This window comes from Polypterus senegalus, chromosome 11, assembly GCF_016835505.1.
Source record: "Polypterus senegalus isolate Bchr_013 chromosome 11, ASM1683550v1, whole genome shotgun sequence".
In the NCBI taxonomy this organism is placed as follows: Eukaryota; Metazoa; Chordata; class Cladistia; order Polypteriformes; family Polypteridae; genus Polypterus; species Polypterus senegalus.
The window spans coordinates 29,439,397-29,511,485 of NC_053164.1; the positions used below are offsets into that span (position 1 = coordinate 29,439,397).

General features: G+C 39.5%; 1 protein-coding gene across 1 annotated transcript; it reads left to right on the forward strand.

The window, feature by feature from the left end:
- The first annotated feature begins 3,248 nt into the window (after nucleotides 1–3,248).
- spint2 (serine peptidase inhibitor, Kunitz type, 2) lies at nucleotides 3,249–42,319 on the forward strand. Its single transcript, XM_039768266.1, has 8 exons — nucleotides 3,249–3,934; nucleotides 16,857–17,027; nucleotides 27,532–27,603; nucleotides 30,054–30,215; nucleotides 30,312–30,362; nucleotides 30,460–30,630; nucleotides 38,202–38,255; nucleotides 41,010–42,319. Exons 1-8 carry the CDS (start codon nucleotides 3,583–3,585, stop codon nucleotides 41,162–41,164), a joined length of 1,188 nt encoding a protein of 395 aa, XP_039624200.1. The 5' UTR covers nucleotides 3,249–3,582; the 3' UTR covers nucleotides 41,165–42,319.
- The last annotated feature ends 29,770 nt before the right edge of the window (nucleotides 42,320–72,089 follow it).

Genomic DNA, 72,089 nt, shown 5'->3' on the forward strand with positions numbered 1-72,089 from the left:
TCTGCCTTAGAAACCGCTGGGCGACCATCTGGCTGGGTGCTGATGGATGCTGGTCTGGAGTTACAAAATGCAGTAGTGGATGCTGTAAGAGATGTGGGTAATGAACTAAGGAATATAAGGGCTGTACTGTGTGATATTGACCACAAATTAAATGAATTGGTTAAAAAATATATGCTGGATCTGACTACCTGTTTTTACGTTTTGCTATATATATTCAACTGAAATTGTAACACTATCCAATTTGGCTGATCATTTGGTGGGTCAAGGTCAGGTTTTATCATAGTGCATCTCTTCAGGTACGGGCAAGCCATGATTGTGTGCCACATTATGCAGCATGTTACATGCTTACACAATGCGGCACACTTTCTGTGGACTATAGAGCAGCACATTAATAGAGTGGAAATGCTTTCTATTTACATAATCAAATTAATTCTCTGAAGGCACCTTTGTAGTGTAGCGTCAACACCAAGCATCACAATGGACAGATTCTCTGCTCTTTACATGGCTCTTTGAGGTGACTTGCTATCCTTAAAAGGACTGCTTGCCTTTTTCCACACAAGATTTACCATTTTTAAAGGCTCTCCTGCTTTAGATGATGTCATGCCAGCTCATTCTTTTAGTGATTCATCCCTGGCTGATGTAACTTCTCCAGAGCCGTTGCAACCGCAATGTGCGTGCAGTTGACCACTCTAATTACATTTGGAAAACTGGACACTGCTGCGAATTGAGCTTTGATGTTTCCCAGTTCAACCGCACTGTAAGGAAATCCTATATATATGTATGACAAATGGATAATACCATCCCATACAGCTGGCATGGTGAGACTCAGTGACGATTGTGAAATACCTGACATTGGAAACCGCCTGTGGCTAAAAACCCGAGAGTGGACAGAACTTGCAAAGGAACAGGTACATCACAATTCCTCAAAGCCTGCCTTTGTAAAGCTGGCGCCAGTCCAGCATACACCTGCAACAGGATAGCTCTTGGAAATCAAAATCAACTTAGAAGTCAGTCATCATCATCTATAAATATGCGCCCTCTTCTAATCCTTCCATTTGCAATGTCTTTAACAATGCTAAAGCAGCTATGGTAGTTTATCCCTTCCATGCATCATTGTATAGTAACAGAACTGAATTTGTAAAAAATATGCAATTAATTTAGGAGTATTTGATATATCCTGGGTCATGAATGCAAATCTGAAACAGAAAGTGAAACCACACAGAAACACTAGCACTGCTTTGACACTGCAAAACTGAACAGAAAAGTGGATATGCATGGTGTGTGGCTGCCATGAAAATGTGCGTGGCTTTGCACAAAAATGTTTAGTGAACTTGGAAATGGGCATATACAACATTTTTGTACATTTGCAAGGTTTATACATGAGGCCCAAGGTGAGTTGTCACATTTATGGAGTTGACATACAGAATTGGAAGGTTGCCGGTTCAAATCCTGTAAATGCCAAAAGGGACTCTGCTCTGTTGGGCCCTTGAGCAAGGCCCTTAACCTGCAATTGTTGAGCGCTTTGAGTAGTGAGAAAAGTGCAATATAAATGCAAAGAATTATTATTATTATTATTATTATTATCTATGGCAGCTGAAGCCCTTTGGCCTATGATTCAATCTCTAACTTGCCCTTCAGAACAGATGAATGGTAATTTCCTCAAGATAAACAAGAAACAAAATGGAAATCCTAGTTATTGGCAGAAATAAAAAGTGAGGTTCTTAAAAATAAACTTGATTATTTGGCAGTACAAGTCAAGGTGTAATTATGAACTCTAACCTAAAGCTCAAATTGTGTATTAACAATATTACTAGGACTATGGTTTTACATTTAAGGAACACTGAAGAAGTTAGACCTCTTATAACATAAATTAGTGAGCACCCTGCCCGGGATTGGTTCCTGCCTTGTGCCTTGTGTTGGCTGGGATTGTCTCCAGTAGACCCCCGTGACCCTAGGTTCGGATTCAGCAGGTTGGAAAATGGATGGATGGATTTTATTGGCTTCATTGAAAATGGCGCAGCCATTCACTAATGTGTTTAACAGATTAGCTCTTCAGAAAATAACAACTACTGAGTGATGAGGAAGATCCTTAATTTTTTAACTTTTTTTTATTGATTTTATTGTAATCATTCCATACAAATAGATCTTTTTTTTTTTACAAAAAAATAGGATTGAAAACAAATCAACCCCCACCCCTTAGAAAGAGAGCACGGCCAACAGACTAAAACTTAAAGCCAGTAAAAATAAATAAATTGATGAGTTTAATAAGCAGATAAAGATAAATGGAGAACAAAAAGAAATGGAAAGGGAATCTGCTTCCTCAGTGCTTTAAGAGCTTATTCTAAAATATTATCGATTAGATCCTGCCAGGTTTTGAAAAAGTTCTGCACAGATCCTCTATGTAAGAATTAGATTTTTTCCAATTTCAAATAATATAAAACATGAGTTACCCACTGACTTAAAAGAGGAGAGTTAGGATTCTTCCAGTTTAGCAAGATAAGTCTGTGTGCCAATAGTGTAAGGAAGATCCTTAAATTTGAATCCAGTAAAACACATTTAAGAAAATGCTGAAATATGCCTGGATTCTACCCTTTTTTCAGCCTCAGCTAAGACATAATTAATCAGGAATATTGAACAAGAACAGAATGGCACTCAACAATAAAGTATCCAGGCCCTCATTGATTCAAAACCACTTTTTCTTCAAGTGTGCCGTTCTGATAATTATAAACATACAGCTTATAGAATGTATAAACCCGTCTCTGAGACTTGCGTATAGACTTAATTTGCTGGAATATGATGGCTGAATTCTTCATGTTGCAGAGTGTATATTAAGAGGATTCAGTTATTTTCTGAACATAGGTACTAAAAGGAAGAAAGACGGCAAAACATATTCCATCCAATACATACACACAACAAACAAACACATATACGCACACATATTTGATATGTCCATAGAAAAAATAATGAGGAAGTGAACGCTTCAGACACGTGGATTGCACTTAAATTCAAACCGAAATCTTTACATCCTTGAAACTCACTCCTCAGAAAGACAGACTTTCACTTTATAATAAACATAACACGATTATCTTCAGTAAATAGAAGGTGTCACATCCTATCCCCTTTCTAATGATTATCTTTGTTCTCTCCATTTCGCGCCCCACCTGGTAAGTCCAGTTTCGAGCAATGACAATGCCGTGCACAAGGCCCGCCCCCATAAACATTCTCACCTGTGGCGGGCGCGTGACGCAGGTGTGGCCACGAGGAAGTAAGAAATACGGGTGAGAACGACCCTCTCGCTTTAAAGTGCGGATCATTTTTCTTTCGTCGTAGTTGTTGCAGCATTTACAGTGATACAGACGCTCGAATTAAATGTACCGTAGGAAGGAAAAACGTGACATTCCAACATTCCTTATTTGAAAAAGGAACCTTGTTGTCTTACATTTGTCTCCACGCAACGTCAGAGGAGGAAGTGCAGAGCCGGCAGTTCAAGTCTGACCAGTTCGTGCAGGTTTTGACCTAGAAAGCCGTGGGAGAGCCGATAGAGCACCTTTAATCACAAGACTTTCAGTATAGTCGATCGTTATGGCGCAGGTGCACCTTTTGTCGCTGCTTCTGCTTTTCTCCGTGTGCGGGCTTCGGGCCAGCCTTTTAAAAGGTTTTCCAGAATGTAACAGTTGGTTCGACGAGTTTCTTGAAAACACGGTTGACCCCGAGTCGCTTACTAACGGCGCCAGCTACCTGGCCTATGCTGCGCAGGTAAGCTCGGCTGAAGAGTGCCAAAACATCTGCTGTACCACCAAAGGATGTGATCTGGCCGTCGTAGAGAACAACCAAGGCCTTAAGTGTCATTTGGTCAACTGTCCTGAGAACGGCGTCGACAGTTCCTGCGTACTGGCAGGTCGTCCAAATTTCAACAGCTATCGCCGACATACAGGTAAGTAGCACTTCTGTAGTGCAAGGGGGGCTGAATAAAGGGGAAAATAAGTTAGCGTATAGGTTCAGTGATGTCGACTTGTTTTTCACATTCCTGATTCTTTAAACCACCTTCTATACAGTACCTTCTTTCGACATACGTGAAAAACCTCGAAATCTAGAAGTGAAGACCCCCGAGGTCGTTATGGAATTGTTTTGCTACCCGGTTCACTTACTGGCGGTGCATCGTATTATGTTTTTATTACATTTTTATCAGTGCTTGTAAGAGTTCAACTCCGTGTCAATGTGTTTAGGAAGTGCGCAGGTCTTTAATTTTACATTTTTAATTTTTGGTTGTGTGAGCCTTAAGAAGAAATGACTCGCCAGTGTTTGGACGTCGCAGTTTGTTAAACTTTCGCTGTGTAGTTACTGTTCATATTTTGAATAAGGGTGTTGTGTGTGTTTTTTGCTTTTAAATTTCGCCAGTGTGGTTCATACCACACGTGTAGATGTAATTGGTATTTTCCTGGCTCTTTTTGAAAACATTCTCAACTTTTAATTTTTTTTCTTTAAGAAAATTACATTGAATACAGTCAAGTCCATCTTGTACAACAAATGACTTCCAAGTCAATCTGGGGTCAAGCTAACGAAAGCAGAATCAAAAAAGACAAACCCTAACAAAACACAATTTAATGAATCCTCCTTTTGGGAGGCCATCTTGGCAGGATGGGTTGGAAGAGGTAAATTAGTTTTACACTATTTAAAAAAAAAAACAAAAAAACACACTTTTTTTTTAGTTTATAAGACAATAAGAAATTTGACAGATAGGAGACCATTCAGTTCATCAAGTCTAACAGCTGAGATGTCCCAGTATCTCATCCAAATACTACTTAAAGGTGGTTAAGGTTTCTACTCCAGCTACATGGCTGGACTGTATTAAAGGCTTTTTGAAAGTATATTGTGTTGTATGCTGCTTGTTAATTATTGCAGTTACTTGTTCAAAAAAAAAAAATGATTAGTTTGGCAAGATCTTACCTTTTTAAAACCCATGATTAGGTATAGCTTCCATAATTGTGCAGGGTACTGAAGTACAGTACAACATCCTGGTCTGTAATACCAGGATCCATTTTGTCACCTTTCTTGAAGACTGGGGCCACATTTACAACATTCCAGTACCTTTCCTTTTTCAAGTGATTGCTCAAATACACCTAATAAGGGTTTATTGATGTTGTTCATTTCTTTCAGTACAATTGATAAAATCCCATGTCTGGGGGGATTATTAGTCTTCAGCGTATCAAAGGCTTGAAGCACATCTGACTCTATTTTAACATCTATAAACTCGGAGCTTGTTTGCACTTATGCATAGGAAGTTCTGTTTCTTTCATAGAAAATACGTGTGTGAAGTATTAAGTTCATTTATCTCCTTTTATTGGCTAACTAAAAAGATTACAATATGCAGGCTTTCGAGGCAACTCTGGCCCCTTCAGGCAAGATGTAGAGGGGCCTGAGTTGCCTCGAAAGCTTGCATATTGTAATCTTTTTAGTTAGCCAATAAAAGGTGTCATTTTGCTTGGCTTTTCTCTACATTCATAATGGCTAACACGGTACAACAACCTAGTACTTTATCTCCTTTTCAAATTTAAGTTATTCATATTTTCTTAATCTGTTGTATCCTGCTAGGTCATCTACTAGACATTAATAATTTCTGATTTGTCCACAAAATATGAAGTTTTCAAAGCCCAGAGAACCAATGTCTTATGTAAATGAACCCTTTTTATAATGAAATGGCTCTTTGAGGAATGACACAACCCAGTAAAGTATATTTAAGGGTGTAGACAGCATGCTAATTCTCTTTTCACGTCTGCTGTTGCAACTACAAGGTAAATGTAAGGAAGCCGTTCAGGAAAAACATTTTTTTAACCATATGGAAGGTCAGTATTTTTGACTGCAATTTTTAGATGGGAAATACTGAGATTCCAGTCTTACTGGTTGTGTGAATGTGTTTTGTTATTTGGGGGGGTGGAGTTGCTTTGAGCGCCCCTCCCTAGTTTTCCATTGTCCCCTGATTGATAAATGACCAATAAGGCTTGGGTATGCTCTGTACCTCCATATGCCATATCATTCATTAAATTTCAACTGATGGATTTTTTTCAAAGAAGTGAAAGAAAAGCGAACTGCAAACATTTTATAGTGTTGCCAAAATATGAGAATATTCACATTGCTGCTTGCAGTTAATTTTTAAGCAGAAAGACTGCAAGTCCCTATATAAATATGTAGTTGCTGTAAAGCCTTTGGAAAGATGTGTGACCAAGAAGTTAGAGTAATGTACTTTAAACCATATGGTTAAGTGCTTGTCTCGGACAGTGCGAAGTTGCTTAAACTGTATGGGCTGCAACTCTTAAACTTGTCCTAAACTAACATGACATTCATTATAGAATGCAACTTCCATCCATTTCCCAAACCTGCTTTATTGTGAGGAAGCTGGAGGTAGTTCCAGGAAGCATAACGTGAAAGGTAGTATACAAGTTATTTTATGCTTGGCTTATGTCTATGCCATGGTCTGTTACAAGATCTGGATGAAGCCAAGTAGTCCAGCTCTGATTCTGGAGAGCAGCAGGTTTTCATTCTAACCTTTTGTTAATTAGTAAGCGGTTTTTGCTGCTAATTTCGTTCTGTTGCCTTAATTTTAAATGACATGCTATTTAAGATTCTGACCCCTTGATCTTTTTTTTGTCGTCTTTTTCCCCCTTTTAATTAGCAAGTATTTTTCTGATAAGGTCATTAAATGTTTCCCATTAGACTTAATCCTGAGGAGGACTTTTAAAAGTTCATATTTGGAATCATAAATAAGTACAGGTTTTTTTACTCACCAATCATAACATTCATGGACACAATCTGATAACTTAGTCTGTTGATCCCAGTTGATGTACCATAAATCGGTTACAACATTGAGGCTGCTGTCTGTAGCAAGAAATGCTTTTTCAACATCTGCCCCACTGTTTTTACATTCAATGGATATACAGCTTCTTTGGCTGATAATTTGAATATTTTATACTGTTGAGAAAAATTAAAAGCCTCCTGGACTAGATGTAACCTGAATATTTTTACCTTTCAGAGTCTTATTTTTAAATGCTTTTTGGTAAACTAGAATATCTGTTAGCTTGGATGAAGATGTTGATGTTAAATTGATTACATGGTGTCTAGAATAGAAACAAATACAGTATTTGGCTTCCGTATATTTAGTTCCTGCCATTTGGTTATTCCAAGGTGATTTCAACTGGGAAGCTGCTTTGACGGTGTCAATTTGAAAATGCTTTTAAAATGTGGGACCCCTTAATGTGGTGTTTTATTCCGAATTACATATTTCTACTCCTTAAATGAGGATATAATGTCAATTAGTCCACCGATTACATTAAAATCTGTCAATGTGTTGGACCATGGCTGCACATCTTTGTTTTTCAGGTTGCTTGAGTCCAACATTTTATGAAAGGCAGAATACTATCCTGGATTGAATGCTTGTTTATCACACACTGCTGTCCCTCCCATATAGTGTTTTTAGTTACATGTCCTCTGAAGTGTACACACTAGGATTCGGTCCTAATGTGTTTAAATGGTGACCAGTGACTGTTGATTTCCTGGGTTGAAGTTCCCTCTGGCTTCCTGCACCGCTACTCTATGAGCAAGTTTGGAATTTCACTTCAGTAGATATCCATTAGAGTTGGCAGTTATTCTATATTTCTAACATTGGATTGTCCGCTATTGAGGGAGCGGTCAAATATACGCATAGCTTATGATCAAGTGGCAAGAACTGAATAAAAATTAGGCACACATTTAGTTTAGTACCAATGCTTCTGCATATATAGGCAGAATGACTGAGCAGAGATGTAATTTCTGCTGCCATCACAGTGCCAATTTCTGAATGGGGTTTGCATGCCCTGCTTGTACATTGGTGGGCTGACCGATATTAGTGAATGTGCTTAGCTGCATAATTAATGAATACTGTAGAAGTCTAACACTTCTCAATTAACAAAACGTTTAGTCTTTCATTTGCTATGAAGTAAAAAAAAAAAATAAAAATAAATAAATCTATCCCAAGGGCATGAACATTGGCCGCTATCCCACCAGATCATGGTGTTTAAAACTATCAAATAACTGATTTAAAAATAGACACCTTAATAGACTTCTTACTGAATTGCATGCAGCATGCTCTTTTCTGCTTTACTGTGTGGTTATGCATTGCAGAGGAACAACATACCATCCACCACATTTGTTTCTTGTGTTATACCCAGAGTTGCTGTGGTAAGCACTGGCTCCCTGTGACACTAAACTGAAGATATTAAATTTACTTCCGAGATTTATATTTACAAATAGAATGTCTTAACAGTTTTCACCTGATTACACTCTATGCACTTTCTTAATCTGTTTCTTACTAGCTGTCCCTAGACCACTGGATCACATGCTCACTGCTGTTGCCACAACTTCATACAGGGAAGTTTTTTTTTTTTTTGTGCCAGAAATAAGCGTCATAAATATAAATACAATATCAAGTCACTTATTTACTTAGACACCAATGTGTAATCCTAATATTCTTCATAGAAATTCCAGAACTGTCCTCCAGACATTCTGTGCGGTAGAACAGGATGAACCCAATATCTGCACTTACATCTCCTCTTCAGTGTTATGATTGCTAAGATTGTAAGCACTAAAACACAGAAGACATTCTGTAGGCACACCACCACCAGAACAACTCAACCTACAAAATGGGGAAAGGAAATGATGTCAAACATTTTCCCTGCAAACGCATCTTCAACTCTGGGGGGAAAACGGCTTGAAAAATGGCAAATGCTGGAAATTTACAATGCTCAAGTGTGAATTTGGTTAATTGATGACCCATCTTAGTGAATGCGTTTGTGTACGCCTACCCCGTTTTGGAATGGCATCCCACCCACTGCTGCAAGGTACTGTGGATGAATTAACTATGTAGTAAATTTGAGAAGACTATTTCTAAAGTTTAAAAAGAGCAATCTGAAAAATAAAGCTATGTTGTCCTTTTCTAGATAGATACTTTATTAATCCCAAGGGGAAATTCATGATAATACCAACAATGGTCTCTTTTAAACTTGCCTGAAACAGCACTGGTGTGCTTGGAGTTGCTTTTTCAAGCCTATCTTTATATAAAGATGTGATTATTTTTGTTTTCTTTTTGAACTCTATACCATTTACATACTTTGTTTACGTTGTCATAAAATAGCATTGACCTCCCCTATAATTAAGCTAAATCATCCTTTTTACCTTTCGCCGCTAAGGCTGGCCAGTGTGTCGCTTAGTTTAAATAAGCAGCCTGAAACTGGTAGAAGAGTCTGAGTGGACTAGCCAGGTACGTAATTTTGTCCTGTTTCTTAATTTGTTGGACTGCTGGAACTTTAAGTGCATGAGTGGCTGTGTTTTCACTAGAATCTCCTCTGAATCACAAATTTTTGCCCTCTAGTTCAAATTGTAGACAATAAGGGGTGTGTGTGTTCTTCCCATTAGATGTGACTGCTTGGTTAATTATTGCTTAGAGCAAATGCCATTCAAACAACATGACATTCATAACATATTAAAAAGCAGAAGTAGCTGTTGAGGTTGCAGAGTTGGGTAAACACTGCAGACTGAGCTGTTTGTACATATTTAAATGAAGCCATGTGATTTTTTCTTTTGCAGTAAATATAGTATAGTCTAAATAGATGTGATTGGCTAACATATTGTGTTTAAAAACCGGACTCCCTTGGAGTTCTACCAGCCCCGAGCAAGTTGTTTAATTTACTTCAGATTTAGGATTCCATATTTATTTCCAAAACCATGGTATGAATTTTAATTCTCTGAATGTTAAGTATAGAAAAATGTTTGTATGTATCCTGTGACTTGAGCACTACTACACTGGTACTGAGGTCTCAAGAACTCTGTTTAGACGGAGATGGCCGTCATAATCTGTCCATGTAGAAAATGATTGGGGGACTTAACCCCCTTCACCCTTATATTAATAAAGTGGGTGATTTATTACCACATTGTTTAGAGAAAGTTATTACATTTAGGGTCTTGTGTATGTAACTTTTAATTACTAGTAGTTTCTAATTTGGTTTTGTGTATGATGAATGTGCTTAAATGGACCTATGATGCTTTCAAGGGCTGGTTCTTTTTCCCTGGTGTTCAGAGAATAAACTCTTCTCTGTAATGGATTGCATGAATTTGGTATATGTTAAAGAATTTACTAGTAATGTTACATTCTCAAATATCCTTTATGGACCTGGTTCTTGTTTTCAAATCCGGCTCAATGTGAGCCCCTACTGGAATACACAGGCTTGGATGAAGTTGACTTTCTGCTGCTACTTTATTTGCCATAATGTCAGCTGTTTTGACTTTAAAGGTCATTCTTATTTGTTTCAATTTTTTATTGCTTGATGAATGAATTTTGCATGGATCTGTTAGAGGGAGTACTTGTAATGAGTCCAGGATATGTAGCTTAATATTTAGCAGTATTGAAGGCTGTTTAATGGTTTGGTGTTTGACTTCATCTGCTCAAGTTACCAATTCACTCCTCACCAGTAACTGTTTATGGCTGAGTACTGTAGGTAAGTTTAAAATTGGAGTAGGTAGTCCAATTATACAACATACATGTAAATAAAATCTCTTGGAAGTACTTTGAGGTGGTCTTTGCTACATAAGGATCCTCAGTAAAGTTGTCTGCAAGTTTAAATATGCAGTGTTGAAAGTTGCATCTCCTCCTGATTTTAGGATATGGTCGGATTTTTGGTAATTGTGGCTGTGAGATGAAGGGTGTGGAGTGGATAGGTTTTTATGGCTTTTAATTATTCACTTTTCAGTCTCATTATCCTTTAAAGGACCATTTTTACAACTGAATGTCTCATGCCTCTCAGGCATGGCCTTACATTATCATGACAAACAAATGATCTCATCTGTTAGTTTCGGTCTGCGGGGGCAGGGGAAGTGTTTGCAGAGTATTGCTTGTTGGACTACAAATGGGAGGTGTGATGGGGGACACAAAGTTTGGGGCAGGCTGCCATTAAATGATCATTTTAAAGTTAGACTAGTCAAAGCAGTAAGTGGCATATGGGATTAGTGTGATTACTGTGTGAGCCATTCTGCTTCATTTAGTGTATTTGTAATTTATGGTGTGGAATATTACATGTTTCAATGATTACCATCCAGTTGGTGCGTGCGTGCGTGCGTGTGTATGTATGTATGTACGTACAGTGGTGTGAAAAACTATTTGCCCCCTTCCTGATTTCTTATTCTTTTGCATGTTTGTCACACAATGTTTCTGGTCATCAAACACATTTAACCATTAGTCAGATATAATACAAGTAAACACAAAATGCAGTTTTTAAATGATGGTTTTTATTATTTAGGGAGAAAAAATCCAAACCTACATGGCCCTGTGTGAAAAAGTAATTGCCCCTTGTTAAAAATAACCTAACTGTGGTGTATCACACCTGAGTTCAATTTCCGTAGCCACCCCCAGGCCTGATTACTGCCACACCTGTTTCAATCAAGAAATCACTTAAATAGGAGCTGCCTGACACAGAGAAGTAGACCAAAAGCACCTCAAAAGCTAGACATCATGCCAAGATCCAAAGAAATTCAGGAACAAATGAGAACAGAAGTAATTGAGATCTATCAGTCTGGTAAAGGTTATAAAGCCATTTCTAAAGCTTTGGGACTCCAGCGAACCACAGTGAGAGCCATTATCCACAAATGATAAAAACATGGAACAGTGGTGAACCTTCCTAGGAGTGGCCGGCCGACCAAAATTACCCCAAGGAGCGCAGAGACGACTCATCCGAGAGGTCACAAAAGACCCCAGGACAACGGCTAAAGAACTGCAGGCCTCACTTTCCTCAATTAAGGTCAGTGTTCACGACTCCACCATAAGAAAGAGACCGGGCAAAAACGGCCTGCATGGCAGATTTCCAAGACGCAAACCACTGTTAAGCAAAAAGAACATTAGGGCTCGTCTCAATTTTGCTAAGAAACATCTCAATGATTGCCAAGACTTTTGGGAAAATACCTTGTGGACTGATGAGACAAAAGTTGAACTTTTTGGAAGGCAAATGTCCCGTTACATCTGGCGTAAAAGGAACACAGCATTTCAGAAAAAGAACATCATACCAACAGTAAAATATGGTGGTGGTAGTGTGATGGTCTGTGCTTGCTGTGATAGATGGAACCATGAATTCTACTGTCTACCAAAAAATCCTGAAGGAGAATGTCCGGCCATCTGTTCGTCAACTCAAGCTGAAGCGATCTTGGGTGCTGCAACAGGACAATGACCCAAAACACACCAGCAAATCCACCTCTGAATGGCTGAAGAAAAAGAAAATGAAGACTTTGGAGTGGCCTAGTCAAAGTCCTGACCTGAATTCAATTGAGATGCTATGGCATGACCTTACAAAGGTGGTTCATGCTAGAAAACCCTCAAATAAAGCTGAATTACAACAATTCTGCAAAGATGAGTGGGCCAAAATTCCTCCAGAGCGCTGTAAAAGACTCATTGCAAGTTATCGCAAATGCTTGATTGCAGTTATTGCTGCTAAGGGTGGCCCAACCAGTTATTAGGTTCAGGGGGCAATTACTTTTTCACACAGGGCCATGTAGGTTTGGATTTTTTTCTCCCTAAATAAAAACCATCATTTAAAAACTGTATTTTGTGTTTACTTGTTATATTTGACTAATGGTTAAATGTGTTTGATGATCAGAAACATTTTGTGTGACAAACATGCAAAAGAATAAGAAATCAGGAAGGGGGCAAATAGTTTTTCACACCACTGTATGTGTGTGTATAATATATAAAATGTGTGTGTGTGTGTGTGTGTATATAAGAGCTTGTGCTGTCATATAGCAGCACCATTTTTCCTGCCCATCTGGATCGTGTATTGTCTGTTTACTAGCCAAACAAGTGGCTGATGCTGCATCACAGTCCCTCCACACTGATCTTTATCACCTAGATAGAATGTGTTGGGATGCTATTAATTGATTACTACTCGGCTTTTAATAGTTATCCCTTCCATACTGGTTACAAAGCTTAGAACTATGGCTGCGCAATGCCATCTTTAACTGGATATTGGACTTTTTAAGAGGCACAGTTCAGCAATTTGCAGCAAAGCATCACCATTGACACAACAATTGTGGTACACATGACCTTCTCTTTGAGCTCAAAAATTGTACAAATGTTTCACTTCTCAGCAAATTATAGGATTACAGTCAAAGTCATTGGTGCCATGAAAGACAATGAGACGCACAGTCTGGCTAGCTAGCATCACAGCAACAACCACACTTTGAACATAAACTAAAGAAATGATTCTAGACTTCAGGAGTGGGAAGGTGAACCAGTCACAAGTCTGCATTGATAGAGCAGATGATGCTAATTACCCCTCGCTGTACGTTACTATTGACTGTAAAATTCAGTTACTTGTTGGTCCTGTTGCAGGCTAGGTTAACTAGTTGACTTGCCTCTGAGTAATCCTTAGCTGGGAATTTACCTTGAGACTCTGTGCTCTCTAGACTCTTCCACATTAAATCCTAAACTACTTTGGACTTTTTCTATAGAAAGAAACACCGTTTTAATCCTTTTTGAGGATATTTTTTGTAAAATATCCCCTATCACATTGGTGTTGACCATTATGGTAGACTTTATTCAACTGCTAATTTTAGAAGGCCACTAGGCACATTTTTTTTCAGCTAAAGTTACAATAAAAAAATCTTCAAAAAGAATGTCTGAAAAACCAAGTGTATCATATATCAATAACTCCTTCATAATGTCCTTTGATAGTTTCAGTGAAATTGCTTTGATTTTTAAATAATTGAAGCTCAATAAGGTTCAATATCTCAAAATGAATTGGAGACAGTGATTGGATTTTTTTAAGCAAATAGCTTAAACAGTCTTTCACAGTGCCTGCATAGTTATTTGCTGACTAGGAATGAGTGGATTTAATAATTGTTGCCTGTGTATTTTCCAGTAATGTTTCATTTAATTTATTTTCTCTTCTAGGTTTTAAACACTAGAGGCACATCTTATTTTTTCCTTTTTTGTGTTTCTAAGTTTGACCTTGTATCCCTTCTATTAGAGACTTGTTTTCTCAAATCTCCAAGGAAATATTACTAGTATATGAAAATGAATTGAAAGCATTCATAGCATCTGCTTGCTGATGTCTTGGACTGGTCAGGAGGATATTATAGCCTTATCAGTGTGCTACTGGTGGTTTGGGTCGTAGAAATGGTGATTTAAAGGTTTATTGGGTCGTCATTGCTACATATACACGGCAAATAATTTCAAAACTTATTTTCAATGTACTAATCATAATTCAATATTTCACCACTCCTCCAGGGATTGTGATTAGCAAGTATAACAACCTTACCTTAAATTTTGTCTTCCTTACTTGACAAATGTGCTATGAGAGAGTGTTCATAATCTACCAGCAACAAATTATAAACCAGATATGGTAAGGCATTCTGTTCCTTAATGATTCCACAAAGTATAACCCTGAAGCTAAATACTATTAACATCACCAATAATTTGACAAAACAAGAGTGAGAGTTCATTATTTTCTTACATGAATCTTTAGTCCAACCCTGTCGCTCGCATGTGTTTGTTTCAAGTGTGTTTTGTACATGATGATTTATGCCCTGGAGAAATACAGTCATTTGTCTCACGGGTAAGGATAGGGCAGGTGGCTTTTCTAGACTGACTGGTTGTACTTGCTCATTGCATGTTACCAGATATCTTTGTCTATTTAAAAGATTGAGGGATGAGAATCACACAATGCAAAAAAAATTATTTTGTTAGGTTTCCTGCTTTGTGGGCTTTGTTACAGTGGTTACTTGGCTCTTGCCTCAGGGGATGTGTCTGGTAGTGTTGCAGGTCTCCATGAGTGATCAAATGGTTAGCTTACATTTCCTAGCAGTACCACAGTCTATATATCAATTAGAAAATTTCAAGTGTGACATTTCACTAGAGTAGAATTTTTCATGTTTTTTGCTTCTGAAGTAAACATCTTTTGTGTGTTCAGTGAGTGTTCCATCCCTTTCTGAACCTGCTTAAAAATCAAATAAGAGAGCTTTTTATTGTCAATTCACTGTATGTGCAGAACATACAGGAGAATCGAAATACTGTTTCTTTTAACTTTGTAGTACAATAAAATATATAAAGTATGGCAGTACATAAGGGGACACACTGCTTACATTTTACCATTTTTAGAATCGCCTGTGTTCCGGATTCCAAATCAGTGGTTGGAAGCCAGAGTCCTTGGAGTAGTGGTCTCAACTGTCTTGTCCCAGCATATATTAGGGGAAATAAAAAAAAAAATCTGGTGACAAAAGCTCCAAAGGACACACAGCTTTTTCTTCACTACTTTCCTAGGAAATGAAGCTTGCAAAGGTAAAATAGGAAACAAACTCTGAATAACTTGAAAAATGTCTGGAATGGACTGAGCATAATTACTGGACTCGAGCCATACATGTATCAGGTGCTAGAAGGAGATGTGAGCAACACTTGTGTCCTGAACCAGTTTTTTAATGGATTTTCCATCCCATGGCCACTTTCCTCCAATGGCCATTAAACCCCAAATCCTTATACATCAACTCAATGACTAGTTCACCACTGACTATCATTCCATTTTTGTGGAAAATATCCTGAATGGTTCCTTTTACAAAGCTCTTCACCTAATAACTACAGTCCAGTGACACTTGTCTCACATCATGAAGTCCGTTGAGAGTGTGGTCCTGGACTCAAGTCCTCTTGTGGAGGATATTCTTATCCTCAAGGCTTATTCTCCCATGGGCAAAGCTGGCAGCACCGTGAAGAGATTTTTTCTTTTCTAGTGTCCAATACAATCCTACCATCCCTCTTAAGGGGTTAGCTCAGGGATATACAGGTGGATGAGCGAATGTTGCCCTGGATAATGGATTGTCAGAAAAATCTCAGTTTGTGAGACTGTCTCTGACCCTGTTGTGAGCAATACTGGCGCACCACCAGAAACGCCTTATCTCCTTTACTCTGTAAACCTCAGACTATAAACTTAACCGGTCTTTTCACTTGCAGAAATTATTGGTTGATTCTGTATTTATCCCCCTTATGAATACACCCCATGAGACAAAGTATAGGAGTCAGGTGGAGAACATGATTTCTTGGTGCAGAAACAATTAAATGCATCTTAACATCGTCAAATCCAAGGAGATGGTGGTTTTTTTTTTTTTTTTTTCCCCCTCATCGCACCAAAGAGCCTCTATGCTTATTCACTATTCTGGGAGTGAATGTCGAGGTGGTCCACTCCTACAAATACAGTACATAGAGTACTCCTCTGTGACATGGTGGACTTCTCTTGGCACACAAACTATAAGAAGGGCAGAGCAGACTCTCTACCCCCCTTAAATAGCACCCTTTTAATATGTTGTACTTGTACAAGTCCATAATGAACAGACAACCCTTTCTCTCCCCCACCCTTTCCTTTCTATGATATGTTGGGCTCGTAACATCACTACACAATCAGCAAAGTAATTAAATGGACAGGCTCAGTTATGGTACACACTCTGGACCCCCTGGAGGTAGTAGCAATAGAGAGAGAAAATTAAATTGAGTGCAATTATGAACAATGCTGTACATCCTTTCCCTGACACACTTAACACTGAGGACTTTCAGCCAATGATTTATTCTGCCGAGGTATGTCAAGTGATGCTGGGGCTGCTTTATAGCAATAGTCCTATGCCTGCATAATGCCTCACTGACTGTTTCTTCCAGTTCTGCTCTATATGTTCAGTGTTCTCTCTTCACAAGTCAATCTACCCTTGGGTTGTGAATGGTGCATTTAATTCAGGCTTGTCTGTATAAAGCATAATGAATATATTTTTTTGCAGTCTGCTAATTTTTATTTATTTATTTTTAATTTCAGTCAATTGCTCGGCACCACCTGCAGTAGGCCCCTGTCGGGCTTCATTTCCTCGTTTTTTCTTTAATTCCACCAGCCAGTCCTGCCAGCTTTTTATATATGGTGGTTGTCTAGGAAATGATAACAACTATTTGAGTATGGAGGACTGTCAGAGCTTCTGTGGCCAAGGCACAGGTGAGTTGAATTATGCTGGGTGTTGGTGCTGATGGGTGTGCTTGGGGCTGAGCTGTGGGGCTGGTGGAGGGTAGAGAACATCTGGCATGGAGTTACTCAAGAAGTAGAAATGCAGGGGATGGAAGTGGTCTGTTTAAGGATGTCTTTCCAGCTGAATTGGAGAGGGTTTTGATTTTTTCCAAAGATTAAAGGTGTGTTGGAATACCTCCTTTACATTTCACAGTGAACTAAAGTGGTTTAAAAGCTGTAGATTACACAGCATTGCCTTATCATGATGGATCTCCATGGTTTACATTTGAGAGCTTTTAGGACCATCTGCTTGGACAATTGATGTCAAAATCTTAATGTATCTATTTTATGACATAATTAGGAAATTGTGATACTTCAGTCAGTTCTGTGACTGGAGATATCCATTTAAGCAAATGCCTTTGTACCAGTATGTAAAATACAGGATTTGTTTGAAAATATGAAGGTAAAGTCTTGGCATTCAGCAATGTGGGTAGCTGAAGTGTGTGTGTGTGTGTGTATATATATAAAAATGTATATATTTTTTTATTTTTATGTTCATGTACTAATTTGGCCTGAGATGAAATTAGTCCTTTTTACATCAAGGTACAGGTCCAGATATTATCTCAGCTATATTATCTCTTGATATGTTATATAAAATGTGGAATGTAGTCATAATGTAATTAGTTTCCCGTTAAAGTAGAGTTGAGTTTTGCACCTTGGTTTTAGACAATATTTATGAATGACTCTAGTGACATCCAAATATTTACTAGAAAAAAACATGAAAACAAAATCCATTTTGATATGATTCTTGTGGCGAATATGGTATTGGTATTTTCTAACAATTAATGTTTGTTGTACAGCCGCTGTGCTTGGTTACAAGGTGGGGTTCATTGTATGTCTAGTGCCTCTCCTCAGAGTCCTAGTTCCACCTCATTGTTGCAAGAGTAAGTGTCTGTGCTACAAAATCTGATCAAACACGATTGATATACTCTGTGAAAAAGTGCACAGGCGTTGTGCAATCGCTGGTATTGGTGGCTTAAAGTTGTAGTTGTCAGTCCTACCCCTATATTCTGCAATCTTACAGCATCTCCCTGCTCTGATTTATTTTGACTTTTCAGTATATGGATTGCAATTGAATGTTAACTTCATGATTTAGGCTGAATGGTTGGTTCAAAACCAATGGGTATGCTTCATTTGTGTGTTGTCCTTAAATGTTCCTCTTTGTTGGTGACATACATCCTAACTTCTTCCTATTCTGCTCTATATGTTCATTTTTCTCTCTTTTGAAGCAGATAATCAGAAAAGTAACTGTCTATAAAACTTTAGAAATTTGTAGAGGAGTTTTCCTCCTAACCCCCTCTTGAATGATTGAATGCTCTAATGGATGTGGTTGCAAAAAAAGAAAATTGAAATGGAAAAACATTCGGAAAGTGTGTGTATATCATGGAGAGACAGATGAGGATATTACTTTCTGTGGCAAAGGTTGACAGTTGGTTCAGGAAAGACATGCCTAGTAAAGGTGTTTTCACACTTAGTCCTTTGCTTTGCACGAAATCAGCAGCTGATTAACTAATTTCAATGTTCAGTTAGGTTGGTTGTGTTTTCCCACAGCAAACTTTCAAACAAATCGGAAGTTACCAATGTATGCCCTCTGGGTGTGTTGTGGACTTCATTCATTGGGCAGAAACACCGCGTTTCCTGTGTGTGTGTACAAGGGGTTTTGAACCCAAGGTCATAAAGCCCCCATTCAATGATGATTATCATTCTGCTTAGCTTGTTTGCATTAATAACATCTCTGCTGTGTGATAGCTTGCTTTCTTTCTTTGTTTGTTCTGTTCAGTGCATCTGCTAATTGTGGTTTTACCTTTTGGATGAGCTGGGCGGTTTGAAGCTGGTTTGTAAAGTCTGTTAGAGCCTATGCTGTTAATAGTGCCTTATGTAATAAAATTGGCACACTCTTTACAGCCTTAAAGGTTTGGATTCTCAAAATGCTTATCCCTCAATCAAAACTACAACTATACTTTGCTTCTTTATTTCACCCCAATAAAGACTTAAGTGTTTGAGTCCAAGCGAGCTTCCTTCCCCATCCCAACATTATTGAAGATTTTGCCCATCCATTAAATTGTTTGGATGGATTGTTTTCTCATTTGCTTGCACATTTTGGGTTGAAAAAGCATTCTAGCTTTTTTGATTTTAGTGTTGGGTTTTTTTTTTTAATATAAATATTAAAAAACCTTCCAATGGGAAATGGAATGACAAGGCATGTTTTGTTTTACAGAAGTGGGCCATTTATTGATATTCTCTGCAATGGGCTTTGGTAGAGTTTTGGTAAATTCTGATGGCTTATTTTTTTTTGTAAGTGATCCCCACGTTGCTGTAGTATGGATTGTTTGCTGTAAAATGAACTGGAGTCCTGTCCAAGGATCATTCCTTTGTTGTCCTTTGTTCTTAGGGCAGGAGGGTGCGGATTGTCTCCAATTGCTTGGGCTCTTAGAGGCTGTTCTTCTCATCATTGCTTTCAAATGCATGTCCTTTCTTTCCTGTGGACTAGTGGGCTCTTCGCCATTTTAGAGTTGCATTTAAGTCATTTATTTGGTTGTTTTTTTGTTGCAGGTTAATTCTGAATAGGCTTGCAGAATCCAGGTTTTGGATCCATTCAGCATTCTCTCCTCCTCAGTGCACCCTTTTTTTTTTTTTTTGTTTTTTCTTTTTTTATTTCATTGCATGCATTTAATAAAATCATTTAATGGCATCTATCAGTACTGTGAGTTGCTTCTTTATTGGTGAGGGCATTGTGTGGAAAGAATTTTATGGCATTGTTGATCATGCAGAGTCCCTCCTTAAAGTATGTTGCTGCCTTTGCTCTTTATATTCCACGTGGGAATGAACTGGTTATGTATGACTTTTCTGGGGCTGTGCAAGGAGGATGTATGGAGAATGTTGTGTTCAAGTGTACAGTTATAGAAAAACTTGTTTTTGGAGAAGCAATAGAGATTTTAGTTTATGTATAAAATATTTAGTTTTAAAAGCTTTTGCTGCTGTTTCTCCTCGTGTTCTTTGTAAATCTTGAGTCCTTTTTCTTTTATTATGCTGGCACCTATCACTGAATGCATTGCTATGGAACAGTATGGTGCCCATCATTGGAAAGTCTGTCCAGATTTTCTATCTAATGGACTGACTGACTTGCTTCTGTTTAATTGCTCTTATTTATCACTGGTGATTGGGTACATTTTGTTTAGTTGTGAGAATTCTATAGGATTTTTTTTACTTGAAGAATCATTCTCCAATTAGCTGTAAAAGCTTAGGATCAGTACTTAGCCCCCACCCCCCCCCGGACAAGACTGCTTCCTTGGTACAGTATGTCTGGATTGGATAGTTTTTGGCCTGGCTTATTTTCTTTTGCACAGAAAATAGATGGATGGATGTAATGAGAAACTATCTTCTAAACCTGCTTATCCAGAGGGGGGGGGTGGAAGGATCCTAACCTACAGTGTATATAAAACTGGAGAATGCAGTTGGCTTCTTTGGCATCAAAGTTTTAATCAGAGTTTCTCAAGCATGTTTTTCAGGTAAGATCCTGGGGCCATACAGCTTTTCATTCAAATTGCTCCATACAGTGCAAGAAATTGTATTTAAATTGTAGGATTCTATCTCTTCCATGATGCATGTAAATTGTGAACAGGTAGAAGTCTTGACAGATGTACAAGTCTTAGACCTCATGGAGCATGATTTGCACATCTGTGGAATGAACCATTCGTGATCAAATCACTTAGTCACACCTTGCTGCCTTATTACAATCATGAAACCCTGCAATTGTGTTGATTTTAAATTTATTTTAGGAATGTTTTGGTCAATCACTCTTGTGGGTCATGCTAACAGTTGCATTTTGAAAATGTTTCAAATAAAATTATGGATATTTTCATCTGGGACACGAACATTGGAAGAAAATTTTAAATCACTATATTGGGAATAAATCTCCAGTGTTTAGGACTTTTTAAGTTTTTGTGCATTGGAAGCAACTGTCCTCTCCTGTGAAAGCCTTGATGTTTTCATCACTTGATAGATGAATACTTGATTGTAAAATTCAGTATGATATTTGACTAGTTAAGTCCTGCCTGCAGATATTCGCCTGAATTAATCACTTAAATCAGTTTTGTTTTTATGTAATGCTATTGAAGAAGTACAAGTTTGCAGTGCTTGTAGGCTTCTACATGTATAAAATGCCAAGTCCATACATTAACATGCAGAAGTACAGTAGACACCTCAAGGTATACAAGTAGGAGAATGACTTTTGTCATAATCTAATCAGCCATCCTAACAGAAAATCTGGCCACCTGACTGAGGGACAGAGGAGATTAAAACTAGCTTTTCTTGGGTCCACAGCTATTTGGAGTAAGAAAATTGCCAAGACTAACTACCTTCTTCCTCTAGCAGCCTTCCTACAAGAGCATATGGCACATAATGTCTTGAAGGAACTGCAGTATGTAAGTTAAACAATAGGAGACCATTCAGTCATTCTGGCTACTTGGGTTACTGATGTAGATGTGTAAGTATTCCATCCAAATTTAAGTAAATGGTTTTTCTCCTGCATCATATACTTGGTAGTTTTATTCCAGATTCCCACAAAACTTTACGCTTCCTGCCTTCTGTGCTAAATGCATTTTTCCTCAATTTCTAGATCTTAAGTACACAGTTACATAATTTTAATACTTTACAGGGATTCGTTTCATCAATATCCTTGAGAATAAAACCTGGATTAGTATATCCAGCAGGGGGTGCATGCTCCCAGGGATGAGGTTCATTAGAGGTTGCAGCCTTTACTAAACCCATGTATGTGTGTATATACATAACACTTCCTAGTGGTACAGCAGAGATCAAAAGAATCAGTAACACTAACAGATCATACTTGCATATTTTTGGTATTGATTTAACAATCACAATAATAGTGAAAGGAACAAAGTATGATGCAGTCTGAGTTTCCTGCAATTGTTCAGTCTTTGACAGTGTCGTGGAAAGCATTGACCTAGGCATGGACAGGAGCAATGTCATCCATACATCCGTAGGTAAGCTCTGGAGTTCCATGCGGTTGTTTGATTTTTATGCCTTATCTTTGAACAGGCAACCTCCAAACAGGGATACAAATTGTTTGCTGACAAGCATGAATGGTGAATAGCACAGTTACTGCTTAGGTTGATTGTTTGGGAAAGCTTGAAATAGCTGTCGACCCGGGTGCTACTGGCAATAAGACTGGTCATTACCAAATAGGGCACATCTGTACTTTAGCATTGTGTAACACTTAAATCATCTCCCGGTCATTTAGATTCTCATTGTAAATAACTGTGTATGAATAACCTTTACAGGTCCCAGTGGCACACTAAAAATCTTTGCCTGCAATTAGGTCCTTATGCAACTCTAACACTAAAGTTAAATTCAATTAGCCCAGATCATGCCCTTTACTCCAGAGATGTACTTGTGTACTCTTCTCTGAAAAGCTTCTAGGCTCCCTGTAGATTAATGCTGCTCATCTTCGGCTTATAATTACTTTCACACTTTACGCTTGTCCACTTAACTGCTCTTTCACAAATTTACCTGTGCTGAATGAAGTGAGATGTTGCTTTTTATCAATACTTCAATTGTATATAATACAACAAACTTAAGTGAACCAGAATGCATCATTAAACACCCCTTGAACATGGCATATTTTTTTTTTTTTTTTAGGGTAGAAACATTTCTTCCTGGCAAAAATCCTCTTGGTGGGTCAACATTAGAATTTGTGCACTGCCAAATTTGCAATATGTGACTTATTTACCAGACCCACCTCAGTGAAAATGCCTAGTATCTTGTAGTGAGTAGAGCACACAACAATTATGAACTACTTTGCATGCTGCAGAAATAAAGGTACCAGCGCTGTGTGTGCTCAGGAGCTGAGCAAACTCAAATAGATCACACACACGCAAATAGCACACAGCCATTGTATATTACTCCATTTTCAAAAAACCCTTGCTGCTTTCCTGGTGAAAGTCTTGAAACGTGGCACATGGGAAGGACCCACCAGTGTATGCTAGTACAGTAGAGTGTTATTAATCTCTTTTTGAGTCTTCTCAGGCACATCGCAAGTCTCTTGAACAATTCTGCCCCTATGCATAAAACTCCATAATCAAATTTGTGTGAGCATATCACTGAATTGGCAATGTAGTGCTGAGCTGCTGCAGTGCTTGCTAATGCAGAGGTCCCATTGGTTCTCACTGTTTTACATTGCTCTTTTAGGTAGATTTCTAAACTTCAAAGGACTGCTGACTTGGTGCACTAGTCGGAATTCTCTTCTACAGCTTTCGCAGGCTTGCTTTTTGAATAGGCTTTCATGTGGTTGTCTCTGAAGCTGCTAATTTGTATGATGGGATGCCAGCTCACACTGAAGGTGGTTCACCCCCACGTGTATTACAATATGCACAGTATAAAACATTTCTGATACTTAAATTATAACAGTGATAACTAGGACAAATAATACAATGCATCATTGGAATAACTGGCAAGTAAAGTGTCCAAGTAAACACACACCAGTTTTGCATAACACAGCTTATCAGTCTCCATCAATCTGATCAAGCTGTCCTTCCAACTCCATCTCGGAGCTTCTTTTTCCCACAATTGGATAGCCATTCACTTATGATCGGGCTAGTCAAATCACTTACCAAGTTGGTGAAAAGTGAATAGCAATTCTCTGTGCTGTGCCGCCCAAAGTGACCAATCTTACAGTGCACAGCTTGGGCCGTCCTTGCATATCAATGTTGTCACTTTCCAGTCATGGTGCCGCCCTGGGTGCTCATTTGAATGTGTGGATGTAATTATTCAGACTAAATTATGTCTGAATTCAGTGCACATAGAAAAGGTATGAGATTGCCAGGTTTAAAAACTGAATTGAAGCTTATAAAGCATTCTCTTATTCACACCCATTTTTAAATGCAATTTTTGGATTAACACTGTCTGCCAAACTCTTCATAATCTGAGAGAAACTTGCAGTAAAATGTGGCACCTTTACATCATGTTAAGTAATTGAGGGTACACTGAAATTCCAGAATGTTACCACAAAGGCATTCAGAGCTGTAAAAGATGCAAACACACAACAGGATTTGCTAGCTGGTTCAATTTGTTGTAATAATAAAAAATCAAATCTACTGTTTTTCAAACGTTTGTAGTGACAATTGTGCATGCAAGTCAAAAATCAACATGTGAAGCTCAGTATATCCTGATGCTATATAATCACATTGAATTGTGTGCAGTCTTATGACTGCCACTCTATTCTGTACTACATGTAGTTGGTGTACTGTGACGCCTTCCTAATTAGGTTTGTGACATTTAATGTGTGCTTATTGTACTAAACAATGGCAGGGCAAAGAAAATGAAAATGTGCACAAGTCGGTGTAAAGTGCATTTAGACCCAAATAATGATGCAGAAAGAACACATTAAGGCAAAATAGTACAAGTGAAGATGTAGCATGTCAACATACAATGAATCCTCAAAATCGAAGAATGCAGTAGGGTCCATTTTATGGACTTTAAACTTATGTAGGCTCTTATGGACATCTGTATATGAAATGGGCAACCCCAATAAATCTCAAGTTGACATCTATGTACAGAACAGACACGTGTCATCAAGGCAGCTCTGGTGGGGGCAATCTGTAAATTGTTTGTTTCATTTAGACAGCAGGCGAATTTTAAATATATAATGTTGCAAACTTACTCTTCAGTAAACTGAGTGTAACCTCTGCTTGGTTTATTACAAATCAAATGTCTGTCTTTAGGCCTGAAAATCTTTAAGATGGTTCTTTTAATATATTGTATCAAAAGTTAATGTATCATCCTTCATTCCCTTGCCATCAAGAGCAGCCTTGAAAGCATTGAGCTAGACCTTTTTAAGTTAGTAACTGGACTTGTTGCTGTGCACTTCATTTGTAGAAAAAATACTGTTAACATTCACTTTTGCTTGGAGGCTGCATTTTTATTAATCCCTAATTAACAAATATTCAACAAATTGACTGGCAAAGACGTTATGTGCTGCAGTTTTCTGGAATGTGTACTAGATTTGACCACAGTAAACAATGAGAACTATTTTATAGTAGTACTACTGTCTCTTTGTAGGCAAAGGATGTCTAAAATTAATTTTTATGGTAAATACACACATTTCAGTGGTACTTGAGGTCCATCCCTTTCCATAGCAAGTAGTTTTTCACCTACAGGTTCATGGTACAAACTTCCTATTGCCCATCCATATGCAAATACTGGATAACCTACCTTGGTGTAACCACACTTTGCATTACACAAGTGTAAATTTTTTTTTCAACAAGTCTGGCTTCCTTTGCTTGACGATCTTTCTAACAATCTGACATACAAAATGAGCAGACAAGTATTAATCTCCTTGAAACATCTGTCGGAACAGAAGCCTGTAAACACTTTGGCTCCTCAAACCACTAATGACAATCCCTGTGATTAACGCTTGCTCACATTTAGCATCAGACTTGTTCTGCGCAGTCTAATTAGTCCGCAGTTCTGTGTGTGTGTCAGTAATTGACGGAGGGTTGAGTGCTAAATTGACCTAATGTTTGAAAGGCAGGCTGACTGCTAGCTAAGGGGAGGTGAGCACCAGGAGAGAGGCAGATGTAGCATGAGTGCAAAGGCCGGAGCTGGTATCCTGGTGTGTTAAAGGCATGGCTAGTGACTGTCTGGACCTGTTGATTCTCTTATGGAACAGCAGAGAAGGATTAATGGATGAGATGGAAAAATCTGTTGATAGAGCTGGGTGCAAAGTTGCTGGGATCTTTGCCTTGATATCCTGCAGAGGACTCAAGAAGGCAAAAGCGAAGTGATGGCACAGGGTATGTGTGTTGGGGGGAGACTTTCTATTGCACTGTCTTTTGAATGTATAATTTCCTGATGGGGACTCTATGCTGCTGTTCATCTTTTTTTTTTTTTTTTTTGTAAGATTTTACTTACACTGCACATTTTGCACTTAATAGATTTCAAACGATTGGACGTTGAGCAAATGACTTTCTCTTGACTTGCCACTGGTTCATTTCGGTTACATTCTACTATATGATTCTGTAATGGATAGTGGCCATAGGCCGAGGACTGAGCTGTCCTGTGCCCACAGCCAAAGTCACTGGACTGCGAACCACAATACATTCTGTTTATTCTACCCCTGTGCCGAGTAACCCAATCAAGATGGTTCACTGGTCTGCACCTCAAAGAAAATGTGAATGGTAATCCTGAAAATCCAAATTCTAGTACCACATTGGTGTGGCGTTTAAAACAAAGGTCCTATATGAAAAATGGGTCTGTTTGATGTTGAATTGTTCAGCTTTAAAGCTTCTGATGGTGTTTGTTGTGAGACTAAAATTAATGTTCAGTTGAGTACTGTTTATTTGGTTACTTAAGTAATGAATACATGGGGCCTGTGGCATAAACTGACAAGGGTTGAGGAGTGACGTACAAGTATCTTTGACAGAAGCAAATGCATACATGTGTAATGCTACATTTGATAAGTCTCATTAGTGTATGTGAGAAAGAGGTTTTCTGTGTGTGTGTGTGTGTGTGTGTGTGTGTGTGTGTGTGTGCACACATTTTTTGGTTCTACTCTTATACATGGATGTGACATTTTGCATGCTTGAGCTGGTACATTTTATGGGTTTCTTTACTTAAAGTGAAACATTTTACCTGGGAATATTAAAGATCTTGGCCTGGCAAATGGCAAGCTTTCATGTTATGGGATATTGACTTCACATATGACCTCCCAGGAAGTTCCTATAGTAGAAAATGTACATTTTAAGGGTCAAAGTCCTGACAGGTCTGCGGAGTCACTGCTGGTTTCCATGTGTATTTACATTTTGAGCATGGGAAGCATCGTTCCTTTCTAGTCTTCAGATGATTTGAGTGCAGAGTGGCTATGTAAAATTGTTCCAAGTTTAAGGAGTTCATTAAACTGATCTAGCTGCACCCAAAAATGTTTGTCTGCAGCTGTTTTAACTGTTAACTTTGAACTTTATTGATGGAAATCCCACCTTAGAGGGAGGGCTACTGTTATGTCAGTGTGATACAAGGGGGGAAAAAGCAACAATGCAGCAGATAAGATTCAACTGATTAGGTGGACGGTAATTTAAAATAAGGCAATGCTATGAAGCTGCAAGTTTGTCTTAAAGAAAAATTGGCTTACTCTTAACACTTTTTATAACGCTTGTATATAAGGGGTGTCTAAAATTGATTTAGAACAGCAATTGTGTTTAGCTGTTAACTCAGTATTGAGGTTAATTGTCACATTTTGTGCCCAAATATGCAGTATAGATTGTGACATAAAGGCTAGATAACTGGGCTTAAAACCAGTGATGCCAGTACAATTCCTCCTGGATTGAGATGTAAACCTCAGTTAGTACACCAAAAGTAAATCGATGCAGTTCTTATCCTGTAGTGTAACTCAGAATTGATTTTGTTTTCTTTTCCATATTAGTGTTACCTCAGGTTTTGACCAGTCAGGATGAAGATCAGAATAAGGTCACAGAAGATACCACTGCATATGCAGGTAATTTTTTTTTTTTTTTTGGTTTAATATACTAAACTATTCATTTTATTCCAAACAATCATCGTTTATTGATGTCCTTCATTTTACAAACCAGTCTGAGGCTTATTCCTTTGGTAGAATTGCACAATGGCCTAGTGCTTTTAATGCAACCAATGCAAAAAGGGTCTGCAAGTCATACTGGGTGTCAAGGTGTTGTGTGGTCCCAGCAATGTCTCTGTAGGATAAGAACTGAAGAATGATGAAGGATTCTTAGCAGAAGTGATAATTGAGGATTGTGAGGAAGTAAGAAGTTTTCATAGTGTTAGCATGATACTTTTTAGTTCTGCCAATGTGCATATGGCAAAATCGCCAGCGTTTAAGTCTCAGTAGTTTTAGTGTTTACGGTGACCTGCAAAAGCATTCCATCTTTTCACCAACTCCTACACTGAAGTTCAGATGCTTATTTCCAAGCGCTGAAACTTTTTTAAATGTGACATTGTTTTATATTCGAAAAAAACCTAAGGAAGGCAATATGCTGTTTGTGTATTTATTCCTTCTCCACACTTGTGTCCATGCTTAGTATACTATTTGTTGCGATTATGTGATCCATTTTACAGACCGATTTGCTCTAGGCTGTTTAGATTACTGCTGTAGCACTTGTGTACCACAATTTTCAAATAGTGACAGATACTTAATCCTGTCTCAAATGTAAAACTGACCGCACCATTGTCGGACATTCACATTTTTTGTTATTAATTAGATGAATTCTGTTTTTGGGACCATCATCCTGTTGAAAGATGAAGTTTGCGTCAAGCTTTAGATTATTTCAGCAGATCAAAACAGGTTATCTTGAAGGGTTTGCTTGTATTTTAACCACTAGCAGTCCTTTCTGTTTTAACCTAATGCTAACACCTCCATACCATAGATCTTTTATGTAACCCTTCTCTATAGACCAGTATTTTGTGAAGCTGTTGATACAGTTGACTGCTGCAGCTTTACTCTAATCTAGGTAGTGCACGAGTGGGTTAATGTTAGAACATTAGAAAACATTAGACGTGAACCAGCCATTCAGCCTAACAAAGCTTGCCAATCCTATCCACCTAATTTCTCCAGACTATCAAGTCTGGTTTTGACAGTCCCTTAAATTCTATTGTCTACCACACTACTTGGTAACTTATGTAATGTTTCTTGTTGTGTGTGTGGAAAAACAAATGTTCTAATGTTTGAATCGTAATGACTCTTAAGATTTCAACTGTCCCTGTGCTCTTGAACTTGTTTTAAAGTAACAGTCTTGATCCACTGTATGTATTCTCTCCGGCACAAGAGTTCCTTGGTACTGCAGTTCCTTTCTTGAAGTGATGCTGCACCTCGGTGTTCTCAAACTGGGCTCTGTCACCGACCCAGACCTTGGCTTTGTGGGTTAGATCTTACAGCTAGTTTTGGGCATCCAGCTTCAGGGATCTGTGGAGAGCATGATAGCTTCCAAATTCAAAGAAAGTCTGAGCTTTTTATTCATTAAAGTGACTGATTTCCTGTCTGAGGTCCCTGTATTCAGTTTTAAAGATTGAAGTGGAGTCTGCTGCTTGGATCAAGGTTCATTCTAGTTGCATATGCAAACACTGGATCTGTATGTGTTTTGTCCATGAGACATCCTTTTAATTCCAAGAATTCATAAGAGTACTGATGGTCTAGTCTTCCTCTTCACATCTAACAAATTTAGAAATAACCTGCTAGCAACTATGTTCCCATCCACTGTAGGAGAAAGATGGCATTTTGCTAGGCTTTCAGTGGCACAGAACACCTATTAAGAGAGCAGACTTTACAGAGAAGCCAACTGTACTACCCACACCTATAATCAAATGTATTCCCGAATAAACAATATATTAAATGGCTAAACAACAGTTCTCCCAAACACTTTAGTCAACTCTACTTCTCTGATTCATCATTTAATACCTGAAGTGTTTGTCTGACTTCTTCAAACACAAATGACCCCAAACGTACATTCATTTTATCCTGTTAACTTCAAGCTGGAGTACAGGTGAGGGTATTTTAGTACATTTAGTATTCCAAACTACATTGTAGAGTACTGGTCAAAGTAAAATGTTACAGTATAGAGAAAGTGGGTAAAGTGGCTTTAGCTCTCTAATGGGCTTAACGAAGAGGAAAAAGTTGCAGTCATAAGGGCCGTAGTCGGTATGGGGCTGTTCTACTGAAAAATCCCTCAATAACTGGAAAGAAAAATGTAGGTGACCTGCTCATTTAATTTTTCTTAACACCTTCTGGAAAATGGGCTAGAAAATAAAATTGCATTATAATATGTCAGATGTTTTCTAGTCCTGTCCTTACCCTAGTGATCACCAGTTTAGACTCTCCTTTCAGATTACCCACACTATGCAATTTTAGGAAATGTCAAGTGTATTTTAAAATAGTGTGCTTATTGATATTATGCTATGTCTGTTTTTCTTCGGCAGAATACTGCCTGACAGAGCCTGCTGTTGGACTTTGCAAAGCATCAATGCCTCGCTACTTCTACAACAGTAATGCAAAGATGTGCCAGACTTTCATCTATGGAGGTTGCATGGGGAACAAGAACAACTATCTAACAGAGGAGGAATGCCAGGCTAAGTGTGCAGGTAAACTTTACCACAATTTAGAGGCATTCTTTTCCTGAGCTATTAAAGGTTGCCCATGTTTTAAGTTGTTAACCTGCTCTGCTTTCCATTTTATAGTGACCGTTGCCCCAAAGGCCCTAACTGAAAATATTCCTGAAGCATATAAAGGTGTGTGCCACTGTCTCCTGGTCTTCCAGTGTTTATGTATATTTGATGCAGTTTCGTGACTCCTGTGTATTGATGTTTTTTTCCCACTCTTGGCTAGAACGCTGTATGGCAAAGAAAGAAACTGGTCCCTGCCGTGCCAGTTTCATGAGCTGGTATTTTGACCCAATTGCCAAGAACTGTCTTCCTTTTACATATGGTGGCTGCCTGGGTAACCAGAACCGGTATGAATCAGTCAAGGAGTGTATGGACAGCTGTGCTGCAGGTCCAGGTAAACTCTTTTTAGAAGTTTTGTGTTTTGATCTAGTTTGTATTCATCTTTTATATGCAAGCCAAGATTGATTAGTTCATACCCAGAAGTGCTCTGGAAGGTCAAGATCTGAACCTGTGAAGTAAATTTAAAAGTATAAGTATAGTTGGCATTTTAATATGAATGTCATTCAGAATTTTTTTCTTCAGATTTTTACAATGTAAGGATGCATTTCTTACTAAAAAAAAAAAAAAAAACATTACATTTACTTGCCCCTCCTGGCACCACTGGAGTTATCAAATTATTTGCTTTCAGCAGAAAGGAAAAAAAACTGATGCTGAGCAGTATAACAGACTCTCACACGTGACATAGTCAGCCCTGCAATAGACTGGCACCCCCTCAAGAGCCATTTCTTGCCTAGCGCCAACTCTTGCTAGGATAAGCTCTGTTACACAACCCTGAAGTGAATTAAATTGGGAGTGTTTGGTGAGGAAGTTAAAGATCATGACTAAAGTTAGTTTTTGGTTAAAATGCATGTATGACTGGCTAGCCTGAATGCCTCATTTTACAGTTGTGACCAAGTATGTGTATCTGATAGAATAGATGACACACTGGTTGGATGAAGAGCCTGTCAACTTGAACTAAATGTATACCACGGTTTTGTGATGTACTGGTGGCCTTACTTTGATCCTAAAGTGAACAGGGCAGCTTTGAGAAGGTCATGTTTTAATGCCAATGGTAATACAGTAGGAGGTGGAGGATCCTTTCAGGTTTTATCTTGCTTTATAAACCACTCTGTTGCTACGCTGGTACTGGAAGTACACTGCTCAAAAAAAAATTAAACACTTTGAAAACACATCAGATCTCAATGGGGAAAAAATCCTGCTGGATCTCTATACTGATATGAACTGGGTAATGTGTTAGGAATGAAAGGATGCCTCATTGTTTGAAAATTTAAATTATCAATTTTGAGGACTGATTTCAAAGACACCCCAAAAATCAAAGTGAAAAAGTGATGTGACAGGCTAGTCCATTTTGCTGAAATTCAATTGCAGCAACTCAGAATCGTGCTCAGTAGTTTGTATGGGCCCCACGTGCTTGTATGCATGCCTGACACCGTCTGGGCATGCTCCTAATAAAACAGATGTTGTTCTAGGGGATCTTCTCCCAGTTCTGGACCAGTGCATCACTGAGCTTCTGGACAGTCTGAGGTGCAACCTGGTGGCGTCTGATGGTCCAAAACATAATGTGTCAGAGGTGTTCTATTGGTTTTGGGTCAGGCGAGGGTGGGGTCAGTCAATGGTATCAATTCCTTCATCCTCCAGGAACTGCCTGCATACTCTCGCCACATGGCGAGGGCATTGTCATGTACCAGGAGGGACCCAGTGCACCAGCATATGGTCTGACAGTGGGTCCAAGAATTTCATCCCGATACCCAATTGCAGTCAAGGTGCTGTTGTCTTGGCTGTAGAGGTCTGTGTCCCTCCATGGATATGCCTCCCCAAACCATCACTGACCCACCACCAAACCAGTCATGCTGAACGATGTTACAGGCAGCATAACCTTCTCCAGACCCTTTCACGTCTGCCACATGTGCTCAGGGTGAACCAGCTCATCTGTGAAAAGCACAGGGCGCCAGTGGTGGACCTGCCATTTCTGGTATTCTATGGCAAATGCCAATAGAGTGCCAGGCAGTGAGCACAGGGCCCACTAGAGGATGTTGGGCCCTCAGGCCACCCTCATGTTGTCTGTTTCTGATTGTTTGGTCAGACACATTCACACCAATGGCCTGCTGGAGGTCATTTTGTAGGGCTCTGGCAGTGCTCATCCTGTTCCTCCTCCTCCTCCTCCTTCTCCAAAAGAGTATATACCGGTCCTGCTGATGGGTTAAGGACCTTCTATGGCCATGTCCAGCTCTCCTAGATTAACTGCCTGTCTCCTAGAATCTCCATGCCCTTGAGACTGTGATGGGGAGACAAAGCAAACCTTCTGGCAATGGCGCACATTGATGTGCCATCCTGGAGAAGTTGGACTATCTGTGCAACCTCTATAGGGTCCAGGTATCTCCTCATGCTACCAGTAGCGACGCTGACCGTAGCCAAATGCAAAATGAGTGAAAAAAACAATTAGGAGGGAAAAATGTCAGTGGCCTCCTTGCACCTATTAAACCATTCATTCTTGTTTTGTGGGCCCCTCTAGTGCACCTGTTCATTTCATTAACACCAAAGCAGCTGAAACTAACAACCCCCTATGCTACTTAACTGACCAGATCAATAGCCCACAAGTTTCACTGACTTGATGCTATACTCTAAGAAGTGTTCCTTAAATTTTTTTTGAGCAGTATACATTTGGCAGCTTGCTCTAGCATTTCCCCGAGGACCAGTGAAAGCCTTCACTTGTTCTGATTCTGAGAACTATTGTGAGTCAAATTATTTCTATATATAATTGCCAGTTCTTCACACATTTTGCCCTTTAATACTTAATATGTTTGGAATATAGCTAAAATGTAAAGTTGTAGAAATACTACATTTTGTCAGAATAATGAAGTACCCTTTAGCCTTCATGCAACTTTGGTTTAGCAATTTGCCATCATGGCTTGGAAACTACAGAGGAGAGGAGATTTTTTGCCTGTTTTTATTGGCCCATCAACTTAGTGGCCTAACTTATGAGACAAATTATAAAAGTGTGGCTCCACCACAAACACCGACAGCTCCAAATAAGAAATGCTGATATAAACTTGGCTGAGATTGTGACTCAGAAAATGATTTAAACAGCTCTGCAAATAACTTGAGCTCTAACAGAAGTTGATAGAGGATTACCAAATTTATAGGGAAACTGGATGTATTTGGTCATTGGTGTTTTTGCATAGTCTCTTTAATTTGTCACTTTTAGATGGCAATAGGAAGACTGTCAACCTGTGAAATTAATGCATCTCTAATTATGAAATTCCTAGGATAAAGTGTTCATTTAAGAGTGTCTGTAGGAACAAGCCTTGAATGTCGGGAAATCTAAACACTGAGATATGGTGTGCAGTATGTATGTAAAAGTTATGAAAGTAACTACAATAAGACCCTGCTTAACACACTAGTGTTAAATGAGGTCATCTTAACACGTAAATATTGGGGATTGGTGAAATAGGACAGAGTTTCATTTTTTTGTTTTATATTGTAATATGTATGATTAAATACTTTATTACATTAATTAGACATTGCAATTTTTATTCATAAATCGTTCAACAAAATCAAAACATTTCAAGTAAATTTGTTTAGTGTCACTGGAAATGCAGCAGCTGCTTCTGTACAAAAAATGCCAATCATCAAGTATATAGTCCAGTGCTGATTTAAGTCTGACAGAGTTGAGGCAGTTTGTGCTTGTGGCCAAGGGCAATAGGAGAATAGAGTATGTTCTAGAAAATGCCAGAACCAGCTGCAGTAATAAATCTCATGTTTTTTGACTCCTGGAGTGTCGACTTTAAGGTTTTTAATCAGCATTGCTCCATGTGGAAAATTCTTATGCATCTGGCTTGTACTTCTTGCCTTACACTATTTGTCAGTCTTTATGGTCCTGCATCTCAGTTTAAACTTTTTAAATTCTTTGACAGCCCATTACCAGCATTTGCATATCACCCCTAGGTGAAATCAAATTTCATAGAAATGAGGAAACATATTGCACAATGCAGCTGATCTCTTAATGGACCCTCTTGTGAACCAATGGCAGCAATCCGTGATCCACTGGCAGAATCCCCAGGTTGCGACCCAGCAGTTCAGAAACACTAGCATAGGTGACCCACTGTGTACCACTTATAAACCAACAATGGTAACCCATGACCCAACCTGTGACGAGATCCAGTGGTTGAGAAACACTGCCTTACACAGACCTGACGTGCAGCTGCCATGAGAGGTAGGTGGTTTGTGCTACTCTGCCTCGGCAGTTGAAGTATGCACACTGAATGACCCCCACCAGAGCCACATTGTTTGGTTGCACTGAACTGCACACTTTGACTGACATATGGCCAGCCCAAATGGAACCAGAAGTCTGTGCATGACATAGTTTTTAATACTAGACAAATGTTTGCTTTATCAGATTTGGTCCACTTCTATATATACGTAGCCTTATCTTTATAGAAAGTGTCATAGCAAACATTGTCCCAAGGTACCTTACAGATGTAGTAGTTGTCATGTTAGCATAATTTGAAAATTAGCAGGTTAATAGACATGCACTCCCCACAAAACAAGTGGGGATAGAGTACGCTAACATTCATGGGGCTTACATCCAGACATCTTTTATAGGTGGTGTGGCCTAAACAATGCTTTAACAGCCAGGGAGACTCGCATTGTTGTCATAATGACCTTTAAGTGACCAAAAATAACAGAACAACAAGGAAGTAGCACATGTAATAAATGCCTGAGCTTTACAAATAAAAGAACAAAAAATGCTTAGGGGATTTTCTCACCAGGTGTACATTTATAATTTAAAATGAGAGGCAGATGTTTCATGGGCACTAGGTGCATAGAAGACCAACACTGTCTGGGTTTGACCAGATTTCTGACAATGAATTATTTTGTAACTGTTTGCACACCTTTCAGCCCACTGGAGCTGTATGCGATTTCCAAATCTGCAGTTGCAACATCTGAAAAAGTCCTAAACCTGTAATATGTGGGTTGTTTCTTTTAAATGTGTACTCTTTAAAGTTAAGATAAAGCTCTGTAAGGGTGTATTCAAAATTTATTCTAGATTTCTAAATCCTTCCAGATTGTATGATTTGGCACAGGCAGCAGGAATCGCAGATTAAAATCTTCCAATTTTTTGTGAACTTTCAAACATCCATTTACTACCATTTCACTTTAATGCGATACTAACACTACATGTTTGTGTAGGGAATGAGATTATGGTTTGGACCTTGTGAAACTGAATTTTAAAGTGTTCAATGAGCAGACAATGAGAAGTATAAGATGCAAACTGGATGCTCGGTCAGGAATGAGGCATTCAATTGAGCTAGTTAGGTGGTTTGTGGTGGTGGTGAGAGCTACATTTCCTGTATCGTAACTAGGTGGGACACCAGTTCATCTAAGGGTGTGGCTTACAACCCCTGTTAATCATACTAGGCTGTTTTCATGGCTTGTATACCAAATTTGGAGTGTGTGTGTGGAACTGAAAAATCTAGATATTCTGTTCAGTGACTGGTTTTGGATTTGAATCTCTTAATAGTTCAAGTGTTTGTTCTCCGATTCAAATTATAAAGGAGGCCATTGCTTCCAGACCAGTAAGGAAAATGATGTACAGAAAGGAGTTAAACAAAATTGTAATTCTTGCAGTCATGGTATTGTCCACATCCTGTAAATGTAAAATGAATTTAAAGCATATCTTCTGTCCATTAGACTATTAAATACTTCAATTGCATTGTTGTTCTGCAGCTTTGTTCAGTCCTTCAGGTTATGAGAAGGCCCAAGTGCAGATACCTCAACTTGGACAGTCTACTTTGAGTCCAGGTTACTTACAGCTTTTGTGGAGTTTGCACATTCTCAGCATGACACTGGCTTTTCCCTTTTTTTTTTTTTCCTCCATTATGTGCAAGTGTGCCCTATGGTATACCCCCATGCTAATTAAAATTGAACAGGTTCAGAAAGTGGTTGGACTAAGAATGTAGATCAGGTTGTCAAGTCAAAGTCCATGTTGAGTGTAAATTGTTTTTTTTTTTTTAAACCTAGGCAAAAATCTGTTAAAAAGCATAATCTTGTCCCCTCTCAATAGTTTGTCTTATCTCAAAATCTTTCCAAAATCCTTGGAGAATTTTTCTTAGTTGCACCAATTTTTAGATAAAAATATCTGTCTTGATAAGCTCTCATATGCTCTCTTGGGAGTGCCAAGTGATCAGCTGCTACTAGTTTCTGGGAGGAGTGCTGCGTTAATTTGCTGAATCAGAGTGCAGCCTTCAAAACGGTTGAACATGACATTTTTGGATTGGCTTGAGCAGTGGGTTGGCATTTGAGGCCCTACCTTTGAGTGGTCTACGGACTGCCTCAGGCAAGACTTTCAATGCCAGTTATGTCATTTCACTCAGCCCCTGTTACTTTCTTTTTAGGACCATTTGCCACTTTGCAGTATTCTAAGCAAGTATAATATCCCTTATCACTGTTATGAAAATGATACCCAAATCTACCTTACACAGAAATCATTGTACATATACTATAATGTCTTGAATTAAACATTCCAAAAACTGAGGTGATTTGTTTTTGGCCTTCCAACCTCCATTAATAGTATCATTTGCAGTCTAGGTCCAATAACACGCAACATTTGGTCACATGGTAGAAACTATGGTATCATTTTTTTTTTTTTTTTTGATTAAGATTTCAAAGTTGATAAATGCCATGATTAAAATTAGGCTTTTTCTCTCCAACTTCTGCCCATCACAAAGTTTGTAATTTCTGTCTTAAGTTTGTTTTGTACCATTTTAGACTTCACACTATATTAGTATTTGTCACTCATCTGTTTGGCCTACAATTCAAAATGCTGCTGCTTAAGTTTTGACTGGCACTAAAAAAATATCCTATTTTTCTGTTAGCTTCTCTTTGGCTCCCTGTGAGTACAGGGTAGATTTTTATATTTTGTTTCAAAGCTTTACACACATCAGCTCAAGCTTATCTTCCTGATCTCCCTGTGCTTCATCTTCCAGACTTATCAGAAATGTTGACTGTTTTTGCTGTCTGTTCTACAGTATGTATAGAATTGAAGCTTGGGGGAAGATCTTACCTTTGCTGCAGCTGGTCACTGGTTCTCCGTCTGCCCCCTAATAAGAACTCCATGAATGACAATTTTAACTTAGTTAAAAAAAGTGTTCATATGATTTTGTTACTTTGGACTTTCTTGTTGGCTTTAACTTTGTCAGATGACAGATATGTTACTTTCTTAGATGTTAAGTCATGTTGTAAAAGCAGAAATCTTGGCAACCTTTAAGAAGCATCTGGAGGAAATACTTGGACAACCAAGCTATTAGCTAAAGCTGTCATGTTACGTGATTTTTGAGTCATGGGATATTTCAGGCTTGGTGACCTCCTCACCAGTGTCAAGAAAATGGACTACCCTGGCTTAAAAATCAAATCTGATCAGAAATGAACTGGAGAGAATCAGGTGTAAAAATATTGAAATTGGCTTATGACAGTGTGGCTGTTTAGCATGGGAAAACGTGGAAATTAAGTTTAAAAACCGGTTTAAAACCATTTTTCTTATCAAGATCTCTTCTAGATTTGAAACTTTTGAACTAAGGTGGTGTGTGTCAAGATCTGCCAAAAAGATTTAAACCTCTGGACTAAGCAGTTTTTCAGTCCAGATTTGCTCCAAAATATGCTTTGAAATAGTTAATATATTTAATCCAAATTATGCTTTTTAAAAAAGGGTGAGAGTAGAGGTGAAAAGTTAGCAATAAGTAAACCTATTTTTTGCACAAAAAGTATATTTGTGTTATGGATTGTTAGACAAACTGCTCATTTTAAAAGTATCGAACCTTTAGTAGGGAAAAGTTCTCTTCCCTTAAAGTATTAGATTTGAAAATGGTTCAATGAGTGTTTTTTTTTTCTTTTTTTTTCTCTAAACAGCAGCTTACAATTACAATCAGCCTGGACACAATGTTCAAACTCATTACAACAAAGGTAAGATGTCAATCATCGTAATTATTTTTCTTTCACCACTCAGCTTAACTCCTCTTTTTATGGTCTGTTGTGCACTGATGCATCTTTAATTGTTGTCTCTTCCCAACCCTCCCAACCCCGTTCTCCTGTTAATTTGAGAGTTCTAACCTCCAGGGAATGTTTCTACATGTGTGCTGTAGTAATGATGTTTTGCCCTCATGAAGCCATTTTGTAGCTTCAGCATTTAACTACTTGACTGTTAGGACACATGGTAGTATTACCGGGAGCTGCCTCCCAAAGGGTACTATGTGCCACTTCACAGTACTTTGCCTTAAAACCTTGTGTAGTGTCAGGTTATGGATGAATTCCTTAACACTGTTCAGTCCTGTGCAGTCTGTGTAAAACTTTCTGCTTAACTTGTATAATTCAGTGTCTTTGCTCAGTTTATGGTTGTATCATGTTGGCTCTGACAACTTCTAAAATATATGCATCTCCTGATCCATTTTTGCCACCATTGCAGTTGTTCACTAAGAGCAGGCACTTCACATAGATCAGCCTGAACTAAAAAAAAAATGGATGGACAGGTCTGTGCTGCTGGCCAGTCGAGCCATTTTGGATACTTGCAATGGGCATGATGCAGTCTGTTCTCCATAGGCCACCACGTGTGTAGTCTGTGATGAGGTTTAAATTGTCTATTTCTCAATCTAGTTCTTACAGGAATTGAGCATCATTTTAGTTAATATAGCACCCTTAAGTGCACAGAACACCACATAGTACTTTAAAGTGCCAGCCAGATTGCAGCAATGAGAGAAGGGCCTTAAATTTCTTAGTAGGCTGTTTAACCCACTAAGCCATTAACATCACCACCCCGCAATACGTATAAGCTGGGACAACTGAAATCTTTCGTCAACAATCTTGATGGTTTACTGCACAACTGCTGGTCACATACTGTGTACATTCCTTTTTTTTTTTTTTTTTTTTCCTTCAGCTTTGTCAATTTGAAAATTTCAGTCGAGGCTAAAAGCCCCTCTTTCAGTAGTCATTCTCCAAAATGTCTCCATCTTTTGTTTGATTGATTTTAATTTTTCCATAGTGTACTGTCTTTCGTTCTTTTTTTTTTTTTTTTTTGGAGCTGCCTTGTTTTTGTTTGTGGATTTAAGTTATTGTGAGTGTTTTCAGTTTATTGCTTATTTTATGTGTAAATGACTGAATGCATATAAACTACTCATCCCCTTAGAAGTGTTAGATTTTTGTTATACAGTATTGAAAGACTGGATTTAATTTTGGCTTTACTGACACAATGATCAACAGACTTTTTTAATGTGGAAGTGGAAAAACAATCTCCTCAATGTGGTCTAAATGATCAAATATAAAACATAACTGATCACATAAGTGTTCAGACCCTTTATTGTGATGCACTTAAATAATTGGTGCACCCAATTAGAAGTCACAGAATTAGTTAAAGGAGATTGCATGTCTATTGTTTTTGTTTGTAGCCTATATGCACCTACATGTGTAAAAATCGTTATGGTAGTCTAACATTGAAGGCAAAAGAACACTCAGATTTTCCTGTCTCGATCCCCTGACTTGTGCTTTTCAATCCCTTTTCACACAGTTGCTTAAAGTCACTGAATATCCCTCATTGTCAACTTAAGTCAGTCATTAACACCCTGAAAGAGTGCTTCACAGGTGATGATCAACTTAGAGCAGGCAGTCCATAAAAACTGAGTGATCATGCAAAGGAAAAGGAGGCCATCAAGAGACCTCAGAACTCTGGGAGAGTAACAAGCCACAGTCTCTCCTATCTCACTGTACAGACAGTAACTGCGACCAATCAGACTTATGAGTGAATATGAAAGAGGTAAAATGCACATGGCCTCTTGGACAGAGTTTTGCCAGAAGACAAATGGGGAAACTAAAGTCCGCTGGAAGAAGGCTTCATGGTGCAAGACCAAAATTGAGCCTTCTGTCCACGAAACTAAACACCATTTTCGGTGTAATACAATCACTGCACCTCCCCACATACACAGCATCCCCATCATAAAGCATGGTGGTAGCAACATCATTCTGTGGGTAAACATCTCTGCAACAGGCCCTGCAAGGCTTATGAGGGCAGAGAGGAAAATGAATGCAGCAAAATGTTAGTACATATTGGAGGAAAACCTAATGCAATCTGCAGTAAACCTGTGCCTCGGGAGAAGTTTTGTTTTCCAGCAAGACAACCTCCCAAGCATAAAGCCAAAGCTACACAGGAGAACAGCCTCAAAACAACATTGTTAATGTTCTGTATTGGCCAAGCCATGGTCCACATCCATGTCCAGTTGAAAATATGTGGCTGAACATTTAAAAATGGCCTTTCATTCACAATCTCCATGTGACCTTAAAGAGCTTAGGCTGTCTTACAAAAAATAAGAATGAGGAAAAAAACTGCAGGGCTCAGATATGAAAAGCTGATGGAGACCTGTGAACGCAGGCTCAAGGCTGTCATGTCTGCCAAAGGCACCTAGCAACATTGAACTGAAGGAGTGAATACTTTTGTGATCATTTATTTCATGTCTTGTTTTTGTAATTCATATACAGTACGCCACTTTGTAGAAATCTGTTTCCACTTTGATTAATAGAAAATGACTATCAATGTCAAAGCCAGTACTGTGTTAAAAAAAAAAAAAATCAATTTCTAAGGGGATGAATGCATTTTAATGGCACTGTAAGATTACTGAATATTTAAATGCTGGGAAACTCTTACTAACTTGTTCTTTGCCTTCTCTTCTGCAGTCTTCTTCCTTGCCTCTGTACTCTCAATTATGACGGTTCTGCTGGTGATCGGTCTGATCTTGATATCTGTAAAGAGAATAAAGTCTCGTCAGGTCATTGTGAAAGAAGACAAGGAGGAGCTGCTGCCTGCCTATGGTCACAATGACTCGGCTTAAAGCCATGGTGATCAACGACTGGAGCCTGCCATCTTGTTTCTTTTTCTGTCTGTTTCTTTCTTGATTCACACTCCTGGCCTACCTGTGTAAAGGAAACAAAAGGCCCATCTTTGTACTGTTGTACTGTCCATAGCATGTCTGATATTGTACACTCAAGGAGGTAAATGTGGGCTGTTTTTCTTTAAATTGAACAAAAAAAAATTTGTCTGCACAGTTTAAACATAACAGTGAATAAAACTGCAAATGGGTGTGAATGACAAAAAACAAATAGGAGTTACATACCTAAGGGATCTGTGATGGGATTTTGGGCTCGAGTCACAAAGTGATTCGTTCCAAGGAAAGGAGTGTTTGTTTGTAACTGAGCTCTGGAGTCTGTCTGATGCAAATGGAGTGGATGCAGACTAACCTCTGTGGTGCAGTTTTTCTGCTAATGCTTGCTTTGCAAATGCCTTCATTGCCTCTGCTTGACAAATTGTAGGAACAAAGCTTTAGCCTCTAGAAATTATGGTGCCCATGTTAAAATGGTATATGCTAATTTAATTATAAAGGTTTTTTTTTTGCTTTTTGCAGACAAAATATTAATACCTTATTTAGCACCAGCAGTGTTTTGTCTTAGTAGCACCTTTGTTATGCAAAAGTGGTTTTCAGGATGGCTTTAATATGATTTTTTTTTCTTTGCCTGTTTTTGAATAGTGGGGTTATTTAGGATTGTTATTTAAGTGTCATTTTTGTGTTTGGATCCCCCATCCATTTGTCACCTAATTTTTATCACCACTCCCCCTCTTCCCTCTCTCTCTCTCTCTCTCTCTCTCTCTCTCTCTCTCTCTCTCCTTTTGTACATATACAACCTCCACCTCTCTAATGGCTTTCCATTTGCTCTGTTGTCTGTGATTTCCGAGGGTGTGTCCATTTTACCTTTCTTTTGCTACTTACTGGAAGTGGTGCTGCCCCTGAAGAAAGTCGCTCAGCGAGAAGGTTGCCGAGGTCTGCTGGACCTGCATGCCTCCTACCCGGAGCTCCACTGGACTGCTGGTGAAACGCAAGGCTTTGGCCACACTGTTTGGGTGCAGGCTGCTGACTTCAGTTTCCCTGATTTTTAAAGTAATGTTCTGGGTTTTTAAAATTTTTACAAATAAACTGAAACATAATCGTCAAGTTTGTGTCTAATCATTATGGAAAATTTGCATCATGCTCTTTTACTGTCTTTTTTTTTTTTTCCTTTAATTTTTGCACAGCATTATTAATGGTGTTTGTTGTGAAAATGGGCATAGGTGGAACAAACACTTTCTTTGATGTACCCCCATAGATAAAAATTGCAGGGGGGTAAGGTTTGGAAACCTGGGAGGTCATAGATGATGAGCAAGATCTTGTCCACCTCTTCCAATCTGTCGTCCTGAAATGGTGGTGTTCAGGTAACATGAAGGTCCGTTACCTGAATGACATCCATTCCCCAGGATGACGGATTGGAAGGTTCCACCTATGCCCGCTAATCTTCAAGATTTGCGACATCAAATTGAGGAAGCTGAATTCAGTAACTAGGGACCAGTCGGCTGTGTGTGTGTGTGTGGGAAGAAAGTCTACCGTTTTGATGTTAGTTATGCTACACCTGGTGCTTATGTTCAGTACATGCAACCTCAAGGACCACAGGACCAAACTTTGAACTTTCCTCTCTCCGGTGATGTGTGGAATGTTTCTGTCCTATACAGTTTTTTTGAAATCTGCCCTTTCATTTTGAATAGCCCTGTATATCAGAAAACCCCAATGTGAGGAACAAATGCAGTCAGATGTCAACTGTTGGGGGTGGTGTGGCACCTGCAGATCTCCCTGATGGAGATCTAACTTTGTAAAGAGACAAGACCCACAAAATTGTGTAGTTCGCTCCTCTGATGTTGGCAGAGGGTGTCTGTCAGGAATGACTTATCTTAACTGTCCTTGGATCAACAGAGACGACTAGTTCCTGTGAATTTTTTTTTTTTTTTAGTAGTAGAAATCCATGGGGCAACATTACTAGGTTCGACAATTCCAGCCTCTAGGAGGCATTGCATCTCAGCAGATCCTCCAGCACAGAAAGCCAGTGTAATGGATGTGGTGGCTGGATGACAGGATGCACAGTGAGATCTAGCAAAGGCTGATGAAAGGTAGAGGGAAAGCCAAGTCCATTTAAGTGATGACCACTTTTGTTGCCAAGGGGAGCGAACATTAAGAATTGCATATCCATTAGTGTCAATTTGCATTTTTATAGCACTTCTCTACTCCTAGTGCTCTCTGCACAGGGATGACCGAGGAAGTGAACCCACAATCTCTATTGGAAAGCAGCAGCGCTACCACTGCACCTCTTCTTTCAGCTGCTCCCATTGGGGGTTACCACAGGGGATCACACCATGGTGGGTGACATGAAACTTAAAACCATGGCGTAGTGACGGCTTAGCTGAACCCACAATGTCAATCCTAGAGCTGGCATAGCCACAGACAGTGGTGACTGGAGCAGATAACTGGAGATCCAGGAAAGATGGCTTCTTAGGCTTTAGCTTTAACACACTGTTGCCCCAGTATCTAGCAAAAGCAGAAGACATACATTGCCTAGTTTTAAAAGAGGTACGGTATGCCTGGGTGTCGCATTATGAATTTTCACACCACTTTTAAAAAAATAAAAAAATTGTAATATTTACAGTAAAAAAATGGCAGCTGTGGTTACATATACCTATGGTGACAATATTTTAGGTCTACACTAAGAAAACCCGTTAAATTTACAGTAAAGTACTGGTAGCTGTGGTTGCCAGAATTTTACAGTAAAAATAAGGTGACAATATTTTAGGTATACATTATAACTTTGTAGTAAATCGCTTCTATTGGAATGTGTTGTAAAGAAAAAAAGTTCACATTTACCATAACCTGATATTCATGCACTGTTAAGATATCCAAATCAATAAACCATTATAAAATACTGCCAGGATCAAACATCAATGCACATCTTGCATCAGTTAAATAACTAGCACTAGCAAACATGTATCATTTAATTATTATACATTGGGTTAGAGAGAGATTTAAGATTTAATCCAAGATTTAAGTTACAGCGCATTGTCTGATGGAGAAGTAAAGTTTGCTTTTGTGGTCTATGGTGTCCTACAGGTGCGCCAGCATATCGAATTCAACCCACCATAAATCAGTTTCCATAACTTCAAAACCTCAGCACGCAGAGAAAAAATAAATCTGCTAACTTGTTTGTTTTTTTCCCTCCTGTTCAAAGGTATGCGATTCACCAGGAACAATGCGGAAAAAGGGGGTGTGTCCTTATGCAAATATTGTAACTTCCGTGTTACTGGAACAGCGCTTTACCGTTTTACATTTTGATTTTACCTTCGCTTTTTAACGGTTTCACACTGTAAAATCAACAGCGATATTTTTCAGTGTAATTTTAACTCAACAGTAAACGGTATGTAGCATATTTTGAAGGTAGAAAAATATAGATTTTTCAGAACTTGGCTGTAAAAAATAATGAAATGTATTGTTTAAATTATACAGGTAATTTTCAGTAGAACATCAAGTAAAATTTCATTTTTTTAGAAAAGGTGTTTTACTTTCACCATTTACAGTCTTTTTGCAGTTAAATATACTGACATTTTTTACAGTGTACGGTATAATTTTATGAAGCTGTATATTATGCAGTTTGAATGGACTGTATAACACAGCTTCAATTAGTGTGGTGCTGAGGTGTCACCCGTTGTGCGGCTGTGTTTGGGTCCTAATTTGGGATCCTGAGGTAGTTTGTCGTATGGTGGGTGTGACACCACACTGGATCAGTGCATGCTCCTAACCTCGTCGTCCTCTTATTATACAGTAAATAAATGTCTGTTTGCAATACATTAGAATAGAAATTAAGGTTTTACCATAAATTGAAATTCACACTATAAAAAACTATACAGTTAGCATCAGTAAAATAACAGCATTCAGTAAAAACATGTTGGGCCAATTAATTTCATGCATTGAAAATAGTTTAGTGTTTAATTAAGTTATAGCATGTTATCTGGTGGAGAAGAAAAGTTTGCTTTTGAGGTGTATAGTGTATTACAGATTTGCCAGTTTATTGAAAATAACCCACCCTAAATAAGTTTCCATAACCTCAAAAAACTTTCAGTACTCTGTTACGGGGTTTTTCTCACCCTGTTTATGTTTTTCTTTCCCAAAAAGGTATCCAGGTCAGAAAGACTATATGGTAAAAGACGGTGTTCGATTACGTAAGCAAAAGTATAAAAGTAATACTGAAGAAACGGCTCCATAAAGCCGGTGATCATTTTACGTTCAATAATGTAGGTGTTTAAAGTTACAGAATATATATTCTTGGTCACCATGAGACAGTGTATTTGAACAAACCAGACACAATCAACAAAGAGCAACGTTTCTTTGCACAGCTTGGTAGGCTATAGTAAAATGGATGGTATAATGGAATTTCCTTTCTGACGACATTATCTCGTTTTTGGTGCCATAGTTACTGTTTTTTCACAGAAAAAAAATATTTTTAAGGGTTAATAACGTAAAATTCGTATATGGGTATTACGTTTAATTATATTATTTAAACAATGCTTTATATTTTTTGTTTACGCTGTAATATTAACAGCTGTTTTTACAGTGCAGGCTTTGACGATGCTGGAGCGGAACTACAAACTTTCGCGAGGTTATTGGATTTTTATTTTTATTTTTGCAGCGCTGGCATACTTGACCACTGGAAGATCAGCTCTGTGCTTTCGTAGCGTGTGATTCAGAGCCACAATTTCCTTAAAACTGTTGGGGTCTTAGAAGAAACTTTCGCTTAGGCTGAACCTGGGATTCTGGTTATAGTTGTCCGAGTCTTCTGTGCACTGCACCCCTTAAGGCGCGTCTCCTGTCACTACTGAGGAAGTAGGAGATCATGCAGGGACATCTTAACGTATGGGCACTGCACCGGGGGCTCCAGGAGCATAGGAGCTCACGATGTTTTTGACTACTTTCCCTGGGGGCTTATGATGCTGGGAAAGACGGCCCTAAGGAGGTGTGTCGAGTTTGGCAGCGAACACCGCTGCAGATTCGATCTGGAATACAATGTGGAGAGCCCGTGACAGCGTGAAATCATCCGATTCTAGCAAGAGCTTTTCGCGGACTTTTGGCCGGTTAGTGAGCTCAGCCAATGCATGGTTGCCAGGTTAGGTGGATTAACCCCTGGGAAATCGGGGCCATTGCAGGAAAAATGGGGGGCAAAAGTATTGTAGTGACCCGGCAGCCAGCGCTGGCGGCATGATGCATTGTGGGTAATTTATGTAAACGTTACTGTTGTGTTAAATTAGCAAGGCAATCGAATTATTGTTCCTGTTGTAATTGTTGTATGTGTTTGTGTTCAACTGGTGGGGTGGGTTTGGGTTATTGCCGTCCGGGGTTATTAAATTGTAAATAGTTACCATCAATGAGAAAGATGGCTTCGTTAATGACCATGGCAATGGCTTTGCAATGAGATTGAGCTTTGTTTCTGACTATCTGCTCTAATAAAGAGATACAACAGGACAGAGCTGTGTATTGCTAAGATTTCATCTTAGCAATGATTGCCGAGACACTCGGAGTTGTGCGGTGTATGGGACACGAGTGCTCGCATGCTTAATGAGCTAGGTACAGTTGCGTGCATGGCGCTGGCATTCCGCTGGCCGACCAGCTTGGGGGAAGTGCACGGCTTACTTCGATTCTGAAAACTTTAAGACTCAACCACGGGTCGCTACAGTATTACATGGGGGAATGGTGTTAAATACTTGATGAACGCATCATCCAGCAGTTCACACATATTGCACTTTGCAACAGCCACCTGTCATTGCTCCACCCCCCTCTCGAAGCTCATGTATAATTGGTTAGGGGTAGCAGCGGTTTGAGATTGATAAGCCAATTGAGAGCTGCGCGCTTGTCCCACCCCTGTCTGTTCCTGTTAATTTTCCAAACTTTATTAACACCGTTCAGAGTTCTCGCTAAGCAAACAAGCAAATCTAGGACTGGAATTAGTTTATGGTCTTGTATGAAGTTGTCGGTTTGACGTTTCAAGATAAAAAATGACTCTTTTCAGTATATGAGCCATTAGCCGTAATGACAACTTCCAAAGCATCAAGCTGCAGGCAGAGATTCTGCAATAAATGGAACACTGAACCACAGTTTATAGGTAACATCATTATTATTTAAATGATTGTGTTTTGCTAGTATGTGGTATAAAACTCCCAACAAGTCCGTTTTAAAATCTATATAAAGTCAGGTATGTAGATATAGGAACCCGTGTTCACCATTTTTGTTCTGATTTAGCAAACATCACAAAGTGGAAGTAAGTTTAACTGTACTTTATTTTAAATATTTTTATTCACAAAATTACAAGTATTTCTTCTTTTCTTTTTATAAGATGTTTAACAGGGAGACGAGTCTGCAGCATTCTGTGCTGTCTGCAGGTTCCCAATACGTGCTCACAAAAAGGATCTTCTAGCGCATGCAAAAACACAGATATATATACAGTATATACTAGGGGGTCAAGCCCCCTGGTGCCTTCGGCGCCCAACCCCCAGAATATTAGTAAAATCTGTAAATGTACAAAAGAAAAATTATTATTCATTGGAGTCAAAAATCACAAAATTCTGTAAATATGTAAACGAAAAATGAATTATTATTTAACGGAGTAAAAATCATGAAATGAGATTAAAATACTTACTCTCTTACCGACTGGAGTATTCCCGTTAAACTGAGGTCCACTATGCTTGATGAGTATTTATAAGAGACTACATAAACGATCCATTCGTTTTAACTGACATTCTTATAGATAAAAAAAGCAGGAAAAATCACATGAAAACTAAAGTGGTATACAATGGGTCATCGTAACTCGACCTTCAGCTAACTAAATCACCTAAATACAAACATTGGTGTTATGAATAGATCATTTTTTTAATAGTTTGTTCCTGTGTAAGAAAGTTTACTCGATCAGAAATAAAAACCATGACTTTCTTGATATTTTAGCTTATTATTTAAGAATTTGAAAATCTAACAACATCAAATTAAAGTTCAATAAATTCTGAAAAGAGTGATACCAAACATGTATACTGTATGTACGTTGTAAAATAAGCCCGATTTAAAGCGTGACATAAAATCGCTGCACTTTTAGGCTTAGGATTTTATACATAGAGAGAGTAGATATGAAAAAAGAAAAATCGGCAAGTGAGTGCAAACCAATTCAGCAACATTTCAAATGAACAAAAAACAAACCAAAATGCAGAACTAGAGCTCGCCTGTTTTATTGCTGAACTTTGTTCCATTACCACAGTGGACCACTTGCCTGAGTTGCTGCCATAGTTAGATAGCCAGTCCAGCATATTAAATCACATATCCCTTCATCGCACCAAGTGTACTTCTCTTATTGTGAACGTCTTAGGTTCAGAACTACACAAGAAAACTGGTGCTAGATGTTGGCAACAGCTATTATTCAGTTATAACTAATGAGAAAACACTGACATCTCCGTTACTCGGATGCTTTCTATAGTTATATGCTATCCAAGTTTCACAAAACATAAGACTGTCACAACATTTTTTTAAAGTAATCCCAGTTATTGAAACAGATGCCACTTCTTTAGTAGATGTGCTTGTTACCGCTTTGGAAGAAGGTGGCCTAGATTTACTTAAATGTATTGGAATTGGAGTTGAAGGGGCACGTGTTATGGTTGGATGTATATACTCTGCTGGAAGAAAAGATTCCTCATCTTGTTCTGGTAAGATGTATTTGCCATTCAGTCTGTAGCTGCTGGTAAGTAAGGCAGGATCAATCCTGGGCCAGGTGCGTGCCATATAAAAAATCTCTCAGTCCATTCTATAGTTTATGCCTACATTGTGTAACATTTATTACTAAAATATGGAAAAGTTTCTGTTTTAACAATGTGTTTACACAGATTACTGCAGAAACGGAACACACATGAAATGCACGTGTTCCAAATAACAATTTATTATTTCCACTCTAAAACTCCAGCAGTTCACTCCCAGATAATCAAACAAGGCATGAGCTAGGAGAGCTTTGTGCACGTTCTGCGTCGCTGAGGGATGGGATACCAGGCTGCTTGCTGCTTGTCTTAATCGGCACATTTACAGGACAAAAAACGCTAACAGAGTGGTGCAAACGGATTTAAAGCAAACAGTCCACAGAAGAATAGACAAGAGTTGTTACACACATAGGATAAAAGGCAAAAATAAGAAAAATGTTTCTTTTTGTTCAACTTCAATTGTTTCTATAGTTAAGGATGAATTATTGCACTTTGCTTTACTTCACAGTCAGTACGTTCTAAACGTATGGCTCTGCACATACCACTGAGCACATTAAGGCACGGTTTGAAACCGTGTGCCTTCCATGCCTTGTCAGTAATTGATAGTCGGAGGAGACAAGAATTAGTTAGAATATACCAATTCAATTCAACTTGTTATAAGACCCCCCATAGACTGTGCACTAATATATAGGCAAACATTTAATATAACTTACACACTCAGTCTGGTCAGCAGTGAAGCATCTGAGGTATTACTAAGACATTTAGATTTCCTGGTCCGTGAGATTTACTGTTAGTTCTCACGTAGTGCAAACAGAAGGTTTGCTCAGTTGTACAAGACTTAAGATGGCTCCATCCCTAACAAAATAATAAAACTTATAGATAGATAGATATGGAAGCATAGTAAAGATTTTAGATCACTGGGATATCATAAAACTTCATTTTAGTATAGCAAAGGACACAGAAGTGTTACACAGCAAGTCTTCTAAGTGACATGATGGCTGATCCACATAATAAGCTCTACTTGATATTTCTAAGATCAGCCCTCCGTGGGCTAAACAGAACAAATCAGTTATTTCAAGCAGACTCAACCAGACCATCTAAACTCTTCCTGGACTTGAGCGTGTACTTTCATTCTGTGCTGAAACTAATAGTTAATCCAAATTACCTAGAAAACCTTTCCACTTCAGATCTCGTTACTTTCATTTTGGAAAACTGTCTCATTCCCACAGCAGCAGCTATCTACTTGGGTTCCGAGTTTTCCTGCTTTGCTGACTCTCTTCTCAAAAAGTCTGCTGTCGAGGCAATGAAAGAAAGCTATGCTGGCGAAGTTAGCTCTTGAACTGCAGAGTCGCTTGCCAGAAAAACCTAACAATGCCGGAGTAGCCAAAAGAGGCTCTTTCACAGATCAAGACACCAATTACATGTCTGGCAAAAGAGTTCAACATGATATGCAAGGGCATACTGTAGATGAAACAGAGACAGAATGCAGGAATGTATCAAACAAAAAGTGGAATGAAACAAATGGTGAATGCTTCTTGTTTAAAGTTCTGTATATAAGGACAGTGATTCTTTGGGAAATCCCAGATTTAGCCATGTGTATTCACTTGCACTGTCTTTGTTGACACTACCTACTGTATATCTAATGCAACAGTGGAGAGAACATTCAGCGCTGTTAATAATTTGAAGATGAAGTTCAGGAACAGACTAAAACACTAAAGAGTCTTTTTTTACATGTAAAATATGGCCTACAGTGGAGGGTCCAAGACTGCAGGAGCTTTTGTCCAAGTGATCAGATGCTACAAACATTTACTGTATACAGATGACCCCCAAAATTTGCGAGGGTTACGTTCCTAGAGCACCCAGGAATTGTGAAATACCGTGAATTTTGGATGTGGTGAAGAAAGTGACTATAAATGTCTATTTTTATAGTTTAAACCCTAAATATGCCCCCAAAACATTTTCATTTAATTTCAAATCAGCTTAATACATTACCCTAAAAAACAAGAATGTAAAGGTAAACCCGTATACTGTACAGTACTGTACTGCTATGTTTCCCGCAGTGCTAGAATGTAAAATACCAATCTTACCCCTATATGTACTGCGCATTTTCTTTTGTATAAGTAGGGTAAGTACATAATAATTTAATGTAATTTAATTTAAATAAAAATACAGTAAAATGTACGGGCACTCACCACTAATGAATGATATTGATTGAAGCTGATGATGATGATGATGAATTAGCTGTGCAGTACGATGATGGTATGTAATGAACATAGTGACTGCACAGCAAAGCAGAGGACTTACAGCTCCTTGGGTGGCTACTGCGGCATAACTTTTTAGTTCCCGGAGCAAATCCAGTTGTTCAACCTTCTCCTGGAGTGTCTTAAACTTCTGGTGCTTAGGTTCGTTGCCAGAAGCTTTAGAAGGTGCAGAGCGTTTGGGCGGCATCTTAGGGCTTTAAGAAAAACAAAACGAAAAACGAGAGAACGCTCAGCGAAACACTCGAGATAGCTACACACGGTAAACTGTTATGATGCGGGAATGTTGGCCTGCATCTGCCGGAGATGCATCATAGAGCAGCAGCCAATCAGCAGCAAGGAGAAATGAATAACACTCTCTCGGATTGACTGCTTTCACCCTCCCAAGCCGTGTTTTCCTCCATGGCTGCTTTGTGTTCTCTCTACAGTACAGTATTGCCACGAAAAAAGCCATTAAAAAATTGCAGAGGATGTTTGCGGTTTCTGCTAACAATTATTAGTTAGGTTCTAAGGAAAATGACTAAGACCACAAACTTTGAACCGCGATTTCGTGGGGGTCTACTATATATACCATTTCGTCCACTGAAGATTGCTTGCACCATTTTCTGCGTGATTACTTGCAAATTTATTGTCCATTATAACAGAAATTAGCAACATTACAATAGCTACCTTTTTTGAAGAAGCTACATATGTAAACAGGTTAGTTGGGTTATTTTGAAAGATGGTTACCGTGGTCTTAATGTTTATTTCTTAAAATTGTTTCAGACCCTCCAGCTTGTAAGTTAAACTAAGAATGTGGCTTGTGTTCTATTATTATATTTTAGGCTAAACACTCTCTTCACTTATGCCATTTTGAAATGCATTTGTTCATTTCAGACCAAAAAACATTGCATCACACGCTTAAAATGGTGTTTCTTATGAGAGATTCATGTGCAATACGTTTAGTAAACTTCCATCCATCACTATATCCTAACTACAGGGTCACGGGGGTCCAACACAGGGCGCAAGGAAGGAAACAAACCCTGAACAGGGAACCAGCAGGGCTCACACACACACCATGGACAATTTAGAATCGCCAATGTACCTAATCTGCATGTCTTTGGATTGTGGGAGGAAACCGGAGCACCCGGAGGAAACCCACGCAGACCCGGGAAGTGAACCCACGTCTCCTTATTGCGAGGCAGCAGCGCTACCCACTGCACCACTGTGCCACCTGAATAATTTCACTGATTTTTTATGTCATTAGCATGATTGTTTGTTTACCAAGTAAAATACTTTAACCTGATTTGAAAAACAATAACCTCCTTGTAGAGCAGGGGTTCTTAACCTGAGTGCCGTGGACCCCTTGGCGGTCCATGGATGGGATTCAGGGCGTCCATGAGGGTCAGATAAAAATGAACATTTATATTCACTATACAGCCCAGTACTGTTGATTTGCCGTAGATGTAGTAGTAGTAGTGCTAGTAGAAAATGTAGTAGTAGGTCTGTTTTCATTTGCACAAGAGGATTGTAATTCATAATCATAATGAGTGGCCATTACTATTTGCTTAAAAAAGGTTGTTTTTTTTAGATTGTTTACTTTAAAGTGTAATAATACTTTGTGTATGTCATATATGTATAAGAGAATCAAAATAAATAAAGTACATTATATTCATTGCATGCAAATTTGTGTTCATGTGAATATTTCTGGGGAAGGGGGTCCATAGCTTTCATCAGATTCTTAAAGGGGTCCATGGCACAAAAAAACGTTAAGAATCACTGATGTACAGAGAAAACAGGCATAAATATTGAAAGTCTGAAAGAACTCTTCATTGGAACAATTAAAAAAATAAGTGTAAGTGACAAACCGTTTCTTTACTTCAGAACAGCGCTCAGTTTTTAGAAACCGTATTTATTAAGCATGTCAATTAGCTTTTGGAAATAGGGAGAAAGGGCGGCACGGTGGCGCAGTGGTAGCGCTGCTGCCTCGCAGTTAGGAGACTCAGGTTCGCTTCTCGGGTCCTCCCTGCGTGGAGTTTGCATGTTCTCCCCGTGTCTGCGTGGGTTTCCTCCGGGCTCGGTTTCCTCCCACAATCCAAAGACATGCAGGTTAGGTGGATTGGCGATTCTAAATTGGCCCTAGTGTGTGCTTGGTGTGTTTGTGTGTGTCCTGCAGTGGGTTGGCACCCTGCCCAGGATTGGTTCCTGCCTTGTGCCCTGTGTTGGCTGGGATTGGCTCCAGCAGACCCCCGTGACCCTGTATTTGGATTCAGCGGGTTAGAAAATGGATGGATGGAAATAGGGAGAAAGGTCTTAAAATGGGGGGGGAGGGGATTAGCTTGCTGATGGAGGTAGTTTGCTTGTACTGCCTGCCAGTTGACCCCTAATAAATTCATCTTACGTGTCTCCGAGCTTATATAAACTGGCTAAACCCCTTAAAGTTAGTATGTATTGGCGAACCGAGTCGTCTGCCTGCTCTTACCGTTTACCTAGCAGGATTTAGCGGAGGATAACCACTTCACGAGCAGGAGAAGTGCGTCTCCAAGATAGTCACAGCAGCAGAGTATGTGGCTGCGTCCCCCAAAGTCTTAAACACGCGCTGTCCCTCCGTTGCCAGAAAGGATAGGGGCAAAGCTCTATTGCACACATCCGGTGCTGGTGCTAGATAATTCTGTGCCCTACACTAAGCCAATTAGTGGACCAACTGACTCTTCATTCGCTAACTTGTGTACAAGTGTCCAGCTGCAGTCAGGACAGTTTTAGGCCTTAGACAGATCCGAGCACTTCAGACACTATGAGTTCCATCACCCCCTTCTGGAGCCATTCCTCTGTTTCGCTTAATAGAGTCCGGCTGCAGTCAGGACAGATTCAGCTACCTGAGACATTCTGAGAACCAATAAGGTGACACCTCTGTAAGCTGCATCTCTTTTGACTCCACCCACTTTCCACGCCTCCACCTCTGTGCTTGTGCTAAATGTACTATTATAGTAATGGTGGCAAGCTGAACATGTGCCCAGAGGGGACTGGGCGGTCTCGTGGCCTGGAACCCCTGCAGATTTTATTTTTTTTTCTCCAGCCGTCTGGAGTTTTTTTTTCTGTTTTTTTTGTCCACCCTGGCCATTGGACCTTACTCCTTTTCTATGTTAACTAATGTTGTCTTATTTTAATTTCTTGTTTTGTCTTTTATTTTTCTTTTCTTCAGTATGTAAAGCACTTTGAGCTACTTTTTGTATGAAAATGTGTTATATAAATAAATGTTGTTGTTGTTGATGTGTGCAAAAAAATATTTATTATAAATAAAAAAAGCTTCATCAAGGTCAACTGTCGCACTAATATAATAAACGTTTCGAGGTCGCGAGCCATCATCCCCAATGAGTACACAAAGCCGCTCGGCTAACAGAGAAGGTCATAGCTGGGCGACTCAAACGACTATACCTCTTCGTGCTTCTGAAGGCGAGTGCATCATTCCTCTTGAGCATAAACTGATTAATGCATCATTAATATGATTATTCAAATTTTGTAATTATATGACACAGAGAGGACCACAAAGACAGAACTCCTAAATGTCCGGCGCGTAGTATTGCATATTTTGACTGTTTACACAAATGATATGATTTATTTGATTCAGAGTCTGTAAGAATATGTAGTGTTAATCGTAGCTGAGTGCAGCATATACAGTAATTTATTCTACTTTGTCTTCTTCCTTAGTATTTCCCATTTTTATATGGGGTCGACCTTCTGATTACCATTGTAGATCCTTAGCCACAGAGCCACTACTCCGTTGAGTGCAGCATACAACTAACGTATTAAAAAGTGCAGTCTCATGAATGAGACACGGCAAACGCAGGTATAAAACGTATAATATAAAATACTAAATGTTAAGATTTTTAATTCAAGTTGTGTCTAATATATGACACCAAAACAACTGCTTCGGATGCAGAAGTGAGAGACCTCAATAATTTAGAAGTTTAATAAATGCTGAATACGCGTTTGAGTGCAGGAACTAAAGGGAATTGAAATCGTCATGAGGGGTGTGTAACATAGGTGACATTTCACCAGCGAAACAGGGGAATGGCTCCACAAGTGTCCATCTGCAGTCTGGACAGTTTTAGCACCTCTGACACTATGAGGTCCATAAGTTGACGACCCCTTCTGAAGCCATTCCCCTGTTTCACTGGTGAACTGACGCCTATATTACACTATATTACCCTCACAAGCACAAAGAGGTATTAAAGTAGTCGTTTGAGTCGCCCAGCTATGACCTTCTCTGTTAGCCAAGCGGCTTTGCGTACCCATTGCGAATGGCTCGCGACCTCGCAGCAAGTATAAAGAGACGTTTATTGCATTAATATGACAGTTTATCCTTGTGATGCTTTTTGTATTTATAATACATATTTTTTTACACACACATTCAGTCTGCCACCATTACTATAATAGTACATTTAGCACAAAAGTGTACTGTAAACCCGGGTGAGGGGGTGTGAAAAGAGATGCTGCTGACAGGGGCGTCATCTTACGGGCCTCAGAATGTCCCAGGTCACTGAATCTGTCCGTGGCCTAAAACTGTCCTGACTGCAGCTGGACTCTATTGAACCTGTGTGGCTGGGCCAATCCCCCCTAATGATTTGTGCCCTAGGCCAGGGGTCCTCAATCCCAGTCCTGGAGTGCAGCAGTGGCTGCAGGTTTTTGTTCTAACCCGGTTGCTCAATTAGAAAGCAATTCTCGCCAATAATTTAATTTCATGGCTTGTTAGTTGGTTTAACTCTGCTAACTCTGTCAGGCAATTCTCATATCCTAGATTTTCTTCCCCTTTCTAAGGATATCATGAAAATGATTTGAAGGCTAAAATGGAGGAGTCATTCTCAGTCCTTCACTTTTTTGTCTTCACTTTCCTTCCAAGTATTTCATTAAACCCAATAGTGCATAATAAATACACATAGAGGGGTGTAAATGGTAACAAGCTAAATGGAGAACTGCTGGTCTCTTTTGTCATTTGCATGTTATTGCTAATTAGGAGCCATTAAAATCAAGAATAGAGCTGTTTAAGACTAAAGTAAGCAATAAGGGTTCAAAATCTTAACGAACGAGACAACTAAAATGAAGCAGAAGTGTTACTTGAGCAGTAAGGGCTTCTTATTAAGCAAATGGGTTGGAGCAAAAACCTGCAGCCACTGCAGCCCTCCAGGACCGTCCTAAGGTGAAGGCCCTGCTCACATCACTTACATTTTCCAAGTCAAGATCGAGGAGGTCACTTTTAAAAGACTCCAGCCAGCGGGTCCAAGTCACTGGGGGCTCTCCAGGCACCTCAAGAAAGAGAGGAGGTGGTGGACTTGAAAGTTCAGCCATCCTTTTCACTACAATGTTGCATACAATACTTCTGTCTCAGTGAGGTGTTTATTCTGGAATCCCCATTCCCGCCAAAAGTCTCCACTTTATGGCAAACAAGCATACACTTAAAATGTACATATTGTAAACCTAATCAGAATGACAAAGTTTAAACTAGAATTTAAATATTTTATGGCAATTTAAAAATAGTACAATATATACTTTATATACAGTGGATCCTCCGTTTGTGAGCATAATTTGTTCCGGAAACGTGCCTGTAATCCATAGCACTTGTATATCAAAGTGAATTTCCCATAAGAAATAATGGAAACTCAGATAATATTTCTATAAAAATGATTAATACAAAATATAAAGTAAAAATCCATAAAACCAATTAACCTGCACTTTACCTTTGAAAAGAATCGTGGCTGGTGTGAGGGAGACGAGAGAGAGGAGGGTTATTGTGCAGGACGACTTTCACTCTAACTAACGGAATCCCTGCTGTCTGTTCGCTCACTGGAATCTTCTTCTTATTTTGCGACTTTAACAAGGAGCCTCTCCAATGACAGTTGCTTTTCCCTGAAGAGTCACTACACTTGGATACAAAATTAAAAAAAAATGCTTTACGCACTGTAAGGTTTCTAAACTCTTTTGGGATTCCCCCTCAACAGGACAACCCAGCGCTGTAGCAGTTCACCGTAAAAGTAAATCAGAAAAGATCATGGTCAAGCTATAAGCGCCTGCCATCGATGGGTGATGTAAAGAACATTATAAATGCAAGAGCACAGTATTACTTAGCTACTAACCTGGCCGTGACCCTGCCTGATTGCTGTGTCTCTGAATAGGAGAGCTACAATAAATAACCGTGCTGTTCCTGTTTCACTCTGAATAAAGCTGGTTTTGCTAAAGTACTGAGACTCAGCCTCGTATTTTGGGGTGCTTGACAGGAACTCGCACGTTACAGTCCATACTCGTGGTCACCATGCTATAGTAAACAGTATACGCTCATGTGGAGGTTGACTATATGAGTGAGGCACGCCGACTGAGAACGAGAATGGGAGATGATTACCCACAATCCCCTTGTGACGCTCGGTGGACAAAGCGTATACATACTACTCGTATTGCAAGACCTCGCTCGTTTATCAGTTAAAATTTATAAAAAATTTTAGCTCGTCTTGCAAAACACTCGCATACCAAGTTACTCGCAATCCAAGTTTTTACTGTAATAAATTAAAAAAAAGATACATTATATATAATAAATAACAAACTGAATTATATCACATAAACCCAAGTATTCAACTTGGGTATGATGCGACAAGCTTTGTATGCCTGGATTTGGTAATCTTCTGACATGTTTTTCTGCAGATCTTCTCAGACTCTTGTCAGATATGTTTACAGGTTTCTCCAGAGAAGTTCGATTAGGTTCAAGTCTGGCCTCCGCCTGGGCCATTCAAGGACATTCCCAGAGTGGTCCCTAAACCTCTCCTGTATGGTCTTTAGTTTAGGGTCATTGCCTTACTGAAAGGTGAACCTAAGGCCCAAAGCGCCCTGGAACAGGTTTTCATTAAGGGAATCTGTGCTTTGCTCTGTTCAACTTTCCCTCATTCCTGACTGATGTCCCAGTCTCTGCCGCTGAAAACGGGTTGTTGTTTGTTATTGCCACCACCATAGATTGTAATTGTGTGGGTGATGAGTGTCCTCTGGTTTCCTCTAGACGCCACACTTGAGGCTGAGTTCAATCTTGGTTTCATAAGACTAGAGATTCTTTTTTTTCAGTCCTTTGGGTGCCTTTTTGCAAACTCTGGTGAGGTTTCATGTGTTGTCTGGCCCCAAGGGGTGGAAAGGTACTGGGATGGTTGTCTTTCTGGAAGTTTCTCCTCCGTTGGACCCTTGAGCAAGGCCCTTAACCTTCATTTGCTTCATTCTGGGTATGACGTTAATCTGCATCCAACCCTGCAAGCAGGTCCTCTCCAACTTACAGGGAAACCTTGGGGGTTGGTGACAGGATTGGCACTCCAGTCACTGTAATATCCTCATGCTCTCCCAGGGTGATGCTGAGGTCCCAATCCAGGTGGTTTGTCGTGTGGTGAGTGTTTCAGCGCACTATCATCGCTGGCTCCCAATCTCTCTCTCCCATGTCCCCACAGAGTGATCATTGGGTTCTTGAAGGCATACGACTTTTGACCATAAGTCTTCCATGCTTATATGGCTTTAATGAAGCCGACTGTGTTGAAGCTCCACTGCCATGAGACTGGTGACATCTGAAGCTTTGAACATCACTGAAGCAGCGGGAGCTCCCTTACTGCTTCGAAGTTCTGCTCTGCCCCACATGCTCAGTGAAAGGGGATGTAAAACCGCCAGTCATATTTTATATAGCAAAGATACTGAATTAAACGTGCAGGGCACAAGTGTGGAACTTGTTATCCCACAATGCTGTCAACAGAATGCTCTGTACCTGAACTTCTACCATGGCATTACCAGTATAGGCACACTCTGTAAACGCCATTATGTGCCCAGTTCCACAAGCACTTTCCCTGAACCCTTTCATGATTCTCTTTGCTACTCAGTACACACTGGTGGAAAAATTTTAATCTTTCATATTGCCTCACAGCAAAAATACCCCTGATGTGATCTTTGTATATACAACTAGAATGGCACATTTTAGGCAAAAGAGCGAATAATAAACCAGAAAGGTATAAATTACTAGTGCGCGTTTAGGGCTAGTGAGGTATAGCCCTCCATCTCCCAGCAGATGGCAGTGTTTTGCAATGTTTAAATAAGTAATAAAGGGGTCTCTGTAATTACTGCTTTATTATCAGGTCATTACCGTCATGTGTACAAGGCACTGAAATTCTTACTCACATGTGCCAATCTGGTTGGTGCCATGATTAATCTAATCCTTACCTTAAAAATCTCAAAAAATGAACATTCACATTTTTTGCTTATGTTAATATAAAATATTATTAAAATGTTTATAGCAAATTCCACTTTAATCCTCATAATTAACCTACCCATTTCCTTAAGCTGCATATCCAGAGCAGGGTCACGGAGCAGCTGGAGCCTATCCCAGCAAGCACTGGGTGCAAGGCAGGAACAATCACTGGACAGGGTGGCAGTCCATTGTATGTTGAACATACAGACAAATTGGGATACGTTTAGCAATGCCAATCCACCTAAAGCCAGTGTCACATTGCATGTCTTTTTTGTCACAGGTATGTCAAATTTGCTGATTGAAGTCACTGATGTGGTTGCTGCACCATTTTAAAATACACAATTGAAAATCACCATGTCACATTTACTGACTGATCACCGATGTTCTGCCGTGTTTCCCCAAAAATAAGCCCTAGCATGATTTTCAGGCTGCTCTGTAATATAAGCCCTACCCCAAAAATAAGCCCTAGTCAAGTCTGTCAGCTGAAAAGTAAGGCGCCTACCCAGGTTTATACTTCACGCGATGTGATAAATCGTGTCATTACTTTGGGGAATATGCGACGCTTGAATATCAAAGCACCACAAATGCATTTTTATGTCGGCATTTTGCTTCACCACATTGAACCATTCAAACATCGAAGTGCACACTTTGATCCTGGAGGATCCTAAAAGCGGCTGGAGTAACAAGAAATTTCAAGGTTTGAGTGTGGAGAGTTATGACGATATTCCAGAAGAAGATGAAATGACTGTATTTGGATAAATGTATATTGTTGTACATGAATAAATATAAGACATCCCCTGAAAATAAGTCCTAGTGCATCTTTTGAAGCAAAAATTATTATAAATCCTGGTCTTATTTTTGGGGGAAACGCAGTAGTGAAGTCGAGCTCACCCCTTTTTCTGTCAGCCAATATTGTGCTGCCTGATGGAGCGGGTGATTTATGAAGGGTTATTTGCAGCATTTATTACTTTTTTTCATTCTTTTATGGTGTGTAAAATATGTGACATCAGGTCGATGAACTTGTCTCTTGTTTGTGACGTACAAAACACTGCATATTCTGTATTCCTCGTCATTGCATTCTACGCATTGTACTTCCATCTGAACGCTCATTGGTTTTCATGTCTGGCAGGCAAACAGAAAATCAAACCTGTCTGGTTTTATCCTGGCCATTCGCACACTAGTTGGTTTCTAATCTTGCGAGGCCAGACATGATTCATGAGCGAGAATACACATCAGGGGACAAACCATTACAAAGTGTGTGGTGAATATCGGTGCTGCAAAGGCCACACCCACAGGGCAACTTCCTGAAACACCCACCCCCAGTTTCTCCAGTCTGGGTTTCCATGAATTTGCTTTGTTGATGCCAGAGGTCAAAGGAGAATGGCCAGACTGGTTCGAGGTGTAAGAAAGGCAACAGTAACTCAAATAAACAGTCGTTACAACCGAGGTATGCAGAAGAGCATCTGTGAAATTAAAAAAAAAGTTGAACCTTGAAGCAGATGACCTTCAGCATCAGGAGACCACACTGGATGCCACTCCTGTCAGCTAAGAACAGCAAAACGGAGGCTACAATTCATGCAGGCTCACCAAAATTGGATAATAGAAGATTGGAAAAATGTTGACTGGTCAGATGAGTCTCGATTTCTGCTGCAACGTTTGGATTAGTAAAGTTTAGAATTTGGCTTCAACAACATGAAAGCCTGGCTCAGTGCTGCCTTGTATCAACAGTTCAGGCTGTTGATGGTGGTGTGATGGTCTGGGGGATATTTTCTTGGCCCCTTAGTACCAATAGGCTATATTCACACTCTCTTCCAGATTCCTCATCAGCAAGCTGCTTCACTTCCAGTGCTGATATCAAAACAGACTTAGCACCCAATTGCTTCAAGATGTGCCCAGACTTACAGTAAATGACGCAAGTCACATTACTCAAAAATTGTGTCAAACGTCAGAAGCTAAAAAGGAGAAGGGCTTCAAACTCTGTGTTTCAAGCTACATCCTCAATTACAAAGGTAAGATCTGGCCATATTAAAAACTTGTGTCTACTATGAACTTACATGGGTCAAATATGTCATTTCATTAGGCTTCTTTAAAAAAACAGAATTTCAATAATTGGTCATTAAGCTTTGTTCAGGGACCGATGAGAACTCAAGCAAAATTACACCTGTTATTGGCTAACTAAAAAGATTACAATATGAAAGCTTTCAAGGCAACTCAGACTCCTTCTTCAGGCAAGATGGAATCATGTTGCCTTGAAAGCTTGCATATTGTAATCTGTTTAGTTAGCCAATAAAAGGCGTCATTTTGCTTGACTTCTCACTACATTCATAATGGCTAAGACGGTACAACACCCCAGTACTTCAGGGACAGGTGATATATGTAAACCTAATACTGCAATGGCACTGGGCAAGTTATATCAGCCAGGGTTGAATTGCCAAATGAATGAGCTGGCATTACATCATCAATAGCAGGAGAGCCTATAAAAATGTCAACTCTGCACAGTTGCACGTGCTTTTTCCAACTAGTGCTGCAAAAGGCAAGCAGCCCTTTTAAGGATAGTGAGCCACCTCACAGAGAATCCAGCTATTGTGGGGCTCGGCACCAGTGCTACAATACGTAATAACATGAGTCTGCTGGACATGTTACCTTATAAAAAAGCAAATGTCTCTGTCTGAGCCAGCAAAGCGGTGAATGCCAAACTGCTGCTTCACTCTAAGCGTCTCAGTTTGTCTCCTCAGCTGGATGATCTCCTTTCTGAGAGACATGTTTTCATCAAGCAATAGGTTGACAACTGCTGGATCTGGAGCTGAATTGTAGTCGTAGTCTTCAAGGGTTTTATCATCCTCCTCCTCGCCTGGTGTTTCATCCTCCAGCGGTCATTTTCTCTTCTCCTAAACCCCCATTCTTGAAAGTGGAAAAGAGAAATGGTTCCACTTAAACAACGCAGTAAACGCTCCCTTCTTCAACAGTCACCACCCTGTCTCAGATCATGGCTCGTGAAAATCCTCAAAAATCCTAAAATGCCAGCTATAAGCTCGGGTATGGGGACTAACCGTAAAGCTCTCTCTGTGGATAGCGATGATCATTGGGTTTCAGCATCAGAGGGAAATGTTTGAAAGCGAAATACCTTGTTGTACTTACTGCAAGCTTGACATAAAGGTACACAACAATGATGAGCTGTAGAGCTACAGTATGTGTACACTGAAAGTTAAACTTCTTTTTCTCAACATTCTCGCCACTAAACAAAAATCACAACTGCAGTGTGGACAACGGGAAGTGACTGAGCTGGCTGAGGTTTCACTGAAAGTACGTCAACAGTACCATGTTGCGCACTGTTTAAATGTCACAGCCTACTGAGTGTTGTTGCTGACCATGTTCATCCCTTTATGACTGCAGTGTACCCATATTCTGATGGCTACTTCCATCAAGATAACGTGCCATGTCACAAAGTTCAAATCATCTCAAACTGGTTTCTTGAACATGACAATGAGTTCATTGTACTCAAATGGCCAGATCTCAATCCAATAGACCACCTTTGGGATGAGGTGGAATGGGAGATTCACATCATGGATGTGCAGCAAACAAATCTGTTGATGCCATCATGATGAAGGATTGCAGGAATCATGGGGTAGAGGGGTCCTTTCATCGGATTAGCTCTGTTTCAGCTGTGGAATGGCCAAATGGGGGAGATAACTTGATGGATGAGGTCTCCAGGACTCTAAACAAATCCAAATCATATTATGTGATATCATCTACTGTTAAATTCTACCTTGTACTTCTAAAATTTTTATTTTTATACTGTATTGAGGATATGTCCTTTTCTGTGTATTGTATTGTATTGACCCCCTTCTTTTTGACACCCACTGCATGCCCAACCTATCTGGAAAGGGGTCCCTCTTTGAACTGCCATTCCCAAGGTTTCTTCCATTTTTTTCCCTACAAGGGTTTTTTTTGGAGTTTTTTCTTGTCTTCTTACAGAGTCAAGGCTGGGGGGCTCTCAACAGGAAGGGCCTGTTAAAGCCCATTGCGGCACTTCTTGTGTGATTTTAGGCTTGTGGCAGATTAGGGGCGCTGTCGTCCCCTTGAACCTTCAGATCAGATGCCAGACACCAGATAAAAGTCCAAATATTGAATTTTATTATAATAATAATGTGCACAAAGCATCCTCCACTCCACAATATTCATAAACAATAAACTAATCTCAATAAGCAATAATCCTCCAATCCACCCAGCAGCTCAGTCACCCTTCCTTCCAACTCGGCTCAGTCTGCTGGGGTTTCCCATCATCCTTTTAAAGTCCTTGACCCGGAAGTGCTTCTGATCCCTCAGTCCATGTGATTCTTAACACTTCTGGGTCAGGTGAAAACTCCTTTTCTTCATCCCGGAAGTACGTCATTTCCTCTGTCCCTGTGACCAGGACGTACTTCCGGGTTATAAGGCAAATAAAAGTCTCTGAGCCTCCCTGCAGCATCCTCTGGGGGCCCCCATGGCATCCAGCAGGGCTGTGAAGGAACACCCCAATGTCCATGATGTCCTGCTGGAATTCGGGCACCTCCATGCTGCCGGAAGGGCTCTATCTAGTGGCGTGGGGATATTGGCCGGAGGAACGGCCAGCCATATCCCACAGGCTATACAAAAAATAAATTGTATTGTATTGTATTGTATGTCAATATGGACCAAAATCCCTGAGGAATGTTTACAGCAGCTTGCTGAATCTTTGCCACAAAACAATTATGGTAGTTCTGAAGGCAAAAGGGAGTCCAACCCGATACTAGAGAGGTGTATAACTAGAGGTTAATAACTATTCATGGTGGCTCTAAAATCGCTACTGACCCCTACTCTCTTTTCTGTTTCTTTTTCCGATTTCTTTGTGGTGGTGGCCTGCGCCACCTCCACCTACTCAAAGCTTCATGATGCTCCAACAATGATGGATGGATTAAAAGGAAGAAGTCTACGTGACCATCATCATCATCAAGCCCTTCAGTGAGAATCCTAAATCCAAAGAGGACTGTTTCATTTATGTTAGGTAGAATGCCCAGAGGGGAGTGGGCGGTCTCATGGTCTGGAATCCCTACAGATTTTATTTTTTCTCCAGCCGTCTGGAGTTTTTTTGTTTTTTTTGTCCCCTGGCCATTGAACCTTACTCTTATTCGATGTTAATGTTGATTTATTTTGTTTTATAATTGTGTCTTTCATTTTTCTATTCTTTAATATGTAAAGCACTTTGAGCTACTGTTTGTATGAAAATGTGCTATAGAAATAAATGTTGTTGTTGTTGTTGTGTACCTAATAAAGTGGCTGGTGAATGTATGTCATAAAAGAGAAGAGACCAGATAAGCATTGGGGTCTATGCGCTACTTGTTAAAATGCTCTGGCTATTCTGGCATGGCATGTTAGCATTTTTAATTAGACAGTAATGTTAATTTCTTTTAGCTATTTGTTTAGACGTGCAGTCAGAAGGTGGACATTGTGCAGCGCCATCTGTGCACCTACTGGTGTCATTAGGCAGATTTGTTGATTTGGGTGTGTTGAGTACTGAAATCTGCATCTCCCGTGGCTCTCTGTTATGAGCTCTCTTAATGGCAGTCGTTTTACTGACACACTATTTACTTAAAATGCATACTTTGCAGTTCATATTGTCAATTCTTTCAAGCTAACATCGACTCTTACAATATCTTTGTAACGCTGAACAAAAGAAGCACATACAACATATGCGACAAGGTATCATTCTTGTTTGATACCGTTGTATGCAACAGAAAAATGTTGCCCTTGTAACAGGTTATGTTTATTTTAAACATGCGCAATGTGCTCTCAGCACACGTAATACACGTATACAGTTAATAAGGGTCTTTTAGGTGACTTTTCTGCTGTAGGCAGTTTATCGTAATCAGAATGTTGCTGTCTGTCAGGATACCGAGAGCACCTCTGATCTTTGCAGCTAAAATCCACCCCCCTACTTTGAGCTCTGCCTTCTTGAGGCATTTGATTGGTTTAGAAATGTGACACTAATTTTTAAGGGGGGGGGGAGAAAAAGAGCAGGCTTCATCTATACCTAATCTATCCTCTTAATCTTTATAATGATAACTACCAACATAATAATAAGCTGCATGGCAACAACTCTTGGGGAAATAGGAAATTAAGGCCGAAGCTGTCTCACTTCCAGTTAAGACTATAAAATGACATCAAAAACTCAGAATCAGTGTCTCCATGATGGGACAGATAACTTCGTGAGCTGGAATGTTAAAGGCCTGAATCACGAATTAAAGAGAAAGAAAGTACTTTCTCACCTAACAGGTCTAAATGCTAAAATAGTATTTTTACAGGAGACCCACTTACTAAGCAAGGATCAGTTGCAAAAAGACTGGACTGGCCAAATGTTCCATTCTAGTTTTACAAAGAAAACTAGAGGTGTGGGAATTCTCATACATAGAACAGTCCCATTTGTAGCATCAGATGTAGTATTGGATCCTGAAGGGAGATATGTGATGGTCATGGGAGACTTATCTACATGTAAAATGATTTTGATAAATGTTTATGTTTAAAACATTGATGATAAGGAATTTATACAAAATTTATTTGCATCCATTCCCAATCTGAACACTCATAAAGTTATAATGGCTGGGGACTTTAATTGTGTTCTAGAAATGTGACACTAATTGTTCCCACCCTGTTTTAAGCAAAACTCACTCCTGGTTGTCTCCAAATGTATATATTACATGTCTGGTTCAGCGAGACTAGCTGTTCTCAGTCGTTGGGTATGTCACATTAGGTGAGCGGCTTCACAGAAGGGCGCTGCTGACTGCCTCTGATGGTCTAAGATTAGATAAATGAAGGCTATAACTGAAAATTGCTGGAAAAGTCCTGTAATGTGACATAGCCTTAACCTGCATGTCTTTGGGATGTGAGAAATGTAGAGATCAAGCAAGATCATGAACATGGTCACATTAATGTCAATTATGTTTTCTGTATACATACAATGTTTCTGTCATACTACTTCTTTATATTGTGGCGAAATGTCGTGTATTGGGATTATTCCTTTGAAAGGAGAGTTGTTTTGTCCTCATGATGTGAGCGTTTTAAAGCCTCCTGTGTTTTAAGTTTCATTCATCATTGGCTGACAGGGGTCATGAGTAATGGGGTCTCAGGATGACTCTCTTATAGAGCCCACGTGACCACACCAGATTTTTCATACATAAATCACCACTGTAGCACATGGATTTACCACAGCCTCCTTAGCATTATGTTTAGCCCAAGCAGAGCTGGTTGTTGGATTTTTGACGCTCTATTTGTAGTTGTACAAAGCCAACCCCCCCACCACCATTTGTTTTGAGAGGAATTCTTACTGTCAGACCTGTACATCAAGACCTGGAGACAGGACTGGGGAGAGCGAAGTATTTTAGGACCTCAAATTCACAATTTGAGAATGCTGAGTTATAACAACATCTGTTTTCAAGACAAAAAAAACAAGATGCACTAGAGGGGCAACAATGAGATGACCCCCAAAACAGGAATGGTTAAACAAGTGGAGGGAGGCCACTGACATTTTTCCCTCCTAATCTGTTTTTTCACTCATTTTGCATTTGGCTACGGTCAGTGTCACTACTGGTACCATGAGGTAATACCTGGACCCCATAGAGGTGGCACAGATAGTCCAACTTCTCCAGGATGGCACATCAATATGTGCCATTGCTAGAAGGTTTGCTGCGTCTCCCAGCACATTCTCAAGGGCATGGAGGAGATTCCAGGAGACAGGTGGTTACTCTAGGAGAGCTGGACAGGGCGATAGAAGGTCCTTAACCCATCAGCAGGACTGGTATCTGCTCTTTTGGGCAGGGAGGAACAGGATGAGCACTGGCAGAGTCCTACATAATGACCTCCAGCAGACTACTGATGTGAATGTCTCTGACCAAACAATCAGAAACAGAGTTCATGAGGGTGGCCTGAAGGCCTGATGGCCTGGCGTCCTCTAGTGGGCCCTGTGCTTACTGGCTGGCACCCTGGAGCTCGATTGGAATTTGTCATAGAATACCAGAATTGGCATGTCCACCACTGATGCCCTGTGCTTTTCACAGATGAGAGCAGGTTCACCCTTAGCACATGTGACAGACGTGAAGGGGTCTGGAGAAGCCGTGGAGAACGTTATGCTGCCTGTAACATCGTTTAGCACGACCGGTTTGGTGGTGGGTCAGTGATGGTATATTTGGGGAGGCATATCCATGGAGGGACGCACAGACCTCTACAGGCTAGACAACGGCACCTTGACTGCCATTAGGTATCGGGATGAAATCCTTGGACTCACTGTCAGACCCAATGCTGGTGCAGTGAGTCCTGGGTTCCTCCTGGTGCACGGCAATGCCCAGCCTCATGTGGCAAGAGTACAATACAATACAATACAATTTATTTTTGTTTAGCCCAAAATCACACAAGAAGTGCCGCAAAGGGCTTTAACAGGCCCTGGCTTTTGACAGCCCCCAGCCTTGACTCTAAAACTCCCAAAAAAAACCCCAGTAGGGAAAAAATGGAAGAAACCTCAGGAAAGGCAGTTCAAAGAGAGACCCCTTTCCAGATAGGTTGAGCGTGCAGTGGGTGTCAAAAAGAAGGGGGTCAATACAATACAGTATAATACACAGAACAGAACAAATTGTCAATACAGTATAAAAATAAAAATTTTAGATGTAGCAGAATTTAACAGTACATGATATCACATTATATGATTTGGATCTGTTTAGAATCCTGGAGACCTCATACATCAAGCTGCCTCCCCCATTTGGCCATTCCACGGCTGAAACAGTGCTGGGCTAGCCAATCCAATGAAAGGACCCCTCTTTCCCACGATTCCTGCGATCCTCCATCAGGGATAAGAGTATGTTGGCAGTTCCTGGAGGATAAAGGAATTGATACCATTGACTGGCCCCCATGCTCGCCTGACCTAAAACCAATAGAACACCTCTGGGACATTATGTTTCGGTCCATCCGACGCCACCAGATTGCACCTCAGACTGTCCAGGAGCTCAGTGATGCTCTGGTCCTTTAATTTTTTTGAGTAGTATGTACTGTATATATATATATATATATATATATATATATATATATATATATATATATATATATATATGCATATGTATAATTTATTTATGTATGTACTTATTTATTAACTAAGACATGTACGTCTTGTTTAAACTGAAAACCTAGGATAATGACAACATTCAGTGAAACTGAGAATATAATGATTATCTTTAAATAGGAATCTTTACCCACAATTCCTATTTACCATATGCTTGTGTGTGAAATTGGCCATTTTAGATCAGCAGTGTTACAATCAGAAAAATTCTGTGTGCAACATCCAGCAAAAACCCAACCAGCCTGAGCCATACAAGCGGGCATGTCTGCACGTCTGATGTCACTTTTGGAACATGACCCTTGTGACCCTAAGTGTCCAGAATAGACCAGGCCTAAGAATCAGAATCAGAATCACTACCTCATCATTGCTCGTATCCAGTCTGCATGTTCTTCCTTTGGCCTTTTGGGTTTTCCTGGCTCTGTGTGAGGGTGAGAGTGAGGGGGTCCTGTCTAAGACTGTTTCCTGCCTGGCATGCTCTGTGACCCTGAGGCCTGGGTAGGAATGTGATTGTGTTAAATGACAGACAGATAAACAGATTAGAAAGGCATTATGCTAGATAGATAGATAGATAGATAGATAGATAGATAGATAGATAGATAGATAGATAGATAACAGACACTATATGATAGATAGATAGATAGATAGATAGATAGATAGATAGATAGATAGATAGATAGATAGATAGATAGATAGATAGATAGATATGAAACAGAGTATACAACAGGATTCCCAACTCCAGTCCTGGAGGGCCCCAGTGGCTGCAGGTTTTCATTCTAGCCCTTTTCTTAATTAGTGACTGGTTTTTGCTGCTAATTAACTTCTTGAAGACTCAGACCCCTTAGTTGTTTCCTTTTCCTTAATTAGCAGCCAAACAATAATGAGATGCAATATGAGCCAAAACATGACCAGCAAACTGTGTTCATCATACAATATCTGAAAATAAAGAAAGATGAAGGTCTCAGGAATGCTGATCTGCTCAGGTCCTCAAAACATTTTACCAGCGCTCTTAGAAAAGAGAAAATCAACAATTACAGAAATGTCTGCTATTACACAATGAGAGCAGCAACAAGCCATGGAATTAAAGAATGGATTTAACGAATAACAAGAATCAGAGCCTAATTAAGCAACTGGTTGGAGTTTGAGGCCCTGACTTAGTTGGTCTTCTGTTGTGTTCTCTCTCACTTCAAATTTCATTTTTGTTTTGGTGCCATTTAAGGAAAGAAGTGAAGCAACTCAGAGGAACTATGTAGAAATTCAGGAGAACAAATCTTAAAAACAAGACAATTAAAATTAATTTAAAAGAAGTTAATTAGCAGCAAAAACAGGTCACTAATTAAGGAAAGGGTTAGAATGAAAATCTGCACGCACTAGTGCCCTCTAGGACTGGAGTTGGGAATCCTGTTGTATACTCTATCTATCTATCTATCTATCTATCTATCTATCTATCTATCTATCTATCTATCTATCTATCTATCATAATGCCTTTCTAATCTGTTTATCTGTCTGTCATTTAACACAATCACATTCCTACCCAGGCCTCAGGTATACACCATAAAGCTAGATAGATAGAAAGAAATGAATGGCACAATACAAAATAATATTAGATTAATAGATAAGCATGAATGGCAATATACAATACTAATGATAGATAAAACTTTATTTGCCTTAAGGGAGAAATTCAGCAAATGTCTAACCCCCAAATGTCATGTAAAAAGACAATTTCCCCTCGGGGATTAATAAAGAATATCAAATCAAAATAATAAAATAAAAACTGATGGTTCATCAGATAATATAAACGTTCCCACAAGACCTCTGCTCACGTGTCAGTATAGCCGTTATATCCACTTGTCCGTAAGGATTTTGCAAGCTACCCCTCAGGAAGGAACCTCGACTGGCTAAGCGAGACAAGCCCGCTCTGTGCTCCTTCCATGTCCAACCACAAGAGGGCAGCGTGAGACTGCGTTTCCAGTTTGCGTTGACTTTGTCGCTTTCGCACGTTTCTCTTGCCAGCATCGAGGCTCCGCTTCTTTTGTGTTTCATTTTCACAGACCGCACAATTTAGACAGATTTAGCAAGAATTCTTTTTTTCTTTCGATTTTAAAGCCACACTAATACTTGTCCTTTTTGGCGAAGGTCAGCTTCTGGCCTGTTTGTCCCCCATCTGGCTGTGCCTCTGGAGTGAGGTGATGCCTCATCAGTTCAGCAGGCAGTCCACCACAGAGTCTGACCTTTTAAATGAGGCGATGACGTCAACCCGCATTGGCCACAGACTCTATTGTGGAGACCATGGACTGATGAAGCTGTAAATCAAGATGAAAAGCGCAGATGTTTAGTTATAATTACCACGTGTTTAGGACTTTCAGGTTCTCTGGATTTTTTATTTCAGTATTTCTTCATATTTTTATTAAATTCAATCTTGGGGTCACCAGGGGCCAGAGCCTAGCCTGACAGCACCAAGTGTATTGCAGCCACCAATCCTGGACGGGACGAGAATCCATTGCAGTCCACCCTAATGCTCAATGATAGTAGAGAGTTTGGAATCACTGATTAACCACGTATTGGATTCTTAAAATATTAGAAAAGTTGTGACGAGAGCCCAACAAGCTTCTCAATCCAATTCATCTAGATTGTCTAGAATAACATCAAGTCAAAATCTGAAGGTCCCAAAAGTCCTGCTGTCCACTTCATGACTTGGTAATTTATTCCATACATCTATACTTCTCTGTGGGGGTGTTTGGAATGTGAGATAAAAGTGGAGTATGGGGTGAACCAAGGGATAATGAGAGAAGTGGATACTGGACACCAAGGAGCAGGACCAGATATGAACCCACAGCTGTAAGGAAGAAACAATGTTGGACTACCATGTCACAATCCCCTCTCTTCAGCCCCACTGAATCCAGTTCAAGGAGGTGGTGGTGGTGGTCATGGTCAAGCCTGGCAGCATCGGGTGCAACCCTGCACAGAGTGCCAGTCTGTCATTCCATTGATGGAAAGGAAAAATAAGAAAGTGTTAAATATTTATATTTCTAAGTTATTCAGAGTATGGTTCATCATCATCAGTTAAAGTGGGGCTTTAAAGTCAGGATAATGGGGATGGCATAAGATTGGCACACATTGGAGGCTCCAAACCACCCACCAGCTGTCCAGACTTGTGAGGCAGAATGATGTGTCAGAGCTGCCACAAAAGATGGCATTTTATTGTACATACAGGTAAGACAGATGGACGATTGAAAGGAGATGGAAGGGTCAAAGAGCAAAGAATTCATCCCCATTTTGAAATTCTAGAGAAGTCATGGAACAAACCTAAAACATGGAAAGACAAAGAGCAGAGGAAAGAGAAAGGAGTGCGATACAAGAGATCTGGAAGAGAACATCTGGTACCCAGGAGAACTGAAGGAGGAGAAGAAGAAGGACACAAACCGTGGCACATCCTAAAGATATACATGGAAGGCTGAGGAGCATCTCTATTAAAAGTATTCACCTCTTTGGGACTGATAAACAGAAAAAGACACTTTAA

Excerpts from the sequence above, each read along its gene's own strand:
- spint2 (XM_039768266.1), top strand. The coding sequence starts at position 3,583 with ATGGCGCAGGTGCACCTTTTGTCGCTGCTTCTGCTTTTCTCCGTGTGC. Across the intron at positions 30,363-30,459 it reads TATTCCTGAAGCATATAAAG|AACGCTGTATGGCAAAGAAA; the intron begins GTGTGTGCCACT and ends ACTCTTGGCTAG. Across the intron at positions 38,256-41,009 it reads TCAAACTCATTACAACAAAG|TCTTCTTCCTTGCCTCTGTA; the intron begins GTAAGATGTCAA and ends TCTCTTCTGCAG.